Source organism: the organism of the source record quoted next, unplaced genomic scaffold, assembly GCF_019419815.1.
Source record: "Pyrus x bretschneideri cultivar Hongxiangsu unplaced genomic scaffold, Pyrus_bretschneideri_v1 Contig9, whole genome shotgun sequence".
Taxonomy (NCBI): Eukaryota; Viridiplantae; Streptophyta; class Magnoliopsida; order Rosales; family Rosaceae; genus Pyrus; species Pyrus x bretschneideri.
This window is the reverse complement of record NW_025999831.1, coordinates 4733564-4804525: the sequence shown is the minus strand read 5'-3', so window position 1 is coordinate 4804525 and position 70962 is coordinate 4733564. Positions and strand designations below refer to the sequence as shown.

The window sequence follows — 70962 nt, the reverse complement described above, 5'->3', positions numbered from 1 at the left end:
GCTACCACGGTGGTGGCCCGAGGGGGTGGTGTCGCTTCACTCGTCATTGTTTTAAGCCTCGTAGATCGTCGTGGTCCAAATTCTTAAACGTTGGAAGTTTCGTTTGTCGTGGTTTCTGAATCTCTAGTCATTGTACTTTTCTTTTGCATTTATTCAAAGAATTTTATAAAAATTCTAGGAATAAGAATGTACGAAAAATCTACAAATGAACGAGAAATTAGAAACGTTGAATGCGAGAGTCTTCTTTAAGCATGTGAATCAAACTCTCAATGAAAACACCAATTTGTGGATGCAAATTTCCGCCTTCTTCTTTTTGGACGAGAATGCACCTGCAAAACAAGCAATACCTAAGGTCAAGACCAAGAGTCTCATGCGCCCACGTTGAATGGAGGGCCTTTGGCCAAAGAACCTCTGATGCCAAAGTTAGAATTTGAGGGAGAAAGTGTTTAGAGAATTTTAGGAGAAGAATTGGACTTGGGTTTTGGAGAAAATAAGTGGCTATATATAGGGGTGTGGCCGGCCCTATTAGGAGAATTGGGACCAGCACATTTGGTTTATTTGTGGGATTGATTGCAAGATATCATGTAAAATAATATCTTGCAATTAATTTGGAATTAATCAATTAATTAGGTAATTAATCAATTAATTTTGACAATTAATTCCAATTTGAAAAGAAAGATTGGGAGTTACCTTATGGGTGAAGATTTGATGAGGAATGATGATAAGGTTTGAAAGAATATCATTTTGATCTCCTTTGACCTTGATTGAGCCGTTATTGTCTGCTGTTTGTGCATGAGAATCCCAGTGTGTCTCGAGAGTAATTTTATCTTTTTAACCCAAAAGTCCATATGTCACCTCCATAATTTTCTTGATTATTTTTGGCTCCATACTTATCATTTCACCACAAATCATCACTTAAAATATTTGAAAATTTTCCATCATTTATAACTTTGATATACATTATCGATCTGTTATCCAATTCAATAGATACCAAGGGTGATCATAGTTTTGAGATGTTTCACTAGTAGAACTTACTACATAGGTTGCCAAACTTGCAATTTGTAGAGCACGGACTGTATAGTCTCCCGCTTTACCAAAAAGCCACTCCAAGAATCTATGTTGACAGCAAAAAGTCTCCCGAACTAAGGATCGGGATCCCACCATGTGTACCAAAACTATTGTACCAGCAAGTACACCAAAAAAACTGTTTTCGCAGTGAACTTGAAAAACCGTTAATGGGACCCGCACTAGCCGAAGGTTTCCCCGCCTCTAACTCCTCTTTCCCTCTCTTTCTCCAACAGACTCCTCTTCCTCTCAAACCCTAATTTTACCACAATTCCCATTCTCTCCCCCTCTCTTTCTCTAATTTCCCGAACCCTACCCCAACCCCGGCCGCTGCAGGCAGCACAAGCTTTTAATCTTCTAGTCGATCTAATAAAATGTACCCACATGATTGATCTGAAAAATTTACCATCATTATTTCATGTAATTTTGGTATTTTATGTTCCAGATTGTGGGGTTGAGAATCAATCGGCTTGGGGTCCGGTCGTGGCCAGGATGTCGAATTTATACGGAGATTACAATCAGAAGATTGATTATGTGTTCAAAGTCGTGTTGATTGGAGATTCGGCGGTGGGGAAAACACAGCTGCTCGCGCGGTTTGCTAGGAATGAATTCAGTGTGGACTCAAAAGCCACTATCGGGGTTGAGTTTCAGACGAAAACCCTTGTTCTCGATCACAAGACCGTCAAGGCGCAGATTTGGGACACAGCTGGCCAAGAAAGGTTCGACATTGCATGCCTTAATGATCATTTTTTTTGTTACAATCACACGATCTTATTTACCTTATATTTTACTTTAGATGATGATGATGGTGATGATGATGAAAAAACTGTTATGTGATTATTGTTTATAGATCATAATGTATGCATGCTTGTTAAATGGATGGTAACAATTCAGGAATATAATAAGGATCCAATAGTGTTTGTTTTCGGATTTTCTGTTCAATTGTAACCTTAAATTTTCTTAAACAAAATTACGATTGACCAAGAAAATACGGTGTTCAATGATCACAGATTTGTAAAGATTTGATCTAATGCCTGGTATGAAAAATAGGAATGATCTCACTGGGTTATATATCGTTGTTTGCTTATCTAGGATCGATTTGTTGTTACGATCAGGTGTGACTGGATTTCGAGGTGGAAACATATTTATTGCTTATCTCCTATGAAGGAAGATAAATGACATCTAGCAAATGAATATGAACATACCTTATGATTCAGTGAAAGTTACGGAATTCTTGATGGCTGAAGCTGCTTTGGCAATGAAAGGGATAAGAACTTGAAAAATAAATAAAACTTAGACGCTTTTGTTTTTCGGTTTCTTTGATACTGTGCTGATTTCCAATATTTGAAAGCATAGTTTGTGTTTATATATTTCCGTGGGATTTCGATTTTGCTTGCAATGTCATAGACTCCTAAACTCATCCGCTTTAGTCTCTCTTCAGGTACAGAGCAGTCACGAGCGCATACTACCGGGGAGCAGTAGGAGCAATGTTGGTTTATGACATGACTAAGCGTCAATCGTTTGATCACATGGCACGGTGGTTGGAGGAATTGAGGGGGCATGCTGATAAGAACATCGTTATAATGCTCATTGGCAACAAATGTGACTTGGGGAGTCTTCGAGCAGTGCCAATTGAGGATGCACAGGAGTTTGCTCAAAGAGAAAACCTATTTTTTATGGAAACATCTGCTCTTGAGGCCACCAACGTGGAAACCGCATTTTTGATGATCTTAATGGAGATATACCGGATAATGAGCAAGAAGCCGCTTGCTGCTGGTGACCTAAACAGTGGAGATTCAGGGCTACTAAAAGGAACAACAATTATTGTTCCCGGCCCAGATGGGGATGGTGCTAGGAAGGGTGGCTGCTGCTTCTCCTCCACCTAATTTCATTGAACTTCACTTTCTCTTTGCAATTTATTTTCGGGGAAATATGTTTCATTCGGGCTCCTCCGTCCATTTCATCAATGCATATACTTTGGAGGAGAAGAGATTGTAGTTTATATATGGCAGTGTTTGATTGTATTGAACAGATGAGGTACCTACAAGCCTAATTTACAGAAAAAAAAAAAAAAGCCTCCAATTGTATCTGGAATTGGAAAGCTGTTTCTTCTATTTAGAATATAGGAGTTTTTGTACACAATTTCTCAGAATTAAAGTTTCATTTGTATTTTGGTCGCTTTCAAGGGCAGAACTCGAGTATTTACGTTTTATATTTTCTGTTTTCATGCATTTCCATATGCTGCAGTTCTTAATTAACTGTGTGCTTGAAGCATAGTACATGATACGACATCATTGAAACATGCCTTGCACTTGAAGCTACTGTTATCACTACAGAAGACTAATTAACAGCATTGACAGTTTGCAACGCAACCAAAATCATCGGCCTACGTCAATTCGAATTCTTGGTGTGTCTTGGTGGTTTCCTCAACTCAGTAGAGAGTTCATATACATATGAAAATCGTCTACGTAAATTGTGAGTGAAATACTGAACAAAATCATGATCGTAAAGTAACTATATATAGAGTTACGGATAATGGTATTCCTCGTAACAAATACAGAATCAATCAGAAAGATGAGTACCAAAATACGGATAAAGGACGATGATCTTGAGTACCAAAGTCAGAAATTGGGCAAGAACGAGGGCTCCCCCTTGTGCCCTGAAGCAAAAACAATTAGAACGATGAGTACCAACGGTGAGGTTTCAGAGCCTTAGAAATATAGTTAAAATTGCAATGAGTTTGTAACAATTTTCGAATTACTTTCCAATGTATAACGAATTATTACGAATAGTGAATAGAGATTTTTCAAAATGTGCTAAATTTTTTGTTCCTTAGTTAAAACCTAAATTTTTTGGGTTAAAAATTATAAGTTTTAACCCAGCAAATTAATGACCCAAAAGTAAACCTTCCTTCCTAAAGCTATGAAATGAAGGAAGAAAACAACGGTGATCTACAAAATCTCAAAAGGAAAGGTGCTGAGTTGGAATTCCATTCTAACTAAGGATTCTTGTGGTTCCGGAGCCTTGGCTTTCTCCGGCGCATACTACCTTAGTTGCGCTTAAAAGGCCAGTTTGGCTTCCTCTCTGGCGGCCAACTTAGCAATTTTTAGTCCGGTCTTGTCACTCACTTTATACTCATTAGCCCTCTTTGTTTTCTGTGATTTTCTCATGTTACAACTTTCGTACCAATTCAGTTGATGCCAATGGGTTTGAGTCAATGATTGGAAAACTTCTTGATTCGCGCTCAAAGACGTAAAATAGTTACTTGGAAACTCTTTGAAGCAAATGCGCACCCGAAGCTAAAGATGGGATTGAAAGTTGCCATACGAGGCGAATGAGCTGTTTTCAACAAATTATTATATGGGTGCATGGTGAAGCAAAGCAGCTTGAGCCCAAAAAGCTCTAACCTCTACATATCGCCCACTTCCTTAACTTGCTCAGCGACCAATCTTATAACTAGAAGCCTCTTTTTTCCGATCCAGTTCCTCCACCACCGCGAACCCCAGTTAGATTCAGGCATGACACACTTTTTAGTTATTCGGAGAAAATTTGAGTTCCAACAAAATAAGTTACGATGATAAAAGATTGGAATCACACATCAATTACAAGTGACATGTGTGTGCCCCCTGTTGTTGAAGTCTCTTGCGGGTATTGTTTGATCTCTGGTTGTGACTCCTTCTACGTGGAACATGTTGCTTAGTCTCCACATCGCAAGAAGAGGTTCCGTTCAGTTAGAAAGATATCGGGTGTGAATCTATAGGTTTATCTATTTTGTATATATATAGTATCTTACTTAACAAAGAAACCTATCATTCCATGCTGCACATTTCATTCCCAGCGAGCAAGCAAGAACAAAAGAAAGGGCGCAACAGCTGACTGGACATCTAGGGGTAAAAGCACTGTTTCGATGTGGGTTACGAGAGCAGTACCAAATTGAGGCAAACTTTGAATACTAGATATGACTTCAAAATAACAGAGGTCAAGGTCAGCTAGTTAAAGGCCACTTCTAGCCCATGGAATAAAGCCCAAAGTTTTGTTCAAGGGTTAGAGATGGTCTTAACACAATTTGAACTTTCAACATATTTGGACATTTGGGGCAAAATACAAAAAACGAAAAACTGAATTTTTTTTCTAACACGTGCGAAAGTTTTCAAACACGTGTGAAAATTTTGGGGATTTTGTTTGTAGGTTTATATTACCGCCCATTTTTCCAGTTTGAAATTTGCCATTCGCTCTCTCTCTCAGGGCCAAATCTTCTCCTTCTTCTTCAACTTTCATATCAGAGACCTCCCACTCTACGCTCCCAAACGCAACCTCCCGAAACCCTAGTTTACATCCAGGTAAAATCACTGGTTTCTTCTCTCTGAACGATTATTACCCTGTAATCGCACATCTGGGTTGCTATTAGATTTGTCATTTCTGACAAGAATGTCATCTGGGTTAGGTTAATTTCGTGTTTTCTTGAGACGATTGCCCTTGATTTTCCGAGAAAATGGAATATTTTCTAGGAAAGTGAGAGCTCTTATATTCTTTGTGCAGATTTTAATCACACTACTGGTGGAAATATCCTCAGGAACTTTTTACTTTTTCTTATGGATTTTCTGGGAAAAGAAGACCTGTGATAAAAATTTATGGATTGTGATACAAGTGTTTCCTGGGTCGGGGGATTTTGCGTTTTCTTGCGATGCTTTTCTTTTATTTTCCCGAGAAAATGTTCAGTTTTCTGGGAAAGTGAGAGTTCCCGTCTTCTTTCTTTTTGAACTTCATGTGAAAATTCTGGATCTAAGTTTCCACTTTGCCGTTTCAGTTGAATCGTGAAAATGCCTGAAGCGAGAGATCGATTGTCAAGACCAGTTGACCTGGCCGCAGCCTATGCTCAGAGGCTGGCCGGCAACCGGAGAGTCTATATTGATCCGCCAGAGCAGACTATTCTAGCCCTTTCTCCTCCGGTGAGACGACCAACAGGGTTGGGGATTGGGACTACCGGAATTGTTGGTGGTGGAGGGCTCCCAAGGAGCAGTTTGAGGACTCCCATAACCGTGACTGGGCGTGGTCGGATCCCATTTAGGTTGTCAACGGTGGACAGAGAGAACACGCCCAGCGGGAGTTCTCACCGGAGAGGGGGCCGAGCTAGTAACAGCGTGTTGCCTTATTGGTACCCAAGATCCCCTCTCCAGGATATCACTGCTGTGGTTAGGGTATGCTCACTTTCTTAACCCTTTGTTATGCATTGAGAATATATTGACTTAAAGTTGTTTTCTATTGGCCTTAATAGGATTCTCATTTGATCTGCTACCTGAGGGAATTTGTGTACTTGTTATATAATATGCAAATAATTAAATTATGAATCTGGTTTTCCCCTTTGAACGTTGCTCAATCAAAATCTCCAAATCTTACATCTTTTCATCTTTATGTTTTGGTCTTCATGGTTTATGATTAACTTCTTCCAAATGTTTGAGTAAATCTGATTGTCTATTGGCCTGGGCTTGATTCTAAATCTATAGCAATTGATGAGTATCTGTTTGTTGCAGTAAGAAGTTGAACATATAGCAATTGATGAATGTTATTGGTATCTCTTTGCATACTTCAATTGTTTCATTTTCCTTGATTTTGTTCAAATTTTTAAACCTCATTTGATAACCCTGATAGTTTTTCCCGTCTCGTGTCTCTTTCCTTGTTTACATTTGATATGAATTGTAACTTTTATGATTTTCTGTTGATTGTAAAAGAGCTGTGGTTCTTGGTCTTTGAATGCTGCTCAATTATAATCTTCAGACTTTTGTATACTGTTGCCTCTGTTTCCCATGTTTTTATTTGCAACTTCAAATTATTTGAGTAGTGGCGGTTATAAACTGGAATATTTAGCTCAGGATTCTGCCTCTGAGTCCGTCGTGGAATTGTTAATGATATTCATTGATGTTCTTGAATAGTCTCTTAATTGTTTTGAATCTTTAGCATATAATTAATAGGTGGTTGACATGTGTAATTTGTATACTTTTGATTAGGCTATTGAAAGGAGAAGAGCTCGCTTGGTTGAGAGCGATGGCGAAAACACTGAGGGTCAAGTTCCACAAGACCAGAATGCCCTTGGTCAGTCTCTTCCAGTGTCAGGTGCTCAATTTGATCATGGAGTACCTATGACTCCGTATTCAGCTGTTCGGACCAAGCGCTGTCTGCCCCCTTCTGTTGGTAAAGTTCAACAAATTTTAAGGGATGTCAGTAATCAGCCATCTGAAGGAGAATTTCTTACACCACAGAAGAAACTAATGAACTCAATTGACATGGTGGAGAAAGTGGTCAGGAAAGAACTTGAGAGGCTGAAGAGAACGCCTAGCGCAAAGAAGGCTGAGAGGGAGCAAAAAGTCCGAACTCTGATGTCAATGCGCTGATCTGTTTTGATGAAGGAACATTACCAACATAGGACATAGGAGTTTGGACAAGGACCCAAGCAGGTGAAGATGTATCGGCTTCTTGTGATACCTACATCATGAGATATATCACCTTCTAGTGATACCTTTCTCACCCTCAGTGTGACCTCTATCATCTTCCGTTGATATTGCTTATCATCTACTGATGACACATAACATTCTATCATCTTCTGGTGGTAACTTTACACTGACTGAGCACCGTCATTTTTTAGTTTGAAGCTTCATGTCTCGCTGAAGGTATAGTAAGTGTTGAGTTATCACTCTGAAAACTCATTTTTCAGACAGTACAGTAGAATGTGTGTCTAGTTGCCATCATTCTTTGATGGTTTTAGCTTTAGATATATTGTAGGAGCTGACGGATAAAGAGGCCATAGCACTACCCTTTTTGTATCGTATGTGATAATTTCTCGTGTCCGACCCTTTACTTTTCATGTATGATGATTGATATGAAAAAGCTTTGGTCTTTATATTGCTGTTTAATTCTCTAATGCTTCTGGAATCTGATGTTCATATGAGTGTGTGATGCAGATGACTTGTTGCTTGTTGGAAGCAGTCTTATCGGACGCTTCTGATTGCTAATTCCCTTGGACTTGTTATGCCAATTGTCTCTAATTGCTGGTAAGTGAAACATTCACAATATTGTTGGATTGTATGGAAATACAAGAAATTGACAGGGTCGATTAAATTGGACGCCGTCTTACATCTTTAATATAGCCGAGTGGAAAAAGGGAAACATTGGAGCTGAGATTGTTCGATCCAAATAGCGTGTTAGCAATGGAATAATGCGAGGAGAGTGTAAGTTTGCCGTTTGCAAATTGCAATTCATGTGATTGCAGAAACCAAACAGCAAGAATTCAGATGGAAAGTATTGTGGTATGGAGATTCACCATTAAGAAACGATAAGATCCAGACCAAAGGAAGAACGAATAGTAGTAGTAGTAGTAGTAGTAAGAGAGTGAATTTTATAAGAAAATAAGACTCAGTCTCGTGACAATTTTATAGGCTTTGAATATGAATTTTATGTTAATAAGTTTTTCTTCCGCAATTAAAATACTTGAATCACATCTCTCAATTTATTTCAGAATAAACCATCGATTTTAAATATTAAGTTCCCAGATTACTTTTACGAGAAAATAAGACCATAAGCTGGAGTTCGAATTCATACCCATAAATTAGACAGATTTATTATAATTATCTAATCGTGTTGTCCTTGTACCGAACAAGAAATATTGATTCAGAAAATGACAAGTATTGAATATTCAGTTCCATGATAAAGACTAAAACCAAGCCCAAATATATAAAAATATGTCACGTGTTTTGTCCCATAACCCCAATCCGATGGACTAAAGTTAACTTCATACCACCTATGAAAGTGCAGAAAAAAAAAAAAAAACTAATGAAAAAGATTTGAAAACTTTGAGTTTTAACGATAAGGACAAAATAAAGGGTAAAGTGAATAATACACTTTTTAGTGTAAAAATGTAATTTTTTGTTAAAATGAACAGTATCAGGAGTTTTTCATTAAAATTCTCAAAGAAAAACTTCATATACCACCTGCAAAAAGGAATTTTGTAAATGACAGGTTTGAAACTACTCTTTAATCTAAATATGTTGTTATATAAAAAGAAAAACATGTAAAAACGAAAAAATTAGCTAAATGATAAAAAACTAAGTCATGATTGTTAAACTAATTAGACGCTCTTATCGAGCCCATTCTATCCAGCTTCATGGACTCAGGTATACGAGTAATCGTCGGTACTCCTAACCTGCTAGCTGTTTGCAGTACCATTTTATGGTTCTTCCTATTATCTTCTCATTCGACTTGGCTTCTTATATATTCAACAAAATTCATTAAAACCAAATATGCTACCACTTGGCATACCGTTCTGGCATTGCTTCCACATCCTTCTGGCCCCAAATTTACCTAACAATTTCCTTATTAGCATTAATTAAATTACATGCTAATTGGGTGCATAAAAAAAAAATCACACTTCTAGTTGGTAGATACATAAAATAGAGGAAATTTTCATTTCTAACCCTAGAAAAAATGATTATGTAATCCATAATTAAGAATGATTTTCATTTATGGAAAAAGCATTTAAGATACATGTATTAAATTTTTTAAAAATCGTACACCCATGGAGTGATGCAAGAATTGTACTTTGAAAAAACCGTTGGTCGTTATCAACCGTTACTCAAATAATGTAAAAGAAGACTATGTTGAAGTTGTTGCTAACCATGCTAGTTGACATCTCCTACCTCCATTCTTTTATTCCTTTTTAAACTTAACAAATTCCGATATGATTTGCAAAATAACCTAATATATTCACGTCAGCACTCGAAAAGATTAATCATGGAGCAAAGGTTCTTCCACCGTCAGTCACCAGTTTAATTTCCTTAACGAAAAGATTACATAGTTTTGAGAGCTTATATATATATGTGTGTGCGCGCGCGCGCGTGTGTACATATATATGATCTTGTAGTACTGACTTTTACGGATCCTTTGTATCATTAAGTCTCTTGAAATATCTGGGATTATAATGTTATGATTTCAGATTTTTGTTCTATAGGGGTCATGTTCTTGTATTAAATTTTGTATTTGCCCGTTTCATGAATGAAATATATGGTATCTTCATTTAAAAAAAAAAAAGAGATTACATAGATTAATTGTGTACTCTGTATAATAGTGTTGCTTTTTGTTCTTTTTATTTACTTCTATCAGAATAATATCATTGAAAGGCAAAGCAGCTGGGAAATACAAAACTTGACAGTATATATATTCAACTAATATACAGAATTACTTGTTGATTAGAACCAAGTAAAAGGTAATGTTAAGCTACATGTAGTAATACAGAAAGCATGAGTTATGCTTGATTCAAAATTCTGGTCTCTTGCTTCATTTCTTTTGTTTGCATGATTGCATCCTTTCATTTCCCTTATGATTAGACGATTCGGAACATTGGAAGGTCACCTGGTATAAAATCATTAAAATTGTCAAATAGTAAATATGTTGTTCTGATTTATTTATCAAACAACACAAGAATATTAGAGAAAAATAATAAATAAAGAAATGAAAAAGAACTTGTGCATGGATGGTGATATATGAAACCTTGTTTACATGCTCATCTTGATCAGCAGTATTTTTGTGCTCTCATACAAGTCATCTTAGGGTTGAAGGGAGGTGATGAGCTTTCGAATTTTTGGAACGCACTCCGTCGTTCCGATTGATGATCTCTGAGCTTTGATATATCGTTCTTGAGGATTTATATGCTATATATATATATATATATGATAAAAAAAAAGACCATCTAATTAAGCACACTAGAATTGAGTACGTAGCGATTAAGTAACCAAAAGTTTACACCCCTCAAGCACAAAGCAATAAACATTAGGATTAAGAAAACTAGAAAGCACCAAAAATACCAGATGGAGAGAAGAGAAAGAGAGTGTACTTTCTGAGAGAGACATCATACTTTGTTTTGGTAAGTCATGGATCCGATAAACTCTTAGTAGATTTTAAACCAACGAGTATTTCTTTACTCTCCTTCTAGTTACAAATCTAAAAGTAATGGGGATATTTCTTCCATCTTATAATGCACTTTTTATTCTCTTGCAGTATGAAATTGAAAAGGTGGTAATTATATTGAGGACGATACCATTGGCACTCTAGAAAAGACGACCTACTACAGGATAGCTAGGGTTTTTATGAAGTTTGCAACAATATTGTAGTATTAGCTAGGTCTCCAGATCCCTTTCATCCTAATCCTCTCATCTAGGCCCTTGAAATTTGATCCAATGGCTAAAAACATGGGCTTACTTTAAAAGTTATAATAACTTTAACGGTTCAGATTTTTTGATGAGGAGAATTAGATGGAAGGGATCCGGACCCTTTCCCCAATTTATAACGTTTGGAAAGGTACCCTTGTGTGAATGTGTGGGCATATACCATCTTAATTAGCATTGTCCACATCCTATTCACCGACAAATTTACCTAACGTTTTCCCATACAAAGCTAGATTTGGATGGGATATAAGTGATAAGTACACACATTGCATGAATTATTGACAGAAAAATAGTTATGTTATTTCTATAACGATAATTTTGTTTTCTAGGAAAGAAAAATATAATTACCATCTATGACCTCTCTTTTTATTTTCTTCGGTTAATAACAGGCTAAATGCTCAACAAAAAAAAAAAAAAAGGTAAAACATCACAAGTTCTAGTAATCTCACCAAGGTCTGCCACTACGAGATGTCGACAATAGTATATATTGTAATTAGTAATATTATGTAATTTCCATAGAAATGATTTTCTTTTATGGAAAACGCCTTTAGGCGTATGAATTTTTTCAAGAAAGGTTTGTACACGCATAGAGTAACGCAAGTTTTGTACTGTCAAAAACCGTTAGTCGTTATTGACCGTAATTGACTAAAACGATCAATGATTTTTTTTGAATAATTAGTACTCTTCTTTTCCCTTTATAAGTAAAGTTGAATACGATTTAAATTAAAAGATTATTGACGAATCCATAAGTTAATATATCTCCTTTCGAAACTCATTGTTAGAAATAACGAAATAATTTTCCAAATTGAGTATGGCGTATTCACCACCTAATTCAACTCTATATGGAAATTGTTAGGTAAAATATGCCATTCAGTGGATATGGACAATGCTAGTATCGTATGCCAACACAAATGGCACTCAACACCATGTTATAAATACGGACCCAATTCTTGTCATCCGTCATAGACGCCATAGCTGCATTCTTTAGTATTTCTTGTCCTCCATGATTTTCTTGTTATTCTCCTTGCTCCTGCAATAGTGTCATCTTGCAAATTCTCTCATTTTCTAAAATTCCAATTCACTTTTTTTCCCCATGGATTTTATACTATAGGGGACTACAGTGAGTTAGAAAATAATGGAGGAAAAAACCTTCATTCTTCAGTTTCCTACACAATCTAGCTAGTTCTTTAGTTGATAGTAATTAGGTATGCTAGTTTTGATTTTTGTGGTATGTGCTTCAACATCCTGAGTATCTGGATGAAGGGATTTTAGCCATGATACAACGTAAAGAAGAGTTCACGTGAGGGGAGGGTTTGATTACTAGGTAGGGTGGATTGATAAATTTTGGTCTTTGTTTTATTATATCTTGTTCTTAACGGTATACTAGCGTAGAAAAGACATTTCACATTTAAGTTTTGAGTTAGTTGCAGAGATACAGAACATGAAATTCAATAAAATTCCCTTTTTGATTTTTCTCTTTTACCTAGTTAACTGGATTCGGTATTATTGTGAATATGATCTTCTACATTAATTGTCATTGATTTCCTTATGTTTGTATGTTTTATGTGTCACATGCACTAGTTGGTCAATGGATCCTTTGAGGGGAATAGTTGTTATGTTATCAATTGGTAGCACGCTTAGTGTGCATGTTTCAAAAAATCAAAATTCTGTTTCATTTGAATATTGCTACGGCATGGGATTTGATAATGTGATGACCGATATGTACATGATTGTTCATGTTTTTGGATATAAGATTGTTAATTTTGATGGATAACCCGAATACGAGTATTTGGTTTCTCATCTTCATGAGTTGGGAACAAGCTCTTGGAAGGAGATTGAATTAGTTCCTTCTCGTAAAGTAACCGATATGAATGTATTTGTATATTGAGACATGTATTGGTTAGCTATTTGGTCTAGAAGAGTTCGAGAAAATTTTTATCTTCCATGTAAGCTTATTGAATTTCGACTTCAAGAATAAGAAGTGTTGTGGGACAAGCACTCGATATGGGAATGTTCCACAAAACTTCTCTTTCTTGAAGTTGAAAGTCAATATGCTTATATGGAAGATAATATTTTCTCAAACTCTTCTTGAGTAAATAGTTAACCAATGCATGTCTCCATATGCAGATACTTCTTATGAGTTTACAAGGAGGAACTGATTCTCTCTCCTTTCATGAGCTTGTTCCCAACACATGAAGATGAGAAACCAAATACTTGTACTCGGTTATCCATCCAAAGAACAATCTTATATCCAAAAACACGAACAATCTTATATATAATAGTCACATTATCAAATCCCACGCCGTACCAATATTCAAATGAAACAGGATTTAGATTTGCCGAAACATGGACGCCAATCGTGCTATCAGTTGGAAGCATAACAACTTCTCCCTTCAAATGATTTATTGGTCAACTTCTGCATGTGACACATAAAACATTGAAGGATCAGAAAACTAATGACAATTAAAGTAGGAGATCATATTCACAATAAAACCCAAATCCAGTAAGCTAGGTAAAAGAAAGGAAATTTGATTGAAATCCTGGCCTGTTCTGTATCTCTACAACTCAAAACTTAAATACGAATTGTGCCTTTTCTATGCTATTGTATAATTACCGTTAAAAACTAGATGTAACTGAAACTAAGACCAAAATTTACAAGTCACCCAATCTAGTAATCAAACCCTCCCCTCACGCGACCTCTTCTTTTACATCTTATCATGGCTAAAACACCCTCGTCCAGATACCCAGGATGTTGAAACACAAACTAGAAAAATCAAAATCAATTAACTATCAGCTAAAGAACTAGCTATGATTGTGAAGATATTCAAGCTGAGCTAAACAAAATCACAAAAACATATTTCTGTCATTTGTGTGCCAATTCGCAGTAAAAGGGTTCTCCCAGAATGCGAATCTCCTCGTACTTCTTCTCCTTCGATGGAATGAGTCTCCATTTTATGCAATTGGTGCACTGCACAGTGAAAGCCCCAATGCCAAAACCCTAGTTGGATGATTGAATAAAAATGATGCACGGGTGATCAAATGGGTGTGGTTGCATTCCCGACATAACGATTAATATTCAATGTTCAAGAGTGTAGAGATACAAAAGAAATATGAGTTTTTAATTTTTTATTTTTTTTAACAAACGATATTATCTACGGGAAGGGGGTGGGCTTAGTCTCACAATGAACTAACAATAATATGGTTCAAATTCACATTTGGCAAGAATTGAACCTAAGACCTCTCACTTATAAGTGAAGAGGAATATCACTGTGGGCTTAGCCTCACAATGAACTAACAATAATATGGTTCAAATTCGCATTTGGCGAAAATTGAACCTAAGACCTCTCACTTATAAGTGAAGAGGAATATCACTAGGAAAGAAACACATTGCCACTTAATACCAAAGGCGAATTTGAACTATATTCTTACTAGCCCACTGTGAGACTAAGCCTATCTCGTTTGTTCCAAAAAAAAAAAAAAAAAAAAAAAAAACACATTGCAATGGATTTTGGACTAATACTTGTTCTTGGACTAGAAAACCTAAGAATGGAGGGTTGTCTTCAATTATTTTCTCACTCACTTTCATTCCCCTATAGTAGGAAAAAGTGAAGAAAACAGAATTTGCAAGATAACACCATTGCAGGAAAAATCCTAAAGAATGTGATTGTGATTTCTATGAAGGATGACAAGAATTATAGTGTTGGGTCTGTATCATAACATGGTGTTGATTGCCCTTTCTGTCGGCATACAATACTAGCATAATCCACATCCACTGAAGGACATATATTTTACATAATAATTTCCCATATAGAGTTGAATTAGGTGGTCAATACACCCTGCTAATTTTGGAAAATAATATAGTTATTCCTCGCAATGAATTTTCGAAAGGAAATTAACTTTTGAGTTCATCAATCTTCTTTTAGTGTTGTGTTCAACTTCGCTTATAAAGGGAAAATAGTGAAATTTTATTTGATCCCTAGTTTTCTTCTATCATTCATTGAGTAAGACCTTATCAATTTTTAGATTTTGATCAAAGTCCTTAGCATTAATTTATTAATGAACTACATGTCAGTTACATATTTTTTTTAAAATAAAAATTAGTTGATTTAGGTTTTTAATACTCACACCCTTATTAAACTCCTAATTAATATTTAATTCAAAACATTTCCAAAATATAAAAAATAAAATTAGAATAAATTTGTACCCATTATTTTTTACAAGAAATTTTCAAATTTTTAATCTTATATGTACCTATTCATATAAATTTTTCAATTTTTTCTAATTAAGTATACCAATTTGTTATATGTCAAATATACCCTTTTTCAAATATAAAAAGTACCCATTTTTTTTATATAAAATTCATTCAATCTTTTTTCTAATCCATTTTTTAAACTTATATGGGTAAATTCTATTTCGTTAATTTGAGAATGTATCCATGTTAAGGTTAATAGAATAAATTTAATAATGTTATGAAGCCTAATATCCTTTTTGTTTTGGTTTTTGTTTTTGATAAATGTACCCATGTTTCGGTACAATAATTTTTTGGTTAGTTTTGATGAACGTACCCATGAATATAAATACATAATCTATTGGAGAGTATAATTTATGTGACAACCCGTCCCGAATTATAATATATTTTGTCCTCGATAGCGTGGAAATAACTTTTATGCCCTTGAACGTTGAGTGTGTTGTGTGAATGAGCTTAGGGTTTGGGACCAATTCTTTTCCTTCCTAAATAGTTGGACCCAATTAGAACTTAAGATTTTTGTTTTATTTTGTTTGGTTGGCCAAACCTGGACCATACACACACACCCGTTGATCTCTCTCTCTCTCCCTCTCGGATTTTCTTCCATTTTCCGTACAACCCGTACAGTCACTCTCTCAAACCACTTCATCACTCATAGATTGAGGTTGTGGATCTTATCTTCGTGCTCCTTGCAAGCTCAGGAGTCGAACTATAGCTTTGGTTGGACGTGAGAACTTCGGAAACTTGAGAACCAAGGAGCTCCGACGAGGTGCACTGTTACTCCATCGTGATCACGGATGTTTCGTTGAGTTTTAGGGTCCTAGGGAGTCTTAATACTTCTTCACGAAGCTTATAGAAGAATTTTGGAAGGTTTTGGACGTCAGGACAGTCGAGTTCGTCGAGTTGCAGGGGTAGCCGGACTATCGAGATTTTCCAGCCAAATTCTGTTGGTTTTAAGACCTAAAAGTGGTAAGGATGTGTTCCTTTCGTCCTAAGCTTCATTTGGTACAAGATTCATAAAATTTGATTTAGAAATGGATGAGATATTAAGGTTTGAAATTTTCCCAGAATCCGGCGATAGCAGCGGTGGCCGGCGTCGGACTCCGGCAAACCAAGGAAGAAGGAGGAGAATATTCCATCAATTTTGACGAAATATGCTAACGGCATCAGGTAAAATTAACAGTATATGCTGTTATTTAACGAAATATTCCCTAACGTTGTTAAGGATTTCGTCCAACGTGCCAGGCACGTGGGACATTGAAAAATTATTCTAAAAATATAGGGATGTTCGTGGGGTTGAATAAGCCACGATGGTATATTCAAATACCCCAATTGAGCAATGTATGAGAAGTTATTATCGAGTTTTGGTTATGTGCTTAAAATAATGTTAAAATAGTTGTTTCACATATAGGTGAGACATTTCCAGAGGACGAGCGCAGTCAGGCGAGGCTCAGGGGTTATGACCCTGCCACATATATGTGAGTGGGCTTTTGGTTTTCAGTATATGTATATATATATATATATATGTGTGTGTGTGTGTGTGTGTGTGTGTATGTTGGTAATTCTCAGAAAATGTGTTCAAATGGACTTGTGTTTTAAAATGCCATGCCAAATATTTTATACTTAGAATATGCATTTAGTAGTTGCACATATTTATATTTGATGCTGCGGACGCTCAGGTAAGTGCCAGGTGAGTTTATAGATTGTGGATGTGAGTTGCATGATTATGTTGAGATATATTATAGCTCATAAACCTGCACCCCATTGTTAGTGCTCCCGCCCGTGGTCAAGGCATAGTCCTTCACGCGATGTTCACCTTCCGCACCATACGCTCACCTTGGATCCAAATTAGATGCACAATCTTGTTGTACAGACCACTATAGGTAGTTTCAACTCGTAGGTGACCCGCGATCATTCGCACAGTCTTCACGTGATCGTAGCACTTGAGCGTATTTATTTACACCTAGTCCTGTCGTACAGACCACTTTAGGTGGTTCTGACTTGTGTGCAGGCATACTTGTTCAGCTATTGGTTGAGCCATACAGGTCATATTATGTGACTCTGGCTAGATGGATGAGCTATAGATTCAGTCGTACATGTTATATTAAGTGACTCCAGCTGACATATCATTTGCATTGATTTATATCTCCTGGCTTACATATTTTATGTTGAGATATTGGACATGGCATATATGTGGATTTTTCTATTCCGAGCATGGTTTTGATATACATATGTATTCTATTTTTTGGGAAATTATATAGGTTTTACAGCGAGGGGTTATTACCTTTGAGAAGTGAAATGGTTTTGAAAAGCTTTGTTTTTGCCTACTCACACTTTCTGTTTTGCGCCCCTCCAGGTTTTAGGTAGGAGTACTTGTTGGTGGCTTACAAGGAATTGACGACAGTTCTGATAGATTATCACTAATGTAGGACCACCTTTTGTATTGTATAATCAGTAGTTGTCCTGCTAGACTACACTTAGGCTACCTATGCTCTGATTATGGTGTATCACACTTAAATATCGAGATTGCACTTTTATTTGCTTAGTGTAAATTAGTTAGCTTGGTTCTTAGTTATTCACATTTCTTTATATCATTATTATTTCCGCACTATGTAGATGGCTACGTCACCCTCACGTGACGGCCAGCATGCCTTGATTTTGGTCGGGGTGTGTCAGTTTGGTATCAGAGCCTAGGGTTGGCAGTCATGCATATCTTGTGAATATTCTAATTATTTTGGTGTCTTTTGTCAAAACTATGCAACCTCGTAAAGAGCCAAGTTCATTGGCTGAGTCTAGTTTCCCCGATATTGCTCAGTTAGGAGAAGTTATAGCTAATGCTATTCAGTTTTCGCTTCGCCTTCCCCAGATGACTCATCTAGAGACTATGTATAATCTGAAATTGGAGAAGTTTATGGGTAATGAAGGACATGACGGAGCTGAGCGGAGGCTCAATCATCTTGAGAAGACTTTCCCTTTGATGCAGAGATAGGGAAATCTCCTTGAGGATAAATAGGTTGAGACGACTACCTAGTTTTTAGGTTAGGAGCCTGCATCTTGATGGAGACAGGAGTTTTATCTGTTATCACCAGATGAAGCTGCTGATTGTGAAGTTTTTAAATGGTTATTTCAGAAGAGATTCATTCATGCAGAGCATATAGATCGTAAGAACCAAGAATTTACGCACCTGAAATAGGGAAAGATGACAGCTAATGAATACTACAGAAGGTTTACTGATTTTTCTCGCTATCACCCGAAGATTACTGCTAATCCGGTGGAGATGCTTCGTTGTTTTAGGTTGGGTGCTCGAAAGATGTGGCGTTCTATGGCGACCACGACTCACTGTGCTACTTACCAGGAGTTTTATGAGATTCTGCTTCGAATTGAAGATTCAGAGAACATGCCCAATGATAGCAAGGAGGAAGAAGAAAAAGATGGTAACCAAAAGAAAAATGATAAAGATAAGGGTCAATCGTTTCAGGGACCTCGTAAGACTTAAAGTTTTAAGAAAAGTGGTGCCAGTTCCAGTTCTTCTAGCGGGGGTTTAAGTTCCACTGGGCAGAGAAGAGGTGGTAGATTTTCTGGAGGTCCTCGTTTTCAGAGACAGAGAGATTCTGGTAGCACATATGCTTCCTTGTACCGTAGGTGTAATAATCAGCACTTTGGAAAGTGTAGGCGAGGCAGTAGTGGATGCTATACTTGTGGGCAGATGGGACATCGAGCTATTCATTGCCCGCAGAATCAGTAGAAGCCCTAGCCATGTTCCTTACCACCACCAGTGCCGATTCAGTAGGTCCCATGACCTAGTAGTTATACCCAGACGGGTTGCAGAGGGTACTTATCATTATCAAGGCAATGTAGCTCCTTATTCTGCAGGGCAGTATCAATATCCACATGATCCATATTATTAGAATAGTTACCCTCAGTATCTTGGAGGTTATATGTCGTATCCTCCTATTCAACTGGTGGGTCTCAATGGTATCCTGAAGGATAGTCCCAGCACGTGGAGGTTGCTTCTAATAGTGTTGGACCATCAAGGCAACCTAATTAGCCAGGTCAGTGGTGTAGTGTGCAAGGTACGTGGTAATCAGGCTAGTAGCGGTCAAGGAGGACGACAGCAGGCTCAGGGACGTATTCACCACATTACACTACATGATGCTTAGAATAATCCTGATTTGATTATGGGTATGTTGAATATTCTTGGTCATTTTGCTAGTGTATTAATTGATTGTGGTGCTACGCATTCTGTTATTTCTCATACAGTTTGCTTAGACGACACAACCTCATCCTACACCTCTTGGGTATGATTTAGAGTTTTCAATGCCTAGAGGGGAGACATGTTATGTTAGCTGTGTGTATACAAGATGTGATGTGTTGGTGGATGATGTTGTTATGCTCGTTAACCTTATTCCGTTGGATATTGTTGATTTTGATGTTATTTCGGGCACAAATTAGTTACATTATAATCATGCCAATATAGATTGCTACGGGAAGACGGTCACGTTTCATCATCCTGGGTTACCTAAGGTTACATTTGTGGGTGAGCGTAATGGAGTGAGACATGGCATTATTTCTGTTGTAAGGGCTAAAAGATTATTAAAGAAAGGTTATCAGGGATATTTGGCTCATGTGGTGTTGAATGATAATACTTCTAGTAGTGTGGAGGATGTGTGAGTAGTCATGCATTTTCCTGACGTATTCCTTGATGATTTACCTAGACTACCGCTAGACCAAGACGTGAAGTTCACTATTGATTTACTTCCAGGTACTGATCCTATATTTTTAACTCCTTATCGAATGGCTCCTGCCGAATTGAGAGAATTGAAAATACAATTACAGGAATTAGTTGATAAGGGTTTTATTCAGCCTAGTACCTCACCTTGGGGAGGTCCAGTTTTTTTTGTACTGAAAGAAAAATGGGACTTTGAGGCTATGTATTGACTATCGGCAGTTGAATCGGGTAACGATTAAAAATCGTTATCTGTTGCTGTGTATAGATGATTTATTTGATCAGCTTTAGGGCATTTGTGTGTTTTCTAAGATTGATTTGAGGTCTGGTTACTATCAATTGAAGATTAAAAGTGAGGTTGCTCCTAAAACAGCTTTTAGGACTCGATATGGTCATTATGAGTTTCTTGTGATGCCATTCGGGTTAACTAATGTACCTGCAGCTTTTATGGACTTGATGAATCGAGTATTCCAGCCATATCTAGATAGATTTGTCATTGTCTTTATTGAGGATATTCTAGTGTACTCTAAGTCTAAAGTAGAGCATGTTCGGCATCTCACTTTGATGTTGAAGAAATTGAGGCAACACCATTGTATGCTAAATTTAGCAAATGCCAATTTTGGTTAGATCAAGTGGCATTTTTGGGACATGTTATATCCGCCCAACGTATTCAAGTGGACTCTCAAAAGGTAGCAGTCGTTGAGAATTGGGAACAGCCACGAACCGTCACGGAGGTACGGAGTTTCCTTGGTTTAGCAGGTTATTATAGACGATTTGTTAAAGATTTTTCTGTTATTGCATTACCACTAACGAGGTTGACAAGAAAATATGTTAGCTTTGAGTGGGACGATAATTGTGAGCAGAGTTTCCAGCAGTTGAAGTATTGTCTCACTCATGCACTTGTTTTGACGCTCCCAGATGATAGTGGCAATTTTGACATCTACAGTGATGCTTCCTTGAATGGTCTGGGGTTGTGTGTTGATGCAGTATGGTAGGGTGATTGCTTATGCTTCGCGACAATTGAAGCCTCATGAGATGAATTATCCTACTCATGATCTTGAATTAGCAAAGCCATTATCTTTGCCTTGAAGATTTGGAGACATTATCTTTATGGTGAAAAATGTAAGATTTTTACGGATCATAAAAGTCTTCAGTATCTTTTCACTCAAAGGGATCTTAATCTTCGACAACGAAGATGGATTGAGTTGCTTAGTGATTATGACTGCACGATTGAGTATCACCCTGGTCATGCAAATGTGGTGGCAGATGCAATTAGTAGGACGTCACAAGACTGAATTAATGCTTTATACGCTTGTCGTATCCCTTTTCTTGCTGATTTGAGATCCACTGGAGTGAAGTTAGGGGTGGAAGATCGGGAGGAAGCTTTGCTTGCTAGTTTCCAGGTCAGACCAATTTTAATTGATCGTGTGCTCGAGGCTCAGATGAATGATGAAGAAACTCAGGAGTTAATTCAGGCTATATCACGAGGGAAAAAGAAAGATCTTAGAGTTCGGGAGTCTGATGGTATGCTTATGCAAGAGAAACGAATGTACGTGCCGAATAATGCTAAATTAAAGAAAGAAATTCTTGATGAAGCGCGTATATTGGCATATGCCATGCATCCTGGGGATATTAAAATGTATCATACCATTCAACCATTTTATTACTGGCCTGGCATGAAAAGAGAAAAGCTGAAAGGAAAAAGCCATTTGGATTGATGCAGCCACTTCCCATACCACTGTGGAAATGAGAAGGTATCACCATGGAATTCGTGTATAAACTTCCTCGTACACGAAATGGTTACGATGGTATTTGGGTGATTACGGATCGGCTTACTAAATCAGCGCATTATATTCTAATAAGGGAGAAATATTCTTTAAGCCGATTAGCTGAATTGTTTATATCGAAAATTGTTAAATACCATGGGGTTCCGGTTAGTATCATTTCGGATCAGGATCCTAAGTTCACTTCTAAGTTTTGGGTGGCATTTCAAGAGGCTCTTGGTTCGAAGTTACTCTATAGTACAACATATCACCCTCAGACGGATGGGCAATCTGATAGGACTATTCAGACGCTTGAGGATATGTTGCGATCTTCGGTATTGCAGTTTGGTGATACTTGGCATAAACGTTTAGATTTGATGGAATTCGCCTACAATAACAGCTACCATTCGAGCATTGGTATGTCACCTTTTGAGGCACTTTATGGTAAGTCTTATCGTACGCCATTGTGCTGGTCAGAGGTTGGTGAAAGAGTATTGGTGGGCCTTGAGATTGTAGATGAGACTACTCAAAATATTCAGGTAATTAAGTCTGACCTGAAAGCAGCCCAGGATTGACAAAAGAGTCTAGCAGACAAACATGCCAGATTTTTGTTTTATTTGGTTTGGTTGGCTAAACCTAGACCACACACAAACACCCATTGGTTTCTTTTTCTCTCTCTCTTCCTCTCGAATTTTCTTCCATTTTCCGTACAACCCGTACGGTCACTCTCTCAAACCATTTCATTACTCATAGATCGAGGTTGTGGATCTTATCTTTGTGCTCCTTGCAAGCTCAAGAGTCGAACTATAACTTTGGTTGGACGTGAGAACTTTGGAAACTCGAGAACCAGGGAGCTCTGACAAGCTGCACTGTTACTCTGTTGTGATCACAGATGTTTCGTTGAGTTTTAGGATCCTAGGGAGTCTTAATACTTCTTCGCAAAGTTCATAAAATAATTTTGGAAGGTTTTGGACGTCGGGACACTCGAGTTCGTCGAGTTGCAGGAGTGGCCGAACTATCGAGATTTTTTTGGCCAAATTCCGTTGGTTTTAGGACCTAAAAGGGTAAGGATGTGTTCCTTTCATCCTAAGCTTCATTTTGGTACAAATTTCATGAAATTTGGTTGAGAAATGGATGAGATATTAAGGTTTGAAATTTTTCCAGAATCCGACGATAGCAGCGATGGCCGGCGTCAGACTTTAGCGAACCAAGGAAGAAGGAGGAGAATATTCCGTCAATTTTGAGTGAATATGCTAATGGCATCAGGTAAAATTAACGGTATATGCTGTTATTTAACGGAATATTCCCTAACGCTATTAGGGATTCCGTCCACCGTGCCAGGCACGTGCCTGTGCGTGGCCGCGCGTGTGGCCGTACCTTGGCTGACGCGTGAAGAAGTGTGGGACATCAGAAAATTATTCTAAAAATATGGGGATGTTCGTGGGGTTGAGTAAGCCACGATGGTATATTCAAATACCCCAATTGAGCAACGCATGAGAAGTTATTATCTAGTTTTGGTTGTGTGCTTAAAATAATGTTAAAATAGTTGTTTCACATATAGGTGAGACGTTTCCAGAGTACAAGCGCAGTCAGGCGAGGCTCAGGGGTTACGACCCTGCCATATATCAGTGAGTGTGCTTTTGGTTTTTAGTGTATATATATATATACACACACACACTTAGAATATGCTTGGTATTTTCCAGAAAATGTGCTTAAATGGACTTGTGTGTTTAAAATGCCATGCCAAATATTTTATACTTAGAATATGCATTTAGTAGTTGCACATATTTATGTTTGACGTTGCAGACGCTCAGGTAAGTGCCAGGTGAGTTTATAGATTCTGGATGCGAGTTGCATGATTATGTTGAGATGTATTATAGCTCATAAACCTACCACCCGGTGTTAGTGCTCCTGCCCCTGGTCAGGGCACAGTTCTTCACATGATGTTCACCTCCAGCACTATACGCTCACCTTGGATCCAAGTTAGGTGCACAGTTTTGTCGTACAGACCACTATAGGTGGTTTCAACTCGTAGGTGACCTGCAATGATTAGCACAATTTTCATGTGATCGTAGCACTTGAGCGTATTTATTTACACCCAGTCCTGTCGTACAAACCACTTTAGGTGGTTTTGACTCGTGTGCAGGCATACTTGTTGAGCTATTGGTTGAGTCGTATAGGTCATATTAGGTGACTCGTGTACAGGTCATACTTGTTGAGCTATTGGCTAGATGGATGAGTTATAGATTCAACCGTACAGGTTGTATTAAAAGACTCCAGCTGACATATCATTTGCATTAATTTATATGTCCTAGCTTACATATTTTATGCTAAGATATTTGACATGGCATATATGTGGATTTTACTATTCCGAGCATGGTTTTGATATACAGTATGTATTCTATTTTCTGGGAAATTATACAGATTTTACAGCGAGGGGTTATTACCTTTGACAAGTGAAATGGTTTTGAAAAGCATTGTTTTTGCCCACTCACACTTTCTGTTTTGCGCCCCTCCTGGTTTTAGGTAGGAGTGCTTGTTGGTGGTTTACGAGGAATTGACGGCGGTTCTGACAGTTTAGCACTAATGTAGGATCACCTCTGGTATTGTATAATTAGTACTTGTCCTGCTGGACTGCACTTAGGCTACCTATGCTCTGATTATGATGTATCACACTTAAATATCGGGATTGCACTTTTATTTGCTTAGTGTAAATTAGTTAGCTTGGTTCTTAGTTATTGACATTTCTTTATATCATTATCATTTCTGCACTGCGCACATGGCTACGTCACCCTCACGTGATAGCCAGCATGCCTTGATTTTGGTCGGGGTGTGTCAATTTATCTTTAATATTTTTAATTCCATAAATTATGGGTTTTATTTAAAATCTCATTGATATAAATAACTACAAATTTCATTTTTAATTTAAAAATATAATAACCTACATAGAAATACATAATTAGATTAATGTCAGGGACTTCGATAAAAAACTGAAAACCACAAATGATTTGGTCAAAGAACACATTGGTAGTTAAGGATCGCATCCAAAGTCTTCCTTTAATTAAACTATCAATATCTCTTTAAAATCAAATTTGCTACCTAAACTACCCTCACAAACCTAATTCAATTTATAAATTTATCTCTACACCCATTTAGAAAATACAAATCCAAAATTTGCAAACAGAAGTCCATTTCAAGTTTAGACTACGAAAATGTGCACAAATTCATAATTTACGCCAATGTGATCGTCCTTGCAATCGTATTATGATAGGGTTACCAATCCATAATATTTCAACTTTTGTTTCACTAAACTAAATTATGAAACTATAAGAACCATGCATTGGGTTTTTTGGGAGAGAGCTTATCAAAGTTGAAATCAAACCACCTACTGAAGTATGGCGCTTTTCTCCATGGATATGACATAAGGCTAATTCAAGTTATTTTGTATTTGAATGGGATACAATAGATTTACTTGATTTTAGTAATGTTTGGAAGAGTGCTATTTGATTTAATGTCACATCCCAGCCCGGGAGGGACGACTTCCCGGGCCCGCTCCACTACCGTAGCACGATATTGTCCGCTTTGGGCTTACCATTCCCTCACGGTTTTGTTTTTGGGAACTCACGAGCAACTTCCCAGAGGGTCACCCATCCTGGGAGTGCTCTAGCCTTCTTCTCGCTTAACTTCGGAGTTCCTACGGAACCCGAAGCTAGTGAGCTCCCAAAAGGCCTCGTGCTAGGTAGAGATGAGAATATACATTTAAGGATCACCCCTGGGCGATGTGGGATGTCACAATCCACCCCCCTTAGGGGCCCGACGTCCTCGTCGGCACACCACGACCAGGGTTAGGCTCTGATACCAAATGTCACATCCCAGCCCGGGAGGGACGACTTCCCGGGCCCGCTCCACTACTGTAGCACGATATTGTCCGCTTTGGGCTTACCATTCCCTCACGGTTTTGTTTTTGGGAACTCACGAGCAACTTCCCAGAGGGTCACCCATCTTGGGAGTGCTCTAGCCCTCTTTTCGCTTAACTTCGGAGTTCCTACGGAACCCGAAGCCAGTGAGCTCCCAAAAGGCCTCGTGCTAGGTAGAGATGAGAATATACATTTAAGGATCACCCCTGGGCGATGTGGGATGTCACATTTAATGTGTGTTCATATCTTTCCGCAGGGTTTAATCAATAATCATTTTTCACAGCTTCAGACCTTGAAATCTAGTGCAGATCTTGAATGCCCTGTACAGTTGATCAGCACTTACTTGCATGAGGTTAACACAATCTTATCCAATTAACAGGGGAAAGATACCCCTCTATCCATACCAGAAGCATATGATGTTTCAGTGATTGCCAGTTTCATGGCCTGAATGAATCCTGTCTCATCCTTAGTATTGTATTTGCAATGACTTAATCAATCGAAAGAACCATGAACTAGAAGGCTGGATGAAACTATTACATGGATTATTTGGATGAAACAAGGGGTGATGGTACGGTTTAATTATAGAGTGTGAGTTATTGATAAGTTTTAGTTTTATTGTTAATTTTATTTCGTACTTGATGATAATTATGTAATAGAGTAAAAAAACAATTTAAATTAAATGTAGAAAGTGATTATACGAGTTCAAATAAAATTTCCCTACTACTTATTAGAAAACCGTTAGCCTTTATTTACTAAATATGTAATTTTGACGCCAATCACACCCGCCCACGCGTAATTTTTCTTTTCCCTTTCACAAGATCACTAATGAGTGTTAGGGACAATTATAAATTATACAAAAGTTGATTTTAGCTCAATTCTCATAGAGTATTTGATTTTCTTTGTATTGGATTAAAATAAGTTGCACTTTGGCTGGGTGTATATTAAAATGCTCCTCTTTAGTATGAATAGAATATTTCTTTTTGAATTCCTCGTTTTGCAACCGCTCTTTTAACCAATTATGTTTTGAGTTCAAACTCTCTTTCTCTTTTTTTTTTTTTTTTTTTTTTTTTTTTTTTCTTAAGTTTACATTAGTGTATGATATCATTTACATTAAAAAAAGGGAATTATTATTATTATTTTCCTATTTTGAAATTCGAATATGGAACTATGATGCCCATGCAACATAAAATTAGAAAAGGAGTGAGAAATGAGATGAAAAATTAACAAAAACTTAATATGTAAAATGCAAATTTCTATGTTGTCTTGCACCACTACAAGAAAAATTGCCAATAGCTACGGAGCAATCATGGTTGTTGTTAGAGACTTCGAGTAGCTATCACATGTTTTTGTGTCGTAGTCCTAGTGATGATTATCTCTAAGCTGCAGATGGCAACTAGCTATAGCAAGAATGACCAAATCAACTAGTGCAGTTCTTTGACCTAATCAGCTGCAGATAGCAACTCGCAAGAATGACCAAATGCTTGCATTCAAAACTTGGAAGATATTGTAAGGATGTTGCCGGCTCTAACCAATTGAAAATGTGAAACAAACAAGTTAGGACAAAGAACATAGCGTTGAGAATAAGATGCCGGTCATTTATACATAGAGTAATACACACTTGTGGTTTTTTAAACTCAAGTTTTGCACCAAAGACGGCTGCATGCTGACCCAGTCTCTACCCTCCACCCTAAAAACACTACATCAGGCTTTCTAATGATTTGAGTGCTGTTTTTTTTATACAAAGATATTCATTAAATAAATTTAATGATTAAGGATACAATAAAGACGTGTATTAAGACATGAATCTCAATTGGAATTCTAAAACAACCCAAAAGCACTATACCAAAGTTGATAAAATCCGCACAAATAACTAAAAATACACAGCTACAAAATTTAGTATAACACGTATCCAAGCTCATGCACCCCAAAACAATTAATTAGACCACAATGCTGAATCCTAACTATCACCACAAAATCGAAACTGTACCATTATATGACCCAACACATGTAACCAAGAAGTACCTGTGGAACAATGAGTGAATGTAAAAAGGAATCGGTATTCAGCAATCTCTGTGTGCATAAGAAATAGGAGTCGCTTTAAGGTGTAACAAGAAACCAACCACTTCAAATATAAACAAATACTCAGCTAAAAAAAAAAAAATGTAAAACAAATAGATATTATTTTGTAGCATGTCTCAACAGAATGGACAAACTTTCAAATGATGGGATATTGAATTCCTTGTCTGAGGACTCTAAAATTCCTAGGAAAATGAATTAGGGTTTGAGCTCCTTAAATAAGAAACCATCAGAACAACATTTTTGTTGAGAATAATACAAAGATCAATCAACCATGGAAGTAGATTTCCAAGGATACATCATACTTTTCCTCGTGTGGCTAGTCTCCACAGTTTTGGTCCGAACCATGCTCACCAAATTTCGGACCAAGCCTCGCCTTCCACCAAGTCCGATGGCCTTGCCAATCCTCGGACACCTCCACCTCCTTGCTCCAATACCTCACCAAGCTCTTCACAAGCTATCTAACCGATATGGGTCTCTGATTCACCTCTTTCTTGGTTCCGTCCCTTGCGTAGTTGCTTCCACGCCAGAGATGGCGAAAGAGTTCCTCAAAACTCATGAGGGTTCTTTCTCCAACAGGCCCTATATTTCTGCTGTTGATTACCTTACGTACGGATCAGCTGATTTTTCATTTGCTCCTTATGGACCTTATTGGAAGTTCATGAAGAAACTATGCATGTCCGAGCTTCTTGGTGGAAGGACACTGGATCAGCTCCTTCCAGTCCGCCGTGAAGAGTTGACGAATTTTGTGCAACTGCTTCTGAACAAGGCCAAGGCAGCCGAGCCAGTTGATGTTGGCGCAGAGCTTATGACGGTGACAAATAACGTCATATCGAGAATGATTATGGGGCAGAGTTGCTCTTCGAACGAAAAAGAGGCTGATGAGATCAGGAAGCAGGTGAAAGCTATTGCTGAGTTGACGGGAAAGTTTAATTTGTCGGACTTCATATGGTTTTGTAAGAATTTGGATTTGCAAGGGTTTGGGAAACAGGCTTAAGGAAGTGCGTGACAGGTTTGACTTTATGATGGAGAGGATTATCAAGGAGCACCAAGAGGAAAGGAAGAAGAAGGAAGTTGGCGAAGGTGGCGGTGATGCAGTTAAGGATCTACTTGACATTTTACTCGACATAGCTGAAGATGAAACCTCGGAGTTCAGATTGACAAGAGAAAACATAAAGGCATTCATCCTGGTAAATAGTTCTGAATTAATTTGACTCAAATCTTACATTGCCTATTAGTAATTTATTGCTCATTCACTGATCACTATAATGCCTCTAGTTGTGAAGGATTTCATTAATAACTAATACGTATTTGTTAAATGACAACTATAATGATTTAAACATGAGATCATGCAATCGAATTTTTTTTACATCCATCCATATTTAGTATACATTTGCTGATTTTAACGGTTGAATGTACGTTCACGAATCTAAGGGATGGAATTTAATGAGTGGATCGAACCACTTAAAAGGCAATGTATATACTTTACATTGTCGTATGGTAGAGACTCACGTGAACATATTCTTTTCCATATGGTTGGATGTTATAAGCCAAAATCACAATAAGTTTCTAAATGCTATGTGCATATGTAAATTAATGAAGCGATTGTTGATATATATTTGTTACATATCAGGATATATTTTCTGCTGGAACCGACACATCTGCAATCACGACAGAATGGGCACTAGCAGAACTAATCAACCATCCAGATGTGATGCAGAAAGCAAGACAAGAAATTGACACCATAATTGGAACAAACAGGCTAGTACAAGAATCAGACATTGCCAACCTTCCCTACCTACAAGCCATAGTGAAAGAAACCCTAAGGCTTCACCCAACCGGTCCATTAATCGTGAGAGAGTCCTCTGAATTTTGCACCATCAGGCGGCTATGACATTCCCGCGAAAACAAGATTATTTGTGAATGTGTGGGCTATCAACAGAGACCCTAACCACTGGGAGAAGCCATTGGAGTTTGAGCCGGAGAGGTTTGTGACGGAAGAGGGAAGTGGGAAGAGCCAGTTAGATGTGAGGGGGCAGCATTTTCATCTGTTGCCATTTGGGAGTGGACGAAGAGGATGTCCCGGAACCTCGCTTGCAATGCAGGTTGTGCAGACAACACTTGCCGCTATGGTTCAGTGCTTTGAGTGGAAAGTTGAAGGAACTGTTGACATGGAAGAGGCAGCTGGATTAACACTTCCGAGGGCTCATCCTTTGGTTTGTGTTCCAGTGGCTAGGTTCAATCCCGTTCCATCTTCCTGAATGATCATTCATAGAGAACCTTGTGTGCTTTACAAGCTGTCACTGAAAGAATTCAAATGTATTATTATATACTCTATCAAATACTGCGGTTCTTCCTCTTGCACCTTTCCTTCCCTTCTGAGAATTTGACTTCTCAGTTGCATTCATCTACTCTATCATCAAGTCAATGGATTCACCTTATACATGTTACCTTCCGATCTCCTGAGAAGAAGATTTTTTTTCACAGTTACCTCTTCTAACTGAAAAAGGCAACACATTGTAAATTCATCAGTCTAGCTTGTCAATCATCCTTTGTTTACACATGGAGAAAATCTTATGTACGGCAGTTGTAGTGGCTACTAGGACAACTGTTACATTGAACTTGTTGAATTATAAGTATTTGAGCTGAAAAGTTTTAGAATAAGTTTGTTTAAATTGGTGTATTCACTTGTGCAAAATGAGGCAAAGTGTAAATGTCTAGTTTTGTAAAAAGGCCATGAGTGCCATGTGTTGATTGATCCATGAAATTAGATAGATGTGTGTCTAAGATGAAATGTAGTGTTTTATGTGGTCCTAAGTTAAGGGCCTTCAGTTAATGTAAAGCATGTTAGTGCTTTTTTTCGAATAGTGAAGAAATATTCCTCTGCAAAAGTTTCTGCAAGAGAGAAAGCAAGAAACCATTCATTTCTCCAGTTTTGTTCATCTTTCGTTTTTTTCTGTCCTGCTCCCTCTAGATCAAAACTCATTGATTCAAGTTACACTAACATGGTATCAGAGCCTAGTTGGATTTAACAATCTGGGCATAAATCTGTGAAGTTATCGAGCTCAATCGAAGCTCTCTTGAAACTCTGTGAAGGTTGTCGATTCAGATCAAAATCATGTATGGATCTGGAGGCTCGGAAGTGAGGACTCCAATCTTCTCCGGTGAGAACTACGAGTTCTGGAGAATCAAGATGGTGACAATCTTCAAATCACATGGGTTGTGGAATCTGGTGGAGAAGGGAGTTAAAACGTCCGATTCAAAGAAGAAGAAGTCTGAGGGATCGTCGGAGGATGATGGAGATGAAGAAATGTCAGCTGTGTTGATGTAAGACGCAAAGGCTTTGGGAATCATTCAGAATGCAGTCTCGGATCAAATCTTCCCTCGAATCGCCAATGCCGAGTCAGCGAAGATGGCATGGGATTTGTTGTACGGAGAGTATCATGGTGGTGATCAGGTACGATCTGTGAAATTGCAGAATCTTAGAAGAGAATTTGAATATGCTAGGATGCGAGATGATGAGTCTTTGTCTAGCTATCTTACACGGTTGAATGATTTAATTAATCAGATGAGAACATTTGGTGAATCTCTGTCGAATGAGAGACTAATGCAAAAGGTCCTGATTAGTCTTAGTAAACCTTATGATTCTATCTGTTTGGTTATAGAAAATACAAAGTGTCTAGAGACTGTAGAATTGCAGGAAGTAGGTGCAATCTTAAAGAGTCAAGAATAACGGTTTGATTTGCATATGGTTGATGCAAATGAGAGAGCATTCTCTTCACTCTCTGTGAATCCAAAGGAGCAGAACAAGAGTGATGGTCATTCTGGTTCATCTAGATTTCAGAGAAATTGGAATTCTAAAGGGAAGAAATGGGAATCAAAACCCAAATTTCAGCAAAAATCTTCTCTGCACAATTATCATAATGCAAATGCATCTCAGTCAGTGGGTCAGGAGGTTGCAAAGCCTCAGTGCAAGGTGTGTTCTAAATATCACTTCGGTGAGTGTAGATACAAAGGGAAACCAAAGTGTTTCAATTGTGATAAATTTGGGCATTGGGCTAGAGAGTGTACTGTAGGCAGGTCAGTGCAAAAGGCGAATAATGCAAGTCAATTGGAGATGACAGGGAATCTGTTTTATGCAAACAACACTGTCACAGAACCAAAGGTGAATGGAGAGTGGTATATAGATAGTGATTGTAGCAATCACATGACAGGAAATGTAGATTTGCTTGTTGAGGTTAGAACCAATGTAGTTGATAAAGTTCAAATGCCAACTGGAGATCTTGTGAATGTTGCAGGAATGGGATCTTTGGTTATTGATACAAATAAAGGGAGAAAGTATGTTAAAGAAGTAATGTATCTTCCGGGGTTAAAGGAGAACTTACTCAGTGTTGGTCAAATGGATGAACATGGATACTTCTTGGTGTTTGGAGGTGGAATGTGCAATGTGTATGATGGTCCATCACTGGAATGCTTGGTTATGAGAGTGAAAAAGAAAGTGAATAGGTGTTATCCACTGACTTTGTTCTATGAGAATCAAATGGTGCTGAAAGCTAGTGTCACTCACTCTACTGAGACTTGGCACAGAAGACTTGGACATTTACACTTTGGTGGTCTCAAACAATTGAGAGACAAGGAAATGGTACATGGTTTGCCACAGCTTGCAGACTACAATGGAGTCTGTGAAGGTTGCCAATTTGGTAAACAGCACAGAGAAGAATTCCCTAGAAATCAAGTGTTTAGAGCAACTGCTCCACTTGCACTGATTCATGTTGATTTGTGTGGACCTATGAAGACTGAGTCAATTGCTGGAAATAAGTATTTCATGTTGCTGATAGATGATTTTACCAGAATGATTTGGGTTTATTTCTTGAGATATAAGTCAGATGCATTCAACTGTTTTAAGAAATTCAAAGCTATGGCAAAATTGCAAAGTGGTTTCAAGATTAAGACTCTGAGAAGTGACAGAGGAGGGAAGTTCAAGTCTTTAGAATTTGATCAGTTCTGTGAAAAGGAAGGAATACAAAGACAATTTACTCTTGCATATACTCCACAACAAAATGGAGTAGTGGAGAGAAAGAACAGAACAGTGATTGAAATGGCGAAATCTATGTTGCATGAGAAGAGGATGCCATATTTTCTCTAGGCAGAAGTTGTGCATACATCTGTATATATTCTAAATCGATGCCCCATAAAGGCTTTGAACATCATCACACCTTTTGAAGCCTATTCTGGTAGAAAGCCAGGAATACCCCATCTGAGAGTATTTGGATCTCTGTGTTATGTTCATGTTCCAAGTGAACAGAGGCATAAACTTGAACCTAAAAGCTTGAAAGGAGTATTTGTGGGATATGCAACTTGTGAAAATGGGTATAGGGTATTTGATCCATTATCTAAGAAGTTATTCTTGTCAAGAGACATTGTATTTGATGAAGAAGTTGTCTGGAATTGGGAAGAGAACTCAGGGTCAACATTTCTTAATACTGGAAGTCTTATTCACAGTGATACAAGTACTGAGAGCAATGACAGAATGGTGTTGTCTCCTACATCACCTATATTTTCTCAGTCTAGGAGAGCTCCTAATAGTGAAGATTCTGAAGCTCAATCCAAGTCACCTATCTTAGGTGAATCTTCAAGCATGTCAAATTTAATTGAAGGACACAATCAAGCATTTGATAATACACCATTGAAGTGGAGAAATCTGATGAAGTACTGGCTCAATGCAATCTGTGTATCATGGATCCAGAGAAGTATGAGGATGCCAAACAAGATGAGTCTTGGTTAAAAGCTATGGAGGATGAGCTGTTTATGATTGAAAAGAATGGCACCTGGAAGCTTGTTGACAGACCAACTGAAAAACCTGTTATAGGGGTTAAATGGGTCTACAAAACTAAGTTGAATCTTGATGGCTCAGTGTTGAAGAATAAAGCAAGGCTGGTTGCAAAAGGCTATGCACAAAAGCCTGGTTTGGACTACAATGAGACTTATGCACCGGTTGCAAGGTTGGATACCATTAGAACTTTAATAGCTTTGGCTGCACAAAAGAGCTGGAAACTGTATCAGTTGGATGTGAAGTCGGCTTTCTTGAATGGAGTTCTACAAGAAGAGGTCTATGTTGAACAGCCTAAAGGTTTTGTAGTAAAAGGCAAGGAAGAAAAGGTGTACAAACTTCATAAGGCCCTCTATGGTTTAAAACAAGCTCCGAGAGCTTGGTATGGAGAGATTGACAGCTATTTCTCACAGTGTGGTTTCAAGAAAAGCTTGAGTGAACCAACTCTGTATATAAAAGCAAGGGGAGAAGATATTCTGATTGTCTCTATCTATGTAGATGATATAGTCTACACTAGTAGTTGCAAACCAATGCTAGAAGAGTTCAAAGAAGATATGAAAATGAAGTATGAGATGACAGATTTAGGTCTTCTTCACCACTTCCTTGGGATGGGAGTGATTCAAACAGATTCCAGCATTTTCATAAATCAGAAGAAGTATGCAAGCTCTTTACTAAGTAAATTTGGTTTAAATGAAGCAAAGACTGTCTCAACTCCTCTAGTGGCTACTGAGAAGCTATCTAAAGATGATGGAAGTGGATCTGTAAGTGATGAATTGTATAGGAGCATTGTGGGAAGCCTTCTATATCTCATTGCTACAAGGCCGGATATAATGTATGCAGCCAGTTTATTGGCCAGATATATGCACTATCCTACCAATAGACACTATGGAACTGCAAAGAGAGTACTCAGATATATCAAGGGGACTCTGGATTATGGTTTAGAGTATGTGAAAGGAAGAAAAGCTTGCTTAATTGGTTTATGTGATAGTGACTGGGGTGGTTCATTGGAAGACAGCAAAAACACATCAGGATATGCATTCTCATTTGGCAGTAGTGTGTTTTCCTGGGCTTCAGTCAAGCAGAACTGTGTTGCACTCTCAACTGCAGAGGCTGAATATATAAGTGCATCAGAAGCCACAACACAAGCAATATGGCTGAGGTTTGTTTTGGAAGATTTTGGAGAATTACAAACTGTGGCTACTCCTCTTCACTGTGACAACACATCTGCTATTGCTATCACAAAGAATTCTGTGTTCCATCAAAAGACAAAGCTCATTGATAGAAGGTATCACTTTATTAAGGATGCACTGCAAGAAGGAATCATTGATTTGGTGTACTATCCCACTGAAAAACAGGTAGCAGATATCTTCACAAAACCTTTGGCTAAGGATCGGTTCAACTATCTTCGAGATATGCTTGGTGTGAAATCAGCTCAAAACTTAAAGGGGAGTGTTGAATTATAAGTATTTGAGCTGAAAAGTTTTAGAATAAGTTTGTTTAAATTGGTGTATTCACTTGTGCAAAATGAGGCAAAGTGCAAATGTCTAGTTTTGTTAAAAGGCCATGAGTGCCATGTGTTGATTGATCCATGAAATTAGATAGATGTGTGTCTAAGATGAAATGTAGTGTTTTATGTGGTCCCAAGTTAAGGGCCTTCAGTTAATGTAAAGCATGTTAGTGCTCTTTTTCGAATAGTGAAGAAATATTCCTCTGCAAAAGTTTCTGCAAGAGAGAAAGCAAGAAACCATTCATTTCTCCAGTTTTGTTCATCTTTCGTTTTTTTTCTGTCCTGCTCCCTCTAGATCAAAACTCATTGATTCAAGTTACACTAACAGAACTGTCATAGAATTAGATGAGACAAAGAATATAAGCGTCTATGTTTTATAGAGATGCGTCTTACACATGACGTGTTCAAACACCCTATTAAAAAGTTTCTCCCAGATATGCAGTTGCGGTCTTTATGGTAGCAGACTCACTAACATATATAGCATAATCAAATGCAAGACGTAAGTATATGAGAAAATACAAAAACTACACGAATGTCTATTGTATTTTTGTGTTTAAAACACGTTTAAAAGACCATATTTTATATCTTTGTTTACACATTAATATCCTGATGCGCTTAAAATCACGTGATATTATAACCACACTCGAATACATGATAAATTTATGAAATGTCAATAACAGTTGAACAAAACATATCAACAAATAGCAACCATATTCTCGGTGACAAGAATAATCGGTGGACTACAGAAAAAGATTATGAAAATAAAAGTGTTATTTCACATTCCATTAGCCTTATAAAAGTGGAATTTACGATTTGTGGTAGTCTGTGGGCCAAATTTAAGATTATGTAAACCCCAGCAAGAAATTGACAACCTCATACTTGATCATGACAAGTTGACAGCGAGAGGAGGACGAATTCATTAACAAATTTATAGGGTTTTCCATTGCCAAACGCAATTAAACTTTTACGAAAGAAGAAAATAAACGCTTGCTTAGATGGAAACTGCTTTAATTTATTTTCTATAAATTCTCTTGGGATGCGTTTACTAATCCATATTCCGATTGAGAATAATTGGATTGAGGATGAATTGAAATGAGGTGAAATGAGAATAAGATTCCTGTTAAAGTTGTTTACTAAAACTGTCTAGAATTGGAGTAGGAATGATATTGAGTCCATATAAGTTGTTTACTAATTCACTTCAATCGGAATGAAAACTAGATTGATTACTAAATTGCCCTTACATAAATAAATTATTTTCATACTAATTTATATAATAAAATTCATCTATATAAAAATATATAAATAGGTTGTATTTATTTATTAAAAGATGGTTATTTCCATCCATCCCCTACATCTCCATCTTTCCCATGCCTCCTTATCATCCTGAAGGTCCAGTTGCACTGCCCTCCACCCACCCCTACCTTTCCTTGCCCTGTCTTTATCTTCCACCCCCTTATGCCTCCATAGCCACCGCCCCATAGCTAGGCCATTCATGGTCCAAAGCGGAGCGATCTCGTTGCCATTTCAATCCTGGTCTACTACATCGATTAAGAGTTCAACGGTCGGATTCAGGTAAGAGTCCAACGATTCGGTGAAACGAATAAAGAGTAGGCAAGTTATGTGATGTGGCCCTGCACGGCGGAGGATGTGGTGTTGGCAAAGATGGAGAATGAGTTGCGATAGACGAGTATCAAATGAAGGGCAATGTTGGGATAATCAGAAACAACTAAGGGCATAATTGGTAGAAGAAATCCACCATGGATTCCTCAGGTGTCCAGGAATTGAAATACCTCTCTCATGTAGGGAGTTCAATTCCTCCAAAATTAGGAGTTGCATTCCTTACTGCGTGTGGACCCCACATGTATTTTAATTCCTCAAAATTACATAAACAAAGATATATCCCGTAATTGGAATTCAATTCCGTAAATTGATTCCGATTACAGGTACGTAAACGTGCCCAATGCTTTACCCATAAGAATTTGCTGGTTGGGTTTTCCCTCCACTGAGTGTATTTTGGACTCGACATATGGTTATGGAATTCGCCTTAATTTAGTTTATTTGACAAATGACTCTTTTTGACCTGAAGCTATCTTATCAATTAGTAAGGTCGCGAGAAAAATGACTAGTTTTTCGAGCGTAAATTTTTTTTATTTACAAGCTGATATTCTAGTTCTAAGATCATCTTCAATGGTTGGGCTAAAAGCCAAATATTTTAGCCCGGAAAATTTAGCTTTTAGCCCAGAAACAACTTTTCTACTCCAACCTTTCTGGCCTAAAATTTTAGCCCGGGATTATTAAAGAATGAACTTAGGCTATTTTTTTTCTTAAATTAAAATTTAAAAAAAAAATAAATATGTAGATTGTCGTAAATTAATTTTATAAACATTTGAATCTAAAAAAATTTAAATTCCGATAAATATTGAAAATTCACTAAATTTCCCACAAAGCAAGCCGTCAACTTTTACCAATCTTTCAACCCTGGGCTAACTTTCAATTCACCAACCTTTCAACACCAAATTTTCAATTCACCAACCGCCAAGCATAGAGCAACATCTTCCACACAAGTCCAATTACGACCTCTAATATGCTCTCTTGCCATGTTGAACAATTTGGAAATGGAAAGAAATGGTAGAAAGATAAATTGGAAGAATTGTAAGAGAAATTTGAGTTTTGTGTGGATGTTTGAACAAATACATAGGTATTTATAGAGTTTTTGGGTGAATTTTGAGTTAAATAATTTTTTTAATTATTTTAACCGTTAGATTTAAATTTGGGCCGTTAGATCTTTTTTTTTTACCGTTAGATTTGATTATATTTGATCTCAGCCGTTGGATTCAATGTATTTTAAAATAACATATTTTAAAAAATCAAATTTGAATCTGGACCGTTGGATCAACCAACGATCCTTGAAACGCAACCGTTGGATTGCAAAAATAGCCGTTGGACTTCATCTGGGTGGCTGACAACCCGCTGACAGAGGGCCCACCCTGTCGGACACGGATTGCAAGCGCTCTGCGTGGGGCACGTTTGCGAGTGAGCGGGCCGAGACTAGCCTTTGGGCCAGCGAGTCCAGTCGCGCGGGGGGGGGGGGGAATATGGGGGGAATTTGGCCCAACTTTAACATTTGGCATTTAGCCCAATGTTTTAGCATGGGTTGGAGATGGTTTGGGGGGGAAATTTGGGGGGAAATTTGGCATTTAGCCTATTGTTGGAGATGGTCTAAGTGGTTGTGTCCTTTAAATGAGAAAACTCTATTTTTGATTGAAATTAAATTGAAAAGAATTGCATGTGAATTTCTCTAATTTTTTGGTAACTGAAAATTATTGGTAACTTTTTATTTATAAGTGAGAGGTCTTAAATTCAATTCTCGTCAAAAACGAATTTGAACAACATTATTGCTAACTCATTGTGAGTTGCCGAACCTAAGAATATTCCCATGACAAAAACCTGTCCCAGCTTAATTTTGTCTAATTTTGTTTTGTAAATTTTAACACAAAAATGTGGTGAAGCCGTTGGCGTTGCATGTAAAACAGTAAATCCTTGTCCTTGAAGCTCTTGCCATCACAAAAAGCACTGCCCCCAATCCACCGTCTCAATCCCATGTTTACTCTCAGCCCACATTTTTTGTTTTTGTTTTTGCTTTTGGTTTGATAGGCCTCCCTCTCTCGCTTCCCCCTCTCCCCTTTCGCTTTCAGATTTTGGATCCCCTCCACTCTCTCACCAACCCCTTCTCCTCCCATCTCCTTTCGCCTCACCAATTCCTTCCAGTTTACCATTGATTTCTGCACCATCCATGCCTCTCGATTCACACTCGCCATAGTTACCTAATATTTATTTCAATTGTTAAGTAATCTCTAATCTGTTCATCCCCAATTCATGTTTTTCAGATGATGAAATTCACAAATACTTATTCCCCAACATTCTGGATTCTTCTTTGTTTCTGAAAGTGTGCATATAATTTCATCTGGGTTTTGTTCAAATTGATCAAAAAACCCAACTTTTGTGAAAATTTTGGTGTTTGAATTTCTGCGTTTCTCTCAAAAATGGTGACTGTGAATCTGGGAATGCTTCATTATGTTCTGGACCATGTGCATGGTGCATTCATGCACAGAACAAAGATTAGCCCTCAATTTTTTTCAAGAGGGTGGGGCGGCACAAAGCTTGAGCTGCTTGAGAGGATGATAAATCAGCTTTTCCCAGTAGCAGCTGGCCAGAATTGGCCTCCTACTGTGATCCAACCAACTTGGAAAACTGTTTGGGAGAGCAAGACGGCTTCTCTCAGAGAAGGGGTTTTCCAGACGCCTTGTGATGAGCAGCTTCTCAGTGCATTGCCTCCTGAGAGTCACAGTGCAAGAGTTGCGTTTCTTGTTCCAAAATCGGTTCCTCCTCAGAGGATGGCCTGTGTCGTTCATCTTGCAGGTATAATTACGGTTCATATTTATTCACCGTGTGATAAATTAGGATTGGAATTTTGGGATTAATGTTTTCTTATTTTATTCGTGTATGTTTTGGTTATTTACACCGATGTAGTATAACAAATCATTAGTAAACTATTGGGAGGTTGGATTTACATTTACCGCTTCGATTTATCTCTAGCAATATGAACTTTGAGCCTTGCTTATTGATGAAATGCTCTGAAATATAATTTCAACCTGTTTTCTGCCTTTTGATTACAGTAGCAAAGGTTGGCAGGTAGCGGTAACTTGGCACACCATGCGTTGTGTTGAGCATTGAAATATTAGAATTAGAAATCAAATGCTAGAAATACGTTTTGTTTATTTATTTTAAAATGTTTACAATTCAATTGGGTCTTTGTCTTCAACTTGTAAACTTCTCTCAAAGAGTCTAATATTGAGTTTTATGTGTTAACTAGTTTTGGGAAAGTATACTTGGAGGAACTGTTCTTGTTCCTTTGGAAGATTGACAAACATGGCCGTCCAATTTACTTGGTTTGGTTCTCTCAACTATATTATTGCTGCAAAGTATATGATTGTGTGCGCAGTAATTTGTTCTTCTTTGGTTGGCATTGTTGAGGAACACTGGGAGGAATTTCTATGCTGACTACATATTTATTCAAATATCTCTAGATTAATATGTGATAACTGATGATGTATTACATTTTGGTTTGAGCTAGTCCTTCTGCAATCAACTTAGTGGAGAAGCTCTGGAAACAAAATCTCTTTAAAGCTTCTTAATTTGAATTTCTTTGCAGTAACACTTGATTGAAATATTTTTTTTAACCTTTTGCGTTACGATTTGTAATTTCCATTTTGCAGGAACTGGAGACCATACATTTGAACGAAGGTTACGTCTTGGTGGACCTTTGCTGAAGGATAACATTGCTACTATGGTGCTTGAGAGGTATTAATTATTCTGCGCAGCCAGATACCTTTTGTAACTGAAATCAGAGTTCTACATGGTTACTATTCGTACCTTCCAGCTTTTTAATTGAGGTAGATATGTTATGCAGCCCTTTCTATGGACAAAGACGTCCTGTGATGCAGCGTGGGGCAAAACTTATGTGTGTCAGTGACTTGCTTTTATTAGGAAAGGCAACCATTGAAGAAGCTCGCAGTCTCTTGCATTGGCTAGACTGTGAGGCAGGGTTTGGCAAGATGGGTGTTTGTGGACTTAGCATGGGTAAAGACCCAACTCCATCTCTTGCTATAGCTTTAAGTGTTCGAAGTTATAAGAAGTCGTTCCCATTCTCTCTGGTTTAAAATTTGAAGTATTATTTATTGTTCAAACTTAAACTAGTTTTACTTCCTTTCTACATGGTTGAAAGTTGAACCTAAATTTTTAGTTCTGACCTTTGGAATAAATCGTGAACTTTTCCTGGAAGTGGAACACTGGCACCCTTCATTTAATCACAGTCCTTTTGGCCGAAAATATAATGCTTCTATGGAACCTAGGAGGAGTACATGCTGCAATGGTTGGATCACTGCACCCTACACCCGTCGCAACCCTACCTTTTCTCTCTCCACACTCTGCTGTTGTGGCGTTCTGTGAGGGAATATTAAAGCATGCAACTGCGTGGGAAGCCCTGAGAGAAGATCTTGCAGTGCAGAAGGCTGCAATGACTCTCGAGGAAGTGAGAGAACGGATGCGCAATGTCCTGTCTCTCACGGATGTCACGCGCTTTCCGATTCCAAAAAATCCCAATGCCGTGATATTTGTTTCAGCCACTGTAAGTATTTATTGTTGGAAAATTAGTCTATTACTGTTTTTATTAGTTTACTTGGAGGATAAGGATTATGATTCCTTGCCCATTTTGGATTAGGTTTAGTTCACCATGTATAGGACTGCTTGTATTTTATTATGAACAAGTCAGTAACAATGTGGTCCTCTGAGTTGTAGCCTTCTTGGCCAATCTTTTAGCGCTTCTTCGTTTTGTATAATATTCGTAGTTTTATAATCCGTTGTACTCTGATTTTCAACTTTTATGTGGTTACCTTTCTGCTCTTTTGTTATTAACCCATCTTTAAGATTCTATCAACGTTTTCCCATTTCCTGCTCTTAATAGCAAATTGACCATTGTATGTTACTCCGAATAAGTCATTGTGGAATGTAAAGTCTTGATTTTTGGTTTTTGTGACTTGCTAGCTTTACAAGTTTTTTCCTTTAATTACACTCTATGTTTCAGGATGATGGATACGTCCCGAAACACTCTGTGCTAGAACTTCAAAAAGCTTGGCCGGGTTCAGAAGTAAGATGGGTCACTGGTGGGCATGTCTCATCGTTCCTTCTCCACAACAGTGAGTTCCGCAGGGCTATTGTTGACGGATTTGACAGATTGCCATGGAAGGAGTCTCCATTGTGACATTGGCAACACAAGTGGAGAAGGGTCACCCTACACTTATTCTGATGTGGTAACCTTCGCCTCTAATTTACGCCGAACTTGAAAAAAACTGGATATAGTTGATATTTTAAACACCAACAGAAATAATGGGAAAACGGGGTCTCTTTCATGAATATTATTTCCTTATTTGTATGACCAAACACCCGTTTAAACAGAAACTAGTTGCAAATTGCTGGCCAAATCTGCAATTGTGGCCGTTACTTGCAGCTTGGCAGTGGAGCACCGCACAAGCATCGGTTATGGAAATAAGAATACTCGTTGAAGCTTTGCAACTTTCCGCCCACCGGAATCTGACCACACAGCCTGTTGTAGCTCACGTTCAGGAACTGGAAATTCAGTTGCGTAAACTCCACTGGGATACTCCCGTAGATCTTATTGTGGTTGATATCCAGCGAGGTCAAGCTTGTCGGAAACTCCACCTTTGACAGATTAAATTCCAGCAAGTTCCTGGACAGGTCCACAATCTGGGTTGTCTTGTTCAGCCCAAATATCACGGATGCGTCACCTTCGAGCTTGTTCCGTGATAAGTCTATGCTGGTGAAGTCCATCTGAGCGAATGAGGTTGGAATGTTGCCAGAGAGCTGGTTGTGGGAGAGATACAGGTATGGAACGTTGCCAATGAACTGCCCAAACGATATCGGAATATGACCTGTGAGCTTATTGCGGTCTAGACGAAGAGCGTCGAGGTTTGGGAGCTCAGAAAGCGAGCTGGGGATGGCACCGGTGAGGTTGTTGAAGGAGAGGTCGAGGAATGTGAGGTTCTTGAGTTGGCTGAGGAAGTCAGGGACAGAGCCTGAGAGGTTGGTCCAGCTGAGCCTGAGAGACTTGAGTCCTTTGAGCTTGGCAATGGCAGGTTGGATTGGGCCAGTGAGATTGGGTTGCTTGTGGAATTCAAGGGTTTCAAGGTACGGCAAGTCTCCAACTAGGGCGGGGATTTGGCCGGATACCTGGCCGGCAAAGATGGTGAGGGAGTTGATGCGGTTTGTGGTGGAGTCACAGGTGACGCAGTACCAATCACAACAGTCAGTGTCTGATTTCCATGAGGCCAAGACATAGGGGTCGCCGAAGGCTTTCTTGATTTGTAGGAGGACTTTTTTGTCATCGGGGTTGCAGAGATCGGAGAGAGCGGGGTTTAGGACGGAGGAGAAGAGTAGGGTTAGGGAGAGGAAGGTGGAGAACTTGAGCTCCATTGTTTTGGGTTTTGGTCGAGAGCCTGAGAGACGTGAATTTGTGGTTCAAAGAAGTGTGGGATTTATAGGTATTGCATGCGGCCATCAAAGTGAAGTGTTCTGGGAAAATGGATGATGCAGTGTACTGTCGAAGAGATTTTTCAATATGATCGGTACACAGAGTGGTACACTACATGTTAATATCCAAATTGTGGATATGTGTGGTAACAAGTTAATAACTTAAAAAATAAATTTTCCCACCACTTTTATTATAATACGTGATGTACCACTTGTTCTCTGCCACAATGAAAAATTTCTTGTATTGTTAAAAGTTTGGACAGGTCAAAGGTCTTTTGCGCATTTAATCGACATCAAAAAGTAACATGCTTTTCTCCTTATTTCATTCAAACATGTGGTGTCTTTTGTTTTACATCTCCTAAAGTTTGAGATGTTCCTAATCTTTTAACTGTTAGATTTTTAATTAAAAATACTAAAATCAAGATGTATCGGTTATAAACTGAAGTATACTCCAAAAGTAGAATTTTTAGTAGATTTGTTAGTTTAATAGCAAAATTGTCTCATTTTCTCAAGGCCCTAATGCTTTAGGTCTCATGATTATCTGAGTTGTTTGGGAAAGTAAAAGCGTAGGAATAAACAAAATTAAAGAGAGAACAAAAGGAGCACGGTTTGGTAACCATGGTCGGCCAAAGCTGGATTGATAGAGATGAGGACCTAAGAGTTTCTCAAGATTACTCAGCTTCTTTGACTGAAATAAGCTAAGTTCGGAGGAGAGATTTGCAAGTACTACTAGATTTAGGATAAAATAATTAGAAATAATTGACAAAGATGTGATAGAGGCATTGAAGTGCCCTACATGATTATTAATAATACACAAACAATTCCAAATCACTCATGTCAAGCAGTCATTTTCAGATTCATCCGTTACTTCGTTTTATAATGCATTTCTAACTAATTAAAATTCATTGGTATTCACAAATTCCTCATCCAAACATAATCTCATAAACAAAGCGCTAGCCGACTAGCTATGTAGCAAGTCATTTTATTTTTTGCAGACAGTTGTTGGTCACTCTTAAATGATTCAACTTTATTTATATTAGATTGTCAGTGAAGTAAAATCGTTAAGAGTAATTTGTTATAAATAATTTTACGGTATTTGAAATCATATAATAACCAAATTTTTGCTAGCGTTGTTAGAGATGCTCTAATCCAACATTTGCCAAAATTTCACGCTTCTATACTGTTACGACAACTTGAAGAAAAAAAAAGTCAAAAACGAAGGGTGTCTGCTGAATCCTTGTGGTCTGCGTGCTGTGATCTGGCAAATGCAGATGAACCTCCACCACGTTGTGCTTCACCAAGTGACTTCCACCCTTCCTCAATTGGCAACTGATGGCGGTGAATTGAGACTTAATTAAACCCAATAAACTTGTGCCATGTCAATGTTACTATTTGCTTTGCTTGTTAATTGCCCTGTGACTTCTTTTTAATACAACAACATTACTCATACTAAAATATGGAGATTTTAGATAATTAGAGAGCCATGGGCACTGTCGCTGCTTTATTAAATAAAGATAAAATAACAAAAATATTCTTATTTTTTGTCAAATCATTTTAACTCATTGTTTATTAAATTGAAGGTATATTTGGCTTTTTATTCTTATTTAACATAAATTTTTACGGAATGATTAAAATGATTGATGGTGGACAAATTCAATAACTACTTCTATCAATTTCAAATCTTAAAAACTAAAGTAAGGAGTTATGTCAATTTCATGACCATTTTAGCTAAAAGCCTTTTACTTATTTAGTTAATTTTTTTTGTAGGTCATCTGGCCTCCACAAATAAAAGGAGGGTTTTTTTTTTTTTTTGCTAATTCTTTAATTTAATATTGTATAAAAAAATCATGTGCAAAATAACATGAAAACATCCTCTAACGTAGAGAGAATTGCACGTATAGATATTAAAAAAAGAAAACAAATGAAAATGGCTTGAAAACTTTGAATTTTAACAATAAGACAAAATAAAGAGTAAAGTGAATAGTATCAGGTTTGACTTTTTAGTGTAAAAATGTGGTTTTTTTTGTTAAAATGAACAGTACCGCGAGCTTTTCGTTAAAATTCCCTATCAAAAAAGGAATCGATTTGATTCAGGTTTTGTCAATGTGGATGCAAAAGTCCGTCCCATTCGGTCTCTCGGTTCGGTTTTTGTTTGAAACTAAAAATCAAGCATAAATGATAGGTTCAATTCAATTTGATTTTGGAAAAGAAAATTGCTATATCAATTCAACCATACCAAAACTGACTCAAGTTCGATTTGGTTGGTTCGGTTTTGTTTGTAATGACTGTCGAGGAAGTGAGAGAACGGATGCGCAATGTCCTGTCTCTCACAGATGTCACATGCTTTCCGATTCCTAGAAAACCCCAATGCTGTGATATTTGTTTCTGCCACTGTAAGTATTTATTGTTGGAAAATTAGTTTATTATTGTTTTCTTTAGTTTACTTGGAGGACAATGATTAGGATTCCTAGCCTTTTAAGTTTAGGGTTTCTTACCTATTAGGATTAGGTTTAGTTCACTATATATGGGAGTGCTTGTATTTTATTATAAACAAGTCAGTCACAATGCAATTTTCTGAGTTGTAGCTTTTTTGGCAAATCTTGTAGTGTTTCTAATACTCATAATTTTGTAATCCATTTGTTCGTTTATTGTTATGTGTACTCTGATTTTCAACTTTTATGAAGTTACCTTTCTGCTCATTTGTTATTAACCCACCTCTATGACTATTATTGTTTACCTATTTCGTGACAGCCCACCCCGAATTATTTGTACTATAGGTGTGAAATGATGATTTTGCCCCTGGACGTTAATTTGCGTTGTAGGGTGTTTGATTTGTTTTGCTTTCTTTTTGGTTGGTGGGCTACTATTTGGACCACACACACATACCCGTGACTTCCTTCTCTCCCTTCTCTCTCGAACTTTCTTCCAGTTTCCTTCCATTTCCTTTGCAAGTGTACAGACAAACTTCAAACTAACTTTCCACGCACGGATTGAATGTTTGAAGGTTAGTTTTGGACTCCTTGCAAGCCCAGGAACTCATCCACACCATTTTTAGGACGTGAGACCTTCGAAAACCCGAGAACCATGAAACCTCGATTTGGTGCACTGTTCATGCACACGTGATCGTGAGGTTTTTAGAAGTTTTTAAGGTTCTAGGAAGCTTTAGGATGTCTTCACAAAGCTTGGGGAGTAATTTTGAAGTGTTTTGGATGTTTGGAAGCTCGAGTTCGTCGAGTTGCAGGTTTGGCCGGATTATCGAGGTTTCTCCGGCGAGATTCCATTGGTTTTAGGTCCCCAAATTGGTAATGTTTTGTTCTACTCATTGCAAGCTTCATTTTGGTACAAATTTCATGGAATTCGGTTGAGAAATGAAAAAGATATTAACGTTTGAAGTTTTTCCAGTTTCTGGCAAGAATTCGAGTTGTAGACGGCAACGTTAACGACGGCAACCGGCGAGGCTCACCGGAGAAGGAGGAGAATATTCCTTCAGAGTTAACGGAATATTCTAACGGCGTTAGGTAACTGCCGTTAACGTCTGTTAGGGTTTTAACAGAATATTCCTTAACATCGTTAGGGTTTCACACGCGTGCCTTGGCCGGCGTGTGGGAGCCAGAAAATTATTTTAAAAATATGGGGATGTTCGTGAGATTGAGTAAAGGATATAGGTATATTCAAACACCCCATTTAAGTAATGTATGAGAAGTTATTACCTAAGGTTGGTTATGTGCGTTAATTTGACATTTTTTTAGTTGTTTCGCATATAGTGAGGACTATCCGGAGGACGAACGCAGCCACGCGAGGATCGGGGCTTACGATCCTTCTACGTATCAGCGAGTGGGCTTTTGTTTTCAATATATATATATATATATATATATATTGATTGGTATCTTTCCAGAAACTACGTTTTAATGGTTTTCACTCTTTTACTTCCGCATTACGCACTTGACTACGTCACTTCCACGTGACGGCCAGCACGCCCCAATTTTTGGATCGGGATGTGTCACATTTCCTGTTCTTGATAATAACTTGACCATTGTATGCTACTCCGAATAAGTCGTCATGGAATGTAAAGTCTTGTTTTTTGGTTTTTATGACTAGCTAGCTTTCCAAGTTTCTTCCTTTAACCACAATTATGTTTCAGGATGATGGGTACATCCCAAAACACTCTGTGCTGGAGCTTCAAAAAGCTTGGCCAGGTTCAGAAGTAAGATGGGTCACTGGTGGGCATGTCTCATCGTTCCTTCTCCACAACAGTGAGTTCCGCAGGGCTATTGACGGACTTGACAGATTGCCATGGAAGGAGTCTTCATTGTGACATTGGCAACACAAGTGAAGAAGACCCTACACTTATTCTGATGTGATATCTTTTGCCTCTAATTTACACCAAACTTGTTAAAAACTGGATATAGTTGATATCCGAAACACCCGCATAAATAATGGGAAAACGGGGTGGTCTCCTTGAAATATTATTCCTGATTTATTTTCATTCATCCATTTCCTGTCGTATTCTAAATTCCGACTCACCAAACAGTATGCTGGTTTAGGAACACTGTATAGAAAAAAGATCGGCAAAGTTTATTACGTTTCTGTTTTCGACAAGTAAATTATTGGCCAAGTTTATTCGCTATAATCTTTTCTTTTACATGGATTATTCGCTATAAATCTGTGTTCTATATGCAGTGGTAAAATGCATGAACAAATCTTATTAATTACTTTTAAATGAGCTACACTGCTGCCATGACTGGTCGCTTATTTGTATGACCAAACACACCTGTTTAAACAGCAACTATTCGAAAATTGCTGGCAAATCTGCAGTTGTGGCCTTTACTTGCAGCTTGGGAGTGGAGCACCGCACAAGCATCGGTTATGGAAATAAGAATACTCGTCGAAGCTCTGCAACTTTCCACCCACAGGAATCTGACCACACAGCCTGTTGTAGCTCACGTTCAGGAACTGGAAATTCAGTTGCGTAAACTCCACTGGGATACTCCCGTAGATCTTATTGTGGTTGATATCCAGCGAGGTCAAGCTTGTCGGAAACTCCACCTTTGACAGATTAAATTCCAGCAAGTTCCTGGACAGGTCCACAATCTGGGTTGTCTTGTTCAGCCCAAATATCACGGATGCGTCACCTTCGAGCTTGTTCCGTGATAAGTCTATGCTGGTGAAGTCCATCTGAGCGAATGAGGTTGGAATGTTACCAGAAAGCTGGTTGTGGGAGAGATACAGGTCTGGAACGTTGCCAATAAACTGCCCAAACGACTATCGGAATATGACCTGTGAGCTTATTGCGGTCTAGACGAAGAGCGCCGAGGTTTGGGAGCTCAGAAAGCGAGCTGGGGATGGCACCGGTGAGGTTGTTGAAGGAGAGGTCGAGGAATGTGAGGTTCTTGAGTTGGCTGAGGAAGTCAGGGACAGAGCCTGAGAGGTTGGTCCAGCTAAGCCTAAGAGACTTGAGTCCTTTGAGCTTGGCAATGGCGGGTTGGATTGGGCCAGTGAGATTGGGTTGCTTGTGGAATTCAAGGGTTTCAAGGTATGGCAAGTCTCCTACAAGGGCGGGGATTTGGCCTGATACCTGGCCGGCGAAGATGGTGAGGGAGTTGATGCGGTTTGTGGTGGAGTCACAGGTGACGCAGTACCAATCGCAGCAGTCAGTGTTTGATTTCCATGAGGCCAAGACGTAGGGGTCGCCGAAGGCTTTCTTGATTTGTAGGAGGACTTTTTTGTCGTCGAGGTTGCAGAGATCGGAGAGAGCGGGGTTTAGGACGGAGGAGAAGAGTAGGGTTAGGGAGAGGAAGGTGGAGAACTTGAGTTCCATTGTTTTGGGTTTTGGTTGAGAGCCTGAGAGATGTGAATTTGTGGCTCAAGGAAGTGTGGGATTTATAGGTATTGCATGCGGCCATCGAAGTCAAAAGTGTTTTGGGATAATGGGTGATGCATGTACCTGACGAAAGTTTGGACAAGTCAAAGATCTTGTGCACAATAAATCGACATAAAAAAGTAGCATGCTTTGCTCCTTATTTCGTTCAAACATATAGTGTCTTTGAGAAACTTTTAGATCTTTGAAGTTTGAGATATTCTGAATTTTTTAACTAATAGATTTTTATTTAAAAATATGAAAATCAAGATGTATAGGTTATAAATTTGGAGTATATTCCAAAGTGCCGTAGAAATTTTATTATACCTGTAAGTTTAATAGCAAAAATTGTCTCATTTTCTCAAGGCCTAATGCTTTAGGTCCCATGATCATCTGAGTTGTTTGGGAAAGTACAACCATAGGAATAAACAAAATTAAAGAGAGGAAAAAGGAAGCACGGTTTGGCAACCTGGGTCGGCCATAGGTGGATTGATAGAGATGAGGACCTAAAAGTTTCTCAAGATTACTCCAACTCCTTTCATCGACTTAAGCCATGTTTGTATAAGAGATTTGCAAGTACTACCTGATTTAGAATAAAATAATTAGACATAAGCAACAAACATGTGACAGAGACATTGAAATGTCCTACATAATCATTAATGATACATAAACAATTCCAAATGACTCATGTCAAGCAGTCATTTTCAGATTCATTCATCAATTTGTTTTAGAACAATACTTGGTTACTTAAAGATAAGTATGAACTCCTACTCAAAATTTTTCAAAACTATTTGTTGTCAATTTACAAAATATTCATGTTTATAATCAGAACCGTTCATATTATAAATCATCCTATAAAGATTGCCTCTACAAAAAATCAATTAAAACTAAGGTCATTTAGTCATCAAACTGTTTAAAAACAAATAAACGGTATTAGTAAAAGCATTACGAACCGTCTATGTGTTTAGTTCAATATATTGACTAAACAACCCTAGTTTTAATTGATTTTTTTGCAGAGATAATCTTTACAATGTGATTTATAATATGAACGGTTTTGATCATAAACACAAAACTCTGTGATTAAAACACTAAGAGTTCTTAGTAGGAGCTCCTACTCATCTTTGAATAGCTAAGTGTTGTTATTTGTTTTATAATGCATTTCTAACTAATTGAAATTCATTGGTACCCACAAATTTCTCATCCAAACGTAACCTCGTAAACAAAGCATTAGCTAACTAGCTATGTAGCAAGTCATTTTATTTTTTGCGAACAGTTGTTGGCCACTCTTAAATGATTCAACTTTATTCAAATTAGAGTATCGATGAAGTAGAATTGTTAAGAGTAATTTGTTATAAATAATTTGCCTTATTTGAAATCATATAATAACCAAATTTTTGCTAGCGTGGTTAGAGATGCTCTACTCCAACATTTGCAAAAATTTCACGCTTCTATACTGTTATGACAACTTGAAAAAAATAAAAGAAAAAGAAAAAGTCAAAAATGAAGGGTGTCTGCTGAATCCTTGTGGTCTGAGTGATGTGATCTGGCAAATGCAGATGAACCTCCACCACGTTGTGCTTTACCAAGTGACTTCCACCCTTCCGCAATTGGCAACTGATGGCGGTGAATTGAGTCTTAATTAAACCCAATCAACTTGTGCCGAGTCAATGTCACTATTTGCTTTGCTTGTTCATTGCCCTATGACTTCTTATTAATACAACATTATTCATACTAAAATATGGAGATTTATTAGATGCGGCTCCATTCAATAAAAATAAAATGATAAAAGTACTTTTATGTTTTGTCAAATCATTTTAGCTTATTGTTTATTAAATTAAAAGTATGTTTGGCCTTTTATCCTTATTTAACAGAAATTTTCACAAAATGATTAAAATGATTGATGGTGGACAAATTCAAGAACTACTTCTATCGATTTCAAATCTTAGACACCAAAGTAAGGAGTTATGTCAATCTCATGACCATTTTGGCTAAATAGCCTTTTACTTATTTAGTTAATTTTTTCTATAAGTCATCATCTAGCCTCCACAAATAAAAAGAGGGCTTTTTTTGCTAATTCTTTCATTTTTTGTTGTATAAAAAATTATGTGCAAAATAACATGAAAATATCCTCTAACGTAGAGAGAATTGCATGTATAGAGATTAAAACAGGAATCGATTTGATTCAGGTCTTGTCAATGTGGATACAAAAGTCTGTCCTATTCGGTCTCTCGGTTCGGTTTTTGTTTGAAACTACAAATCAAGCATAAATGATAGGTTCAATTCAATTTGATTTTGTAAAAGAAAATTGCTATATCAATTCAACCATACCAAAACTGACTCAAGTTCGATTTGGTTGGTTTGGTTTTGTTTGTACTCGTCCCTAGTTGACTATTTCCATTGTACTTTGGAGCATAAAGACCAACTTCAAGAGAGTGTATTTCCAACCACGAAATCCATTGAACATGTGCGCAATCAATTCTATACAACTATGACAACTTTTTTTTATTTTTTATTACAGCGATATTTTACATTAAAGTAGAGGGAGGTTCAGCTAAACTACACAATAGACAACCTAATTTGAAATTAAATTCGTCAACCATGAAATTTGAACCTAAAACCTTTAACTTACAAATGTACAACGATACCACCAGACTATATTATTGATTCACTATACAACTATCATAAAATTACTCACTAAAAAAAAGACATGTGAAAAGTTAATTAAGGGTAAAAATCGGTGGGCTTAGTTAGGAACAAATTGAACCGAGTATTACCGTACAAGTAGCATGGTTGAATGTCGAAAGCTCTTCAAATTTTTTATCAACCATTGGACTGACCCAATCGATTCAGACCAAATGTCGACCCGTAAAATTGTGGCTAACTTACATCGTCTCCCAGTCATCCAAAGCCCAAGAAGTAGAGAAATAAACTGGCAGACCCAATTGAATGCTATGGGCCATATAGACGACATAATAATGTCCAGAAATTCTCTCCCATAACATTTGATGATCTTCGATTGCTTTATTATTATTATTATGTATACAAAAGAGAGTGAGAAAAGGACTTCAACGTGAGATTTTTAGTGTAGGGATAAACGTCTATAATTACTTGAACTACAAGTCTTTTCATTATATTTGTTTTATATTATGAATTGTTGGCCTATCTAAAGCAATCCTAGTTTTCTCGTTTGTGGTGCTATAACTCTTAGTTTGTGCATAATCTTGAGGCTAAATTCTTGTATTTTTTTTTGTTTAGTCTTCACCGGTATATCCTCATATTCCTATTCCTATAGCGCACTCGTAACATAATTGTACATTTTTATCCTTCATGGTCAGTCTAAAGCCGCAGAGCTAATATACATTACATTTTCTTGAAGATTAGCTAACCTACGTAAAAGGATCGTCTTCTCCTTTTTTTCTTCTTTTTGTTTTTTTTTTTTTTTCCTTTCGGGTGTATCTTCTAGTAGTCTAGTTTCGAAGGAATCAAAAGCTTTACCATTCTTTGGTGTATGGCATGCACCAAATAAATAGAGTGTTGGTGTTCAATCAAGGATCGTCCAACGGCCATAAAATTTATACACTAATACATACTAGAAAATCTCTTAAAAAACATCCATTATTCTTCCAAGGGAGGGGAAAAACTAAAGGCAGCAGAAAATGAAGATTATTGCTATAATGCTCTCCCAAACAAGGCATGTGTGGTTCTGCATTATTGATTCCCAAACTGAACTGATGAGAAATTCTTGTATGGAAAATGTGTATATAACATCTTTATCACAATAAGCTATCTTCCGACTAGCACATGAGGAAGTTTCTATGAGAGAGAAGTTGCATATATGCACCTGTTGTATGCAAAAACTTATCCTAACCAGTAACTAACTAAAAAATCCTCAATTTTTTTTCTTAGAGAAGAAAAGCAACATTCTCATTCCTAAGGGTTCATATATTCCAGAAATATAGAATTTTGGACAACTAATCAAGCTCTCCTTGTTTTCTTTGCAGTTTTTTAGCAGTAGCATTATTTGGTCCATTACAAAATTCTAAGCATATAAAGAGTAAAGAGGATCGCTATTCAGACTCCCTTAACAACAAGTTTAAACGGAACTTATTAACATATGTATATAGTTGAAAATTTATATTGCAGCTTTGGGTCATTGTAACACAATATGATAATAAAGAAGAAATATTACGGGTGTCAATCTCGCTTGAACTTGAACTTGCTGTTAAAAGCGTCGTAATAGTGGTTCTAAGTAGTAAATACCTTCAGTATCACACTTCCTCCATGCTATAGTCATTTTCAATCAAGGCCTTGATCATTCTTTATCCCAAGAAATATAACAACAAATTACTTTTTAATTTACATGACAGCAACCAAAGAGGCAATTCCAAACTGGTAGTGGAGGTGGCAGATGCTCAAAAAGTTAGAACACAAGAAAATGCAGGATTATGTGACTTGATTGTACAAGGTGGCTATTAATACCTGAGAAGCAGAATTTAAGGATACTGTACCTTAAGCATCAATAAACCCAGAACAGCTCAAATTCTTGGTCGCGAATTCTCGCTAAAATGAGAATCCTACTGGAACGTAAAATAACAGAGAAGGTGAAGATGCTAGCTCAAAGTCAAGTTCAAGATGCTGCTCTCGAACACCATTACTGCCTGCAATATGCCTATTTCGGAACAAGTGATTTACAACATGAAACCGACAAGATGTAGCAGTAAACCAATGTACCGCTGCAACCCTTGCCCTTATTTACGTCTACTGTTGATTATTTATACAAGTTTCAGGTAAAGTTTGTACTTATAAGCGTTTCCCATGCACCTGAAATGAGGATACTATAACAAAACATGTTTCTCGTTGTGTCTCAACATATTAATCATATTGGTTGCATATTGAAGCGTATATTTCTTCAGTTCAACCCCACTAAAACATTGCATGTTACTCGATCACCCAATGTTGTGGCAAGCATTCTTCAAAAGCTTTCGTTCCAATCTTCTGGTCCAACTTTCTATGGTGCTATAGGAATAGAAAGTGGGTCAAAATTCTTATCCTTGATTGAGTCAAGAACCTGTTTAACTCCATCAATGGTGATAATAAAGGTGAAGATGTTTTCTTGTAGTCGACAGTGTAGTAAAATTACCATGGTCTTCCCTACACACAAAAATTCAACAAAAATTCATCATATTGTATTTCGTACTCTTCTATTCTTATATTTGAATTCAGCTATTTTCGTTTAGTTTAATTTAGAAATTTCCTTCATCCTTCAGTTTATTAGAGCATCTCAAACTCCCACCACCACTTTGAGGATTCATTTAAGGACTTCAAAAGAACATTCAGGTCCCTAAAGAATTATTGTCTTCAATGGGGGATTCTAACACTATAATTCCTAAATTGAAGGACTAAAATATTGAAAAGTTGTTGTGCATTTTGTTAGAGTATTGTTGCCATTGATAAAATTTAGAAAGCTATATCCGCCGTTTGTTTCCCAATAATTAAAGAAAAAGAAAAAAACCAAAAAGAGAAGCGGTTTTGCAGCATTCACATGTGGGGGAGTTTATCAAAAGGCATATATCTATTTTCTTTTTATTACAGGATTTATCTTCCAACCACTCTATTACCACGGAGACTAATAATCAATTAGTCCTTAAGTTTACATTAACATAACAAGGTGCGGAGGTTAAATATCAACTATTCAGGTGCACAATGTAGTGCAAGCTTTGTTTTAAGGGACAAATGATTTTTTAAGCCTGTAGATACGCAATTTTGCATTATCTGCCCACACGTTTGGAGCCGAAGCTGAGAGCTGATTTTAAACAATTAAGTAGGAAATGAGAACCAGCACCTGCAGAAGTAGGTTGGTGATTTGTTGGCTGGCTTCACGGAAAATTATTAATTTAAAAGGGAAGCAGAATCTCCTTCCTTTGTTGCCGACTGGACAATATAAAAAAATTACCATGTTGTAAAGTCAACAATGAAACACATCTTAATTTTGAAAAGGACACATATGGTCATATCGAATGTAAAGTAGAAGACATTCAACCACAGGACCACCATCCACACCTAATCTAAGGATTAGGATTCTCATGATAAAAAAATATGAACTGTTGGATAAAAATCTAACGGTTATAATTATTATAACTTTAAAGGGATCCACCTATTTGTAGCCATTGGATAAAAATCCAACGATCCACGATCATGAGGATCCTCATCCTTAGATTAGGAGAGGATCCTGGTCCCAACTACAGGAACTACTGCTCTTCTAGATATATATATATATATATATATATATATATATATATATATTCCAACTACAGGATCTCCTACTGGTCTTCTACTTTGCCACTGGTTATATATAGGTCCCGTCCGATAAGTTCATAAATACACATACAGAAAGAGAGCTAGAGTGAGGCAGAAAGAAGCAACCTATGGCTCCGTTCCCCTCTCCAAGCGAACGCACAGCTGCTTTGGCCCTGCATCTCCTCGCCACCAGGGATGTCTCAAAGGATGAGATTCAAGCTCATTCGATGAATGTCGAGGTGATCGAGCTTCTCTCTCATCCATTTTCGAATTTTTACGTGGTGTTTGGTATTCAAATATAAGCTTTGAATTTGTGCTTAATCAATTTGTTGGTTTTGTTAGATTTTTCTCCTTCGATTGCCGTTTTCAAATCGATTTGTTGTTTATTAGATTTTTCTCATCATTTTACTTAGAGCTTCAATTTTCTTCCAATTTTTTAACTTGCACTTTGTTTTTTTGTAGATGATAATTTATATTGATTAGTTAATCTGTTTACTTTTGTAGATGATAATTTATATTGATTAGTTAATCTGATTTTAATTAATCATTATTTTCTTAATTAGTGGTCCAGCAGGCGAAGTCGAAGCAAACGACTGCGGGTGAGGTGTTTGGTTATGGACAAGAAAGCCGAAGCCATCCTGAATCTCTTGTCACGCGACGGCTGTCTCCCTGAAGTCAAGATACGTGAGGATCTCGGTGACAATCCCGACACCAGCAAAGCACTGAGAAAGTTAGCCTTGCCCCTCTCTCTCTCTCTCTCTCTCTCTCTCTCGGAATGTGTTATGCAAGAATGGTTGATAGAAGATACTGTGTTCATGCAGGTTGCTGAGCCATGGGAAGGTCAAAAGAGTAGGGGCAGGAGGGCGTCACCAGCCATATGTTTACACGGTATATGTATTTATATTAAAGTTGGTTATTTATTGTGTATTTTTACTCACAATCCTTTAATATTGTAAAATGAGTTTATATTTTTAAGTTTTTGTAGTAGTTAAATGAATCAAACTCATTTAACGATAATTAATCAAATCTAAATGAATTAATATGGTCATAAGTCTAGTGGCTGCTTAAGTTCACTTAATATTTGTGTTTCATGTTAGTTATTTATTTATTGTTTTAATTGCAGATATCATGAGAACTGTAGCTGACTAGCTAGGTAGCTAATGGATCGGGTTGACCAGAAATAATAGGGTTTAGGATACTTCTTTTGATATAAGAGTAATGTTACACTTATCATCTATTTGTATCGTCATTTGTATCATTTTCCTAATAGAATTTTGTTAAACTCTTATTTAACTTAGTGAAACGGCAATGCTTATTATTAATCACTAAGCAATAACAGAATTCAAAGAATGTAATCGACCTAAGAGAGAAGTGATGTAAGTAATTTAGATGAATAAGATCTTTTTCTTATATTTATTCCTAAAATGTTGCTGGTTCTTTTATAAGAAAATAGGCCCAAATAATTTTTGGACTTTTGTTTGTTGCAAGGTTTTTTCTTTATGAAAATTCAAACATCAAGAGAGTATTGGGATTCAGTTTTTCTTATTTTTACTACTAAAATGTGGATCATCCTTATCAAATCATTCCTGGACATTTAAACCTTTTTCTTGCATGCAGCCACTTAGACTACCTGATCCAATGGGATCTAGAATGCAAAGTAAAGAAAAGTCCTACTTGGTTGGAAAAAAATGGAAACTTACAACGCAAATGACACGTCTGAAAATCCAGCATGCATAAGCAAATCACCCAACCGGCATGCATAAAAGCAAATCACCCAACCGGCTACCGATTGCAACAGGAGCGAGACAAAACGTCAAACATGGAAACTGATAAACAACTGGATCATAAGGCATAAATCTGATGGGATGGGATTAAGAGCCCGCACCCAAAATGGAGCAAAAGGTTCCCCTGTCTACCAAAATTATTAATTTAATGACAATCTCCTCTGTTGACTACTAGAATCCCAAAAAAAAAAAAAAAAAAAAAAAAAAATATATATATATATATATATATATTCTCTGTCTCTCTAAACATGGATGCGAATCTGTGTGAGTGGGCAAAACTGTCAGACTTACAATCGCCAAATCCCAAATCCCAAACGTTCTATGTTTTTATATATTATATATATATATATATACACGTCAAATCCCAAACCCAAACGTTCTATGTTTTTATATATTATATATATACACGTCAAATCCCAAACGTTCTATGTTTTTATATATTATATATATACACGTCAAACGTTATATGTTTTTATATATTTTATATATACACGTCAAACGTTATATGTTTTTATATATTATATATATACACGTCAAATCCCAAACGTTCTATGTTTTTATATATTATATATATACACGTCAAATCCCAAACGTTCTATGTTTTTATATATTACTAGCCTCTCTGCACGTGCGTGCGAGAGGCAATTTTGCATTACGGGGCTACGCGTCCTTAAAGGTGTATTGTGTCAGTTTTTTTCTATTGTAATTGTTAAGATATATTTTAAACGAATTGTGCAAAGAGGAATTTTTTTCTTTACATGCACGTCCTAAAAAGTTGTCATGTTTTTCGTTTTCGTTTTGCGTAAAGTAATGATTTAAATGTTATTCATGCAATTGTCAAACAACATCGGATTTTGAATGCAAGTTCCTACCTAAAGTCCATGAACAATAGTAAGTAGATGTAAATAAAAATTAAAATAGAACTTAACGTTGTAAATAAAACATATTTAAGTTGTGTGTAAAATGCATGATTAAATCATTTAACGTGCGTGCGCGAGGTATTTTTTTAATCACGGGCGCATAGCACCCCTAAAGATGTTTCTCTGATTGTTTGTTTGTCATTGTAATTGTCAAGAGAGATTTTTAATTATCATGCACGTTCTAAGAATTTGTCAAGTTTTTTGTTTTCATTTTGCATGAAGTAATGTTTTATATATGAGGTTTTTTTATTTTTTTTATTTTTTTATTTTAATTACGGTGTAGTGCCTCTAAAAACGTCTTGCGTTAGAAGTTCTTCATTCTAATAGCTAAAGCTATACCGTTTAAGTATTGTGGCTAATTAATTGCATTAATGTCCAAAGTCAAGCTAACTCCCCTTCATTCTTTTTTTATTTATTCACGTTTTGACTATTGATGGCATTGGCTTCCTCTAAATTTCAACACCAAGCAAACTTCTTGTTTTTGTTAGGCTCTTTTTTCTCTAACGTTTCAGTTACTCAGTAGTGAATTGCTTAACTATTTTTCTTTCTATTTTTTTCCTTCTTTTTAGTATTTCTTTTCCATAGGCAGTGCATTTCACAAACATGCAGGGAACCAAAAAAACATAAAAAGGAACGAAAACCTAACAAAGAGGAAATTATTTATAATACATCCATGAAAATTAAAGAAAACCTTATAATATGTTTCAAAGACACGTTTGTAGTTACCAACATTAAAAATAAAATAAAATAAATCCATCTAGGAGTTAAATTTTCTTGCAACATGAGCGCCATGGTTGCCACCCATTTGTTTTCACGTGATGCTTCAAGTTTTCATTGCGAATCTATAAACACTATGAGGAAATTAGAAGTCAAACTATAAAAAAACAAAGCATCATTATATAAGTAGAGAGTAATAACATGTACCTTTAAATTAGATAATTTACCCATAGCAACACTTTTACTCCAATTGCTTGAAGAAGACTGTAAATTAAGTATTTGTTCAAGTTTGAGTTAAAAGTTTGTGATTACGTTTATGAAATAACTAATAATGTGATGTTGTACCTTAATCCTATGCTTCAACTTTTTCAATTTGAGCGAGGTATGATGCTTGTAGAACTGTTACAAAATTAAGTTTGAAATATTTCAAACTAATATAACAGAATGTACTGCATACTTAACTATTAAAAAATGTTATTATACCTTATCCAGAAAAATTGTATGGTTACGATTAATCTTCTTCCTACACCCACATAATTGGCCAGTTAGAATATTCATGTGTTATATGGTCAAAGATAGATAGGCATGGTAAGTAGGATTATACCTTATTCGTTGAACTTTTTTGTAGGTTCGTATGATGTGAGGAGTATTTGCTTTTTTCATTTCTGCTAAAGCATTTTTCATGTGCCACCTATATGAAAAAGGTATATATAAGGTTCAACTTTTCCTCTCAAATTTTTATTTTATAAAAAGATTAAGAAGAAAGCTAACAAATACATATTGCTCATGCTTCTTCTTTTTAAACTCTTTGAGAATTAGTTTGCTGAGTTCAACAGTTTTCACCCCAATGGAGATGCCCCAACCAGGCGAAAAAATAGAAACATGCCTGCTAGGTAGCTCATTTTTAGGTGGTGCCATCTTCACTTTTTGTCGCATTTCTTGTAGAGTTCCTACAAATAAACAAAATAAATAACTTTTGACACAACCAAAATAAATATGAAAAATGCACGACTTTTGGGCATATGTATAACATATGTCCCATTTGAGGGCACCTTAAAATGCAATGCATATGTTAAAGAGCCTTTCTTAATCACTCGTGCAATTAGTATTCAGAGATTGTCTATACTTAGTGTCTTCATATATGTACGTACAAATGTTTTTAAACCTTCTTACAATGCAACACGATAATACTTTCTTTGCACGGTAAAATAAAAAAATAAAAAAAAAAGTCACCAACAAACGTGTTAGAAAATGTCAAGGGCATAGAGACAATAACAGATGTCATCTCATGTACTAAATTGTCAAGCTTTTCTTACTGCTTGTGCTCAATTGAAATAAGAAGGATTCAATTATTCAATCGTCCAAATAATCTATTAACAAAAGGCACTTCAAAGCTTGTTTGGCATAAATGCAATAATAGAACAATGACATACCATATTCTGCAACCAAAGGAATGGAGTCCAAAATTTTATATGTTGGGTCACAAATGAGTATCATAAAGAATTCCAGTAAAAGACCACAAAAATCAAAGGGCAGCATTCTTTTTTCTTCACTAAAGCACAAAACTACCATACACTTTAATACATCAGATAAACCGAAACCCGCCAAAACTTTGCTATGTACATATAGAGTGAGATTAAGAAGGAAAAATAATGCTATCCTTAAATAATTTATTTTCCAAAAGAATTACCATTGTGTTTTGGTTTGCTTCTAAATTCCAAGCATGTAGCACACAATTAGAACAGTAAACAATCTCCAATTTTCTTAGCACCAAAATGTAATTGACTTACACGTTCAACCTATCGAAACTAATTTCCGAAATTAGAACCAAGTACAATATCGCTTTCCGGCATTTTTACTATGAAATTACCAAAACATAAACAAATTTGAGCTTCATATAATCACTGTAAACGCGTATAAATACAAAATTTGATTACCTGAGAGAGTGCTGTTAGTTTGCAACCAGTGCCGAAAGCCTCAATATTTGATAATTCAATGAGCATTGAGATTTTAGATGACGAACGACAGTACCACACCAAGTATGAATATGTAGAAACACCAAAAAAGAAAATCATTGCTAATGCAATACAAACAATGTTGACATTGTTTTAAGTATTTAACACAACAAAAAGATATCAACTTCCAAAAATTTCTTAGCCATCCAGTAGACACATTGTAATTAAATTTACTTCATGCATCTACCCCGAAACCATAGATGAAAGGCGCATTTCTCTCAATGTGGGTGGGACCCAAAACAATCAAATTTATTTGCCACCCAATAACCCAATTTTCCCAGCAACCAAACAATAATTATAAAATATCAAAAAATTGCTTTTTGAAAAAAAAGAATAATAAAAATTAATTTACGTTTTTGACCTTTTACCTTTGCTTGCCTTTTCTACACTGATCTCCTCCTCTACTTCTTTTTTTTTTTTTTTGGAAAGCCTCCTCTACTTCTTAGTCTTCGATTTTCCGACTCCACAAAACCCTAAATTAACAAAGGAAACCGAAAATTCCAAACCACAACAAATCAAAAACACCAAGATGGAGCAGATTGATGGTAATGTAAAGCCCTTGTTGGAAATTCCGGGTCCAATTCCTCTACTGAGGGATTTAAAGTTTCAAGAATACCGGCACAATAAGGGGGATTACTGCTTGTACAAAAAAAGCTAAAGAGTATGTAATTTCTGCACCCGAGAGTGAAAGCGGAAGTGATTTCCACACCAGAGAAGAAAATGATCTTGAGTTGTCAAGGGGAGAGGTTCAAAGGGTCAAGAAAAGCGATGGAAATGTAATTCTGGGAAGTGACAAGGAAGTGATTTCTGCACCTGAGAGCGAAAGCGGAAGTGATTTATGCACCAAGGAAGGAAAGGGTTGTGAGGTTTCGGTGGAGGAGTCTCCGAGGGTCAAGAAAGGAGATCAAAATGTGATTCCGGGAAGTGAAGAGGAAGTGATTTCCGCACCCGAGAGCGAGAGCAGAAGTGATTTCTACACCAAAGAAGAAAAGGGTTGTGAGGTTTCAGTGGAAGAGGCTCAAAGGGTCAAGAGAGGAGTTGAAACTGTGATTCCGGCAAGTGATAAGGAAGTGATTTCGACACCCAAAGAAAGCCAGAGCACTGGTTCCCAACAGAGCAAGAAGCCTTGGAACTTTTCATGGGAAATTTCAGATCCATTTTCAGATGTTGATCCAAGACTTTACCAGAAGTACTTTGAAGAGATTCCTGACGATTCTAGCTACTTCAGATGGTGAATATTGAACAGTCTACTCTTTCTTCTATGTTTTCTATGCTTTGTTCAGATTTTGATCGTGGTTATAGTTAGATTACTGGATGATTTGGGATTCTGCGGATTAGTTAATTAGTTGGATAAGATTTAATGGTGAACAAATTCAATCATTTTATGTTTGTAGTAATTCAATCATTACTTTCAGTTTCCATGATGAAGAAAAAATTGCATGGATTTGGGGCAAAAAATTTGGGTACCCAGCGATTTTCTTGATATCTATTTCATCATGATCTTTTCAAAATAGTCACAACTAAGCATCAAACTTACCGTAAATGTATATCAACATTTTTATCTATGTATATCAACATTTTTATCGGTGTAGAGGCCGTACGGGCAGAGGAGTGGGCTGCTCTGTCCGTGGGGGAGAGCTCTGGGGAGAGCTTCGGAGGGGAAGTGGTTGTGGTAGCCTGATTGGTACAGGAGAAGTAGGAGGAGCTGGAGGATAAACCAGGGCCGTGGGTTTTGATGTCTGATTGATGATGATCCATTGGCGTTTCAAGATTACGTGGATTTTGTTATTACAGGTAGCATTACAGAGTGTATTAATACAGAACCTCTGTCTGGATTGGATTGGATTTGGATTGGATTGGAATGGGGAAAGAAAGATGGAGATGGTGATGACGTGACATGCTCATCAGTTGAAGAGTCGTAATTGGTTAAAATCTAATCGGAAATTTGTCCATAAAATTCAGACAAAATCATGACATGTGGTGTTACGGAATTGGTAAAAATTCTACTTAAACATCTATCCTCAAAAATTGTATTTTCAGATAATGACAGAAGATTGGTTAAAAAAACCTATCCGAAATGAAAAATAATTTTTTTATTATTTTAATAAAAAAATAATATTCATTGCAATCAATTATTATTCATTTGATGGATTGAATGGACTTTTGCCCGGGGCTTTTAAAGATGGAGTTGCTCTAAGAGCAATGTCTGCCCCTGTAGGTCTTGAGCCTTCGGGACTAGGTCGATATCTTGGTGTGCTTTGGGCCTATGATGTTAACATCCTGCCATTGCGCCTTCCCCAGGCTCAGGGAGGCATGACTACAAGCTCTTTTGGTTGAATTGTTGCAGTTTTTATTAAAAGACATGATTCTTACTCAAAGTGCAGGAATAAAATTAAAAGAAGTAACCTGTATTTTCTGGAAACTCTAAATAGAAGATATGCTTTTTGGGTCAACATTCTTAATAAAAGTTGTATATCTTCAACCAAAATGAATGCTTTAATGTCTATAAATACCTATTGTATCATAATGTTTCACCTACAATTTCATAAATTTGTTTCTACATTCCTTGCTCTCGTCTCTCTCTATCACATTCATACAATTTCTTTCTAGTTATTTCTAAGGGAATATAATTCAATTTTGCTAATCAAATATTTCATACTTTGTTGTATCCTAGAAGTGATTTGCTAAGAACCCTTTAGCAAACTCATTATAGTGGGGCAAATAACACTTTAAGGAAACGAGTACCTCAAAGTCAATCTTTTCAAATTATTCTCTATATTTTTACATTTACTCCAACAATCATAAAGTGTTATTTTCGTCATGGAGAAAAAAGTCGGATAACATGGCTTTGAAGATTATCAATCAAGATGTCTACAAGCTAGACAAATTTGATGGATCAAACTTCACCCAATGGAAGGACAATATGTGTTTCATGCTTACTATTCTAAATGTCATATATGTGTTGGACGCCAAATTGCAGCCTATTCGTGAACCAAGTGACAAAGACACAGACAAAATAATTGTCGATTGAAGGAAGCGTGAAAAAGATGAATTGTATGTAGAGGACACATCTTGGCCACATTATCTGATCGTTTGTATGACTTGTACACTCATATTCAATCTCCAAAGGAAATTTGGGAAGCGCTTGAATACAAGTACACAACGTAGAAAAGAGGTACCGATAAATTTCTAATGTTCCCACTCAAAATCAACAGTAGAGCCCACTCTTTGAGTCCCTATACAATCCTCACATTTGAGAATTCCTTTGAGGTATGAGTGAGTCCCTATATTAGGATACTTTGACGACTTCTATTTCGACTCATTGAAGCCCTAAAAAATTCTTTCGAGGTACGAGTAAGTCCCTATATATTGGGACATTTTGAGAACTTCTATTCCAACCCATTGAAGTTCTTTTTCCATATATTTAAGGACCATACAGATGCAGAGACTATTTAGCGTCTCCATTGGAGGCTCAAAGAAAAGTCAGTTGCTGTATCCAATGTTTGTGAATCATCTGTGCCAGAGGAAGTTATGAAACATTTGGAATATGCTAAGGTATGCTTTCGCTCATTGCTCTTGGCCCACATGAATTATTAAACTATTTGGAAGATAGCCCTGAGACATTTGATGTCCAACGGTGGGGAATTTCAGCCCTGTAATTGGCCAAGGGAAAGTCACAAGCATGTAAGTCAATTTTATTGAACTTGTCATTATGATGACATCATACATTCAGCATGAAACTTGTCATTCTGCACACAAGAGGTGTGGGTTTTTTCACCATTGACTCGTAAATCTGTTTACAAACACATCAAAAAACTACGATCTAATGATATTCCACTTTAATTGTAAGTGAGATGTCTTAAATTCGATTCTTATCAAAAGCGAATTGAAATCGTATATTATTAAACCATTGTAAGACCTTAACTCACTCTACTACCTTTTAGTGTGGATAATATTATTTATTAAAGAAAAAAATACAGTAGAAGTTGCAGTAGATTTCCCATTTGTGCTCACAATTTACAGAGTTAATAATAACTTCGGAAGGGGGTTGATGCGGAGAATTTTAAGCGAATCCCAATCAATTTTTTCGTAAAACTGTCAAAGGCCAGTTTTGCGTTCATAGGAAGATCGTTTTAGATTGTTACACCGGTACAAAAACTTGTTTTTTGTGCAAAGAAACAGTAGAAATTCGTCGATTTCAAAGATCCATTGACAGATCAACGAAGTCTACCATGGCCATAGATCAAAATGGCCAAAACAAAACCTTTCATAATGCAACTCCGATCAACGCAAAATTTTGGACATGCTGGTAAAATGAAAATACAGAGTATGCTGGTAGTCTGAAACAAACGAGTTGAGGAGCACAAAATGATCCTAAAAAGTAATATATGAGATAATAGTCTAAAAGATAAGTTCATGAGGCTTCATGCCCGCCTTAAGAGAGAATCTCGCTGCTAAGTACGTCTTCAAGTCTGGGACAGCCTCGATGAACTTCATCAATGAAGCATCCACACTCTTCTGATCATCTTTCTTCCCTTGTGGGAGCACACTCTTTTCCTACAATTTGTCGCTTGGGAAAATATTAATAGACATTGAAAAAATTCCAACGGAATCTACCACAGTGAGCATTATTGCCCAATAATTTACATGCTTCTGATTAACATGTAAAAGATATGAACCTCGTAGCAAAAAGATGGGTAGATATAATCAAAAGCGAAAAATAAAGTAACAGACAATCTGTATAATCTTATCCTTTCATCTCAGGGTATTATGTTGCATGATAAAAATAATATGCAAAATAGAAGACCGTGATTGCACTGCCACATCGAACAACTTTAAAGTCCATGAAGACAGTAGCAATAATGGAAGATATCTATAATTTTGCTCAAAAGTGTAAGTAAACGAAGAAAACAATAAGTCTAACCTCTTTCTCTGCTTCAAAAAACTCTCCCTCACCCTTCTTCTTCTTCTTTTCAACTTCCTTCGCAAAATATTTGTCATCAAACTTTTCTACATTCACCCCAGAAATGTCAACCTTGGTTGAAGTGCCAATCACATAAGACTGATTAACGCGTCTCAAAGGAACACCATTAATTTTAAAGGGCCCTGCAATGAAATAAAATCAGCACTCAAGTTAGAATGACACTTAACAAGTTTCGTGAACAAGCATGCAAGAGTCAAAAACTAGAAACACACTCTTCCCAACACAACATGCAATTAAAAAGAAAGGGGTGTGCCATCCACACTCCCCTTTTTACTTCTTACACACCCCTTGTTAATTTCTATCCCTTGATCTTCTTTAATTCAATTGGCCGGAAATTAAGAGGGTGCGTATGAAGTAAAAAAGGGCGTGTGAATAGCACACCCCAAAACAAAACATAGCCTAGCAAATACACAAAAGCAGTCAATTTAAACAAAAATAAGAAATCTTTGAATAAGAAACAAAGAAAGAATAACTGGATCAATTAATGAAACCCTATGATACTAAAAGTTGAAGGCATAAAAGTTTTACATGCATCAAGGAAAAAGCCATTTGTAGAAGGTTTAGTGAAGCTAATTCATATGTTTAGACTTTATAACAATCACAATTAAGTGATGCAAGGTGTAAATATCACATTCTTGAGAACATATATACATAATCAGAGAAAGTAACCATGTAAATTAGGTATCAGATGACATGTTGCAAATGGATAGTTCATGTCATCAATCATTGTTTCCCAAGAATAATTCACCGTGAGATACAGATTCAGAAGAACAAAACTAGTACCAGATCACTCACAGTACAAACTACCCTATTTGAACATATCCCATTCAACAGGAGACGAGCAATCACCCAAGCGCAGTGTCTGTGGGAGGGGTCAGTTTTTCAATAACTTACAACAAAGGGAACCATCATTTTTGCACCAAATCTTACTGGTGCTATACAAATCAACATTGTTGGCATTCAGTCCGAACAGAATGGGAGGCTATTACACAATTAGAAGCTCAAATTGACCGGGTTTCGATAATTCAAATGTACTAATTGGACCAGTTCAGATTGAGTTTATCAAACTTGTCATTCAGAAAAATGAAGAAATATGCTATTACTAGTAACAACAAAACAAAAAATTAACAGTAAGAATACAACCATTCAGCTAAAACTGAAAACAAAAAACTCGAAAAATAAACAGTTAAAAGAAAAAATGGAAGCGAAAGCTCACCAGTAACAAGAAGCAACCCAGATGGAAGCTGCTTAAGAAAAACAACTCTCTTGCCCTTAAACCTCCCAGACAATATAATCAACACCGTCCCCGGTGTAATACTCGCCCTACATTCACTCAACAAAATCAAAAAATTTTAAAAACTAACCAACAAATCAAGCCCATTTTCTATTTTTTTTTTAAGTAACTAAAAAATGAGAAAAAGGGAACCTGAGCGTGGTGGGTTTTGGCTTGCGTTTGTTGACGAGCGGCTTCTTGACGTCATCGGCGGGGTAGAACTTCGGGGGCTTCTCGGATGCGATCTCGGCCGCCGGCTTCGGGTCATGGCTTGGAAAAACGCCGCCATTTTTGGCCTTGATAGCCCAGAGACCACGCTTATGGTACATCTTGGACCTCGAAAACTTACCCACCCCACGAACCAGATCTGGGTTTCGGGTCTTTCTCGGGTTTCTTGCTTTAGCCGCCATTGCGAGATCTCACAGTGTCTCTGTCCGAAGCCTACGGTTGGGGGACAGAGAGAGGGTGCGGGGTCGAAGTAAAACCCTAACTGCGGTTTTATTTTTTGTTTGTTTTAGAATTATTTTTAATTGGGCTCGTAGTTGAAAGTAGAGATTTTGTGGGCTCTGTATCAATCTCACAAGGCCCAAACGTTGACAAGTTTGATTTTAGCCCCCCAAGTCATAAGGAGAACGAACAAGAGTCGCTTAACAAATGGCATTGGCCTACCAGCCCAGCCCATTTAATTATGTAAAACATTAGGTTATTATTTGGCCAAATGGGCATCAGGCTAGCCAAATGTAGTCCCTTTTTTGTAACAACCTGTTCCAAATTGTACAATTTTATTAATTTTAAAAGAGTGAATTGGTGAAAATGCCCCTAAAGACGAGATGGTTGACTTTCGTTGACCATCATTTCATAACGCGTATGAGTTATTATTTTACAATATTCTCAATGTACTCGACGGTGCGAACGTGTAGGCGCAAGAGGAATCGAAATCGGAGTTACGATAAAGTTTTACGAAACTACGAATCCGAAAAATACTTTTGTAAAAATTGTTATTTTATACACACACATAGACACACGCACATATATATTTCTAATAATTATTATATTATTATATTTTATTTGGTGAGATTTTTGTGGTCTGTGGAGCCTACACCTTAACTCTCTTCTCCTCTCTTGCCCCGTGGCACCTTGTCTCCTACACTCTCGAACTCTCTTCCAGTAGTCTTTTCCGTCTCACTCTCTATTAGCTATTTCACTTACCCTCCTTCTTGGGGAAACGCCTAGCATCACCATCGCCATTCTGGTAAGTACCACCTTCAAGAACTCTTCCCCGACAACCAATGACGGACTCACACACCCCAAAGCCTTGGACGTGGCCATTCTCTCCCTCTTCTCTCTCTTTACACAGTGGCACCGCCACTATTCAAGAGTTTCTCCAATGATTTCTCGCCGTTTCTGGCAAAGGTAAGCTTCGAAAACTCCTCAAATCTTTATAGATCGTATTTAGAAGTACGATTAGGATATTTTTGAGATGTTTTATGTTGTTTAGACACAGAGATAGCTCGAGGAAAATTTCCCCAGTTTTTCGCCGAGATTCTGAAGCTTTGCAGGCTATTTTCGGCTAACTCCGGCCACGGATCAACCCGCATCTTGATATACACTTGTTCCTTATCTCCCTATCTTCATTTTGGCTTTTGATTCGTAGAAAATGGTTGAGTTTTGAACCTGTTATAGCCCCTTGAAGTTTTCTGGCCACCCTTTACAAATTCCAACATTCTTCTTCGTTGGGTCCGGCGGGTTCAACCATGAGCCTAAATGGGCCGACCCGACCTGATACAAAAAAAGAGGGCCCAAAACCTAATCCACGAACTAGCCCACTCACCTTTATTTTTCGCCTTTCTAGGTTTTAGCAGTTGAGCTTTCATGTCGACGAGGATTCTTGGCAAAAGTTGGAACAGGAGATTACCTTCGATGGTATAATTCTTATCTTACTTTTATTGTACTTTACTTATACTCTGACATCACATGTGAATTGGGTTCAATCTTGCTCACTTGCGCACTCTTGCATCTAGGCACTTTTAGGTTTAAATTTACTCACAGTTTCCATATCATTACACTTTATGGCTTCGTCTCATTTTTGGTGTCGCCCAGCACTGTTTGATTCAGAGTCTAGGTGGACATTCTAGATCAGGGTGTATCACCTCTTAGCCATTTTTTTGTCCAGCTCCTCGGTTACAATAATTGATTCAAATTCAACGACTAAATTTGAAAACATTCAAAGATAGTTTAATTAAACAACCATAAATTTAAAGTATAAACTTAAAATTAGTAAATTATTAAAGGGGCTATGTTTAGCCCCTTCGGTTTGAGATAGTATATGAGTATCGCCTGCTACTATTCATTTAAAAATAATATTTATGTAGGACTATAGTTCTGGACAAGGCTATAGTTAGCCCTTTTTGTTGGAGATGGCCTATATGGGACAGTTTTGGCTCACCTACCTTTAGTTATTTTAAAATATTAAAAAAATATTTGAACTTACTTTTAATTAAGAGTAATGCTAGGTAGACTAAATTTACAAACTAAATGATGTCTCACCAATAGAAATAAGCATCCTAGTCAACACTTAAGTAATAATCCAGTCATCAACTTCTATGTCATTTAATTTATAAGATTTTGTCTACAAATTTAGTCTCCTTAGCATTACCATTCTAAGTAAATATCACAAATACTAAGTCTTATTAGTCCCAAAATATGTTTTTACGTAAAAAAATAAGAAGAAAGAATAATATACTAATATTTATGGTGATTTTGTATAAAATCAATAAAAAATTTACAATATTAACAATATATCAATCATATTTATGCTAATTATAAAAAGGTCAATCATGTACTGTGATACTTAAATGTATTTAAGATAAACAAAAATTGCAAAATATCATTACAGTTGGCATCCACTTTAAATGACACCCATTTTCTCATATTTTTCATATTTTGAAATAGGTCAATACGAATTCAGACACTGCATTGCAGTGTTTATTTTCTGATTCTGATTTTATTGGATTCAGAGATTGCGTTGCAATGTTCATTTTCTGGTTTTGTTTTGTTTTTTGTCCATCACTCACACGCCTCTTATTTTTCACACATCACGCAACTCCTAATTTGTGCATTTGGATTCATACACTGCAATGCAATGTATGTTTTTTAGTTCTGTTTTTACATTATTTTTACATTTGGATTCAAACACTGCACTGCAGTGTCCGTTTCCTGGTTCTGTTTTCTATATTTTGATTCAGACACTACATTGCAGTGTTCGTTTCCTTTTTTTTTTCTTTTTTTTTTTCTTTTTTTTTTTCCATTTTGATTCAAACATTATGTAGCAGTGTCTGTTTCCCGGGTCTTTTTTTTTTCCTTCATCTCCTATGCTTCACACTTCGCCCAACTCCTTTTACATTTAGATTCAAAACACACGATGTGTTTGTTTCCTGATTCTTAATTGTGGGCCGTAAACTCTTTGCAAACGCACCTTTAATTCAAGTGGGTTTTGATGGACACTCCCTTAAGAGAATCTCCACGACCAAAGCCTTTGGAAGTTTGCTACATATCTATTACATCCTCTCTTTTTTTGCCTTGTTTTTTGTTGTTACGTGTTGATAGTTGCAGTTTTCTATGGAATTCCTTTTTTATTATTTTTATTTTATATATATATATATATATAT

The 70962-nt window shown here is 37.0% G+C and overlaps 8 protein-coding genes across 9 annotated transcripts; 5 read left to right on the top strand and 3 right to left on the bottom strand.

Moving 5' to 3' along the window:
* The first annotated feature begins 1423 nt into the window (after positions 1–1423).
* On the top strand, positions 1424–2951 carry LOC103936942 (ras-related protein RABA4d-like). Its single transcript, XM_048576698.1, has 2 exons — positions 1424–1784; positions 2507–2951. Exons 1-2 carry the CDS (start codon positions 1450–1452, stop codon positions 2949–2951), a joined length of 780 nt encoding a protein of 259 aa, XP_048432655.1. The 5' UTR covers positions 1424–1449.
* A 2331-nt stretch (positions 2952–5282) lies between these two features.
* Positions 5283–7960, top strand: LOC103936941 (protein POLYCHOME-like). 2 transcript variants are annotated; one of them, XM_048576557.1, is made up of 4 exons: positions 5283–5405; positions 5605–5686; positions 5873–6263; positions 7071–7960. In XM_048576557.1, exons 3-4 carry the CDS (start codon positions 5886–5888, stop codon positions 7452–7454), a joined length of 762 nt encoding a protein of 253 aa, XP_048432514.1. In that variant the 5' UTR covers positions 5283–5405; positions 5605–5686; positions 5873–5885; the 3' UTR covers positions 7455–7960. The 2 variants fall into 2 exon arrangements, with proteins under 2 accessions (XP_048432514.1, XP_009345103.2); XM_009346828.3 differs by lacking the exon at positions 5605–5686 and having other exon boundaries at positions 5287–5405.
* A 19676-nt stretch (positions 7961–27636) lies between these two features.
* Positions 27637–30321, top strand: LOC125473481 (cytochrome P450 93A3-like). Its single transcript, XM_048576348.1, is given in 4 exon segments — positions 27637–28992; positions 28994–29194; positions 29638–29886; positions 29888–30321. Coding segments are annotated over 4 exon segments (1542 nt in total). The 5' UTR covers positions 27637–28278; the 3' UTR covers positions 30266–30321.
* An 8566-nt stretch (positions 30322–38887) lies between these two features.
* Positions 38888–42365, top strand: LOC103947769 (protein ABHD18-like). Its single transcript, XM_009358719.3, has 5 exons — positions 38888–39760; positions 40618–40702; positions 40812–40981; positions 41254–41528; positions 41985–42365. Exons 1-5 carry the CDS (start codon positions 39385–39387, stop codon positions 42159–42161), a joined length of 1083 nt encoding a protein of 360 aa, XP_009356994.1. The 5' UTR covers positions 38888–39384; the 3' UTR covers positions 42162–42365.
* LOC103947768 (polygalacturonase inhibitor) lies at positions 42285–43431 on the bottom strand. The gene has a single exon (XM_009358717.3). The coding sequence runs from the start codon at positions 43388–43390 to the stop codon at positions 42398–42400; it is 993 nt and encodes a 330-aa protein (XP_009356992.2). The 5' UTR covers positions 43391–43431; the 3' UTR covers positions 42285–42397.
* Positions 43432–48001: 4570 nt separating this feature from the next.
* LOC103947767 (polygalacturonase inhibitor) lies at positions 48002–49310 on the bottom strand. Its single transcript, XM_009358716.3, is given in 2 exon segments — positions 48002–48709; positions 48711–49310. Coding segments are annotated over 2 exon segments (993 nt in total). The 5' UTR covers positions 49266–49310; the 3' UTR covers positions 48002–48271.
* Positions 49311–55644: 6334 nt separating this feature from the next.
* LOC103947865 lies at positions 55645–56579 on the top strand. Its single transcript, XM_009358832.2, has 3 exons — positions 55645–55840; positions 56165–56331; positions 56423–56579. The coding sequence occupies exons 1-3, from the start codon at positions 55730–55732 to the stop codon at positions 56547–56549; spliced, it is 405 nt and encodes a 134-aa protein (XP_009357107.2). The 5' UTR covers positions 55645–55729; the 3' UTR covers positions 56550–56579.
* Positions 56580–65323: 8744 nt separating this feature from the next.
* On the bottom strand, positions 65324–67719 carry LOC103947771 (60S ribosomal protein L6). The gene is made up of 4 exons (XM_009358721.3): positions 67448–67719; positions 67238–67344; positions 65962–66143; positions 65324–65594 (listed from the first exon to the last, which is right to left on the bottom strand). Exons 1-4 carry the CDS (start codon positions 67702–67704, stop codon positions 65439–65441), a joined length of 702 nt encoding a protein of 233 aa, XP_009356996.2. The 5' UTR covers positions 67705–67719; the 3' UTR covers positions 65324–65438.
* Between the last annotated feature and the right edge of the window lie 3243 nt (positions 67720–70962).

Coding starts and splice junctions, on each gene's coding strand:
- LOC103936942 (XM_048576698.1), top strand. CDS start 1,450: ATGATTGATCTGAAAAATTTACCATCATTATTTCATGTAATTTTGGTA. Junction 1,785..2,506: donor GACACAGCTGGCCAAGAAAG/GTTCGACATTGC, acceptor GTCTCTCTTCAG/GTACAGAGCAGTCACGAGCG.
- LOC103936941 (XM_048576557.1), top strand. CDS start 5,886: ATGCCTGAAGCGAGAGATCGATTGTCAAGACCAGTTGACCTGGCCGCA. Junction 6,264..7,070: donor ATATCACTGCTGTGGTTAGG/GTATGCTCACTT, acceptor ACTTTTGATTAG/GCTATTGAAAGGAGAAGAGC.
- LOC103947769 (XM_009358719.3), top strand. CDS start 39,385: ATGGTGACTGTGAATCTGGGAATGCTTCATTATGTTCTGGACCATGTG. Junction 39,761..40,617: donor CTGTGTCGTTCATCTTGCAG/GTATAATTACGG, acceptor TCCATTTTGCAG/GAACTGGAGACCATACATTT. Junction 40,703..40,811: donor GCTACTATGGTGCTTGAGAG/GTATTAATTATT, acceptor TATGTTATGCAG/CCCTTTCTATGGACAAAGAC.
- LOC103947768 (XM_009358717.3), bottom strand. CDS start 43,390: ATGGAGCTCAAGTTCTCCACCTTCCTCTCCCTAACCCTACTCTTCTCC.
- LOC103947865 (XM_009358832.2), top strand. CDS start 55,730: ATGGCTCCGTTCCCCTCTCCAAGCGAACGCACAGCTGCTTTGGCCCTG. Junction 55,841..56,164: donor CTCATTCGATGAATGTCGAG/GTGATCGAGCTT, acceptor TTTCTTAATTAG/TGGTCCAGCAGGCGAAGTCG. Junction 56,332..56,422: donor ACCAGCAAAGCACTGAGAAA/GTTAGCCTTGCC, acceptor GTGTTCATGCAG/GTTGCTGAGCCATGGGAAGG.
- LOC103947771 (XM_009358721.3), bottom strand. CDS start 67,704: ATGGCGGCTAAAGCAAGAAACCCGAGAAAGACCCGAAACCCAGATCTG. Junction 67,345..67,447: donor CCAAAACCCACCACGCTCAG/GTTCCCTTTTTC, acceptor GAGTGAATGTAG/GGCGAGTATTACACCGGGGA. Junction 66,144..67,237: donor TGGGTTGCTTCTTGTTACTG/GTGAGCTTTCGC, acceptor ATTTCATTGCAG/GGCCCTTTAAAATTAATGGT.